The following is a 72,089-nucleotide window of genomic DNA, read 5'->3' on the forward strand; positions in this document are numbered from 1 at the left end:
ATTCATCAAATCTCATCAATATAACTCAAAATTTTACAAAACCCCCACGTAATTCCAGAAACATCCCACAAAATTTAAGGAAAAATCCCATAAAATGGCAGAAAAATCCCACAAAATTCCCAAAAACTACTCAAAACCCTACCAAATTCCTGAAACAGCCCACAAAATCTCCACAAATTTCCACACAACCGAAGAAAAATCCCACAAAATTCTTCAAGTCTCCTCAGAATCCCTCAAAATTCTAAAAAAATTCCAAAAAAATTCCACGAAATTATTAAAAATGTCAACGAATTCTAGAAACATCCCACAAAATCTCCTCAATATCTCACAAAATTAAACACAAAATGGCAGAAAACTCCCACCAAATTCCCTAAATTGTCTCTAAACCCGACCAAATTCCAGCAACATCCTACAAAATCTCCACAAATTTCCACACAATCTGGGAAAATTCCACAAAATTCTTTTAGTCTCCTCAGAAACCTTCAAAATTCTGCAAAAATTCCACAAAATTCTTAAAAATCCCACCAATCTCCAGAAACATCCCAAAAAATCTCCTCCAATTTCCACAAAATTCCAAAAATATCCTTCAGAGTTCTTCAAGTCTCATCAATATCCCACAACATTCCAGAAAAATTCCATCAAATGGCAGAAAACTCCCACAAAATTCCCTACAACTTCTCAAAACCCTATCAAATGATTGAAATAGCCCACAAAATCGTAACCAAGTTCCACAGTATCTAAGATAAATGACTCAAATTTCATCTTGTCTCCTCAATATCCCTCAAAATTCCACAAAACCCCCACGTAATTCCAGAAACATCCCAGAAAATTTAAGGAAAAATCCCATAAAATGGCAGAAAACTCCCACAAAATTCCCTAAATTCTCTCTAAACCCTACCAAATTCCAGAAATATCCCACAAAATTTCCACAAATTTCCACAAAATTCCAGAAATATCCTTCAAAATTCTTCAAGTCTTATCAATATCCCACGTAATTCCAGAAATATCCCATCAAATGGCAGAAAACTCCAACAAAATTCCCTACAACTTCTCAAAACCCTACCAAATTCCTGAAACATCCACGAAATCTACACAAATTTCCACACAATCTAAGAAAAATCCCACAAAATTCTTCAAGTCTCCACAGAATCCCTCAAAATTCCACAAAACCCCCACATAATTCCAGAAACTTTCCACAAAATTTATGGAAAAATCCCATAAAATGGCAGAAAATTCCCACAATATTCCTTAAATCTTCTCAAAACCTTACCAAATTCCTGATACATCCCACAAAATCTCCAGAACTTGCCACAAAATCTAAGAAAAATCCCACAAAATTCTTCAAGTCTCCTCATAATTCCTCAAAATTCTACAAAAATTCCATAACATTCTACAAAATTCTTAAAAATGTCACCAAATTCAAGAAACATCACAAAAAATCACCTCCAATTTCCACACAATTCCAGAAATGTCCTTCAAAATTCTTCAAATCTCATCAATATCCCACAACATTCCAGAAAAATTACATGAAATGGCAGAAAACTCCCACAAAATTCCCTACAGCTTCACAAAACCCTACCAAATTCCAGAAATATTACACAATATCTACACAAATTTCCATACAATGTAAGAAAAATCCCACAAAAATCTTCAAGTCTCCTCTGAATTTTTAAAATTCCAAAAAAATTTTAAAAATGTCAGCAAATTCCAGAAACATCCCAAAAAATCTCCACTAATTTCCACAACATTCCAGAAATATCCCATAAAATGGCAGAAAACTCCCACAAAATTCCCTATAACTTCTCAAAACCCTTCCAAATTCCAGAAACATCTCACAAAATCTCCACCAATTTCCACAAAATTCCAGAAATATCCTTCAAAATTCATCAAATCTCATCAATATAACTCAAAATTTTACAAAACCCCCACGTAATTCCAGAAACATCCCACAAAATTTAAGGAAAAATCCCATAAAATGGCAGAAAAATCCCACAAAATTCCCAAAAACTACTCAAAACCCTACCAAATTCCTGAAACAGCCCACAAAATCTCCACAAATTTCCACACAACCGAAGAAAAATCCCACAAAATTCTTCAAGTCTCCTCAGAATCCCTCAAAATTCTAAAAAAATTCCAAAAAAATTCCACGAAATTATTAAAAATGTCAACGAATTCTAGAAACATCCCACAAAATCTCCTCAATATCTCACAAAATTAAACACAAAATGGCAGAAAACTCCCACCAAATTCCCTAAATTGTCTCTAAACCCGACCAAATTCCAGCAACATCCTACAAAATCTCCACAAATTTCCACACAATCTGGGAAAATTCCACAAAATTCTTTTAGTCTCCTCAGAAACCTTCAAAATTCTGCAAAAATTCCACAAAATTCTTAAAAATCCCACCAATCTCCAGAAACATCCCAAAAAATCTCCTCCAATTTCCACAAAATTCCAAAAATATCCTTCAGAGTTCTTCAAGTCTCATCAATATCCCACAACATTCCAGAAAAATTCCATCAAATGGCAGAAAACTCCCACAAAATTCCCTACAACTTCTCAAAACCCTATCAAATGATTGAAATAGCCCACAAAATCGTAACCAAGTTCCACAGTATCTAAGATAAATGACTCAAATTTCATCTTGTCTCCTCAATATCCCTCAAAATTCCACAAAACCCCCACGTAATTCCAGAAACATCCCAGAAAATTTAAGGAAAAATCCCATAAAATGGCAGAAAACTCCCACAAAATTCCCTAAATTCTCTCTAAACCCTACCAAATTCCAGAAATATCCCACAAAATTTCCACAAATTTCCACAAAATTCCAGAAATATCCTTCAAAATTCTTCAAGTCTTATCAATATCCCACGTAATTCCAGAAATATCCCATCAAATGGCAGAAAACTCCAACAAAATTCCCTACAACTTCTCAAAACCCTACCAAATTCCTGAAACATCCACGAAATCTACACAAATTTCCACACAATCTAAGAAAAATCCCACAAAATTCTTCAAGTCTCCACAGAATCCCTCAAAATTCCACAAAACCCCCACATAATTCCAGAAACTTTCCACAAAATTTATGGAAAAATCCCATAAAATGGCAGAAAATTCCCACAATATTCCTTAAATCTTCTCAAAACCTTACCAAATTCCTGATACATCCCACAAAATCTCCAGAACTTGCCACAAAATCTAAGAAAAATCCCACAAAATTCTTCAAGTCTCCTCATAATTCCTCAAAATTCTACAAAAATTCCATAACATTCTACAAAATTCTTAAAAATGTCACCAAATTCAAGAAACATCACAAAAAATCACCTCCAATTTCCACACAATTCCAGAAATGTCCTTCAAAATTCTTCAAATCTCATCAATATCCCACAACATTCCAGAAAAATTACATGAAATGGCAGAAAACTCCCACAAAATTCCCTACAGCTTCACAAAACCCTACCAAATTCCAGAAATATTACACAATATCTACACAAATTTCCATACAATGTAAGAAAAATCCCACAAAAATCTTCAAGTCTCCTCTGAATTTTTAAAATTCCAAAAAAATTTTAAAAATGTCAGCAAATTCCAGAAACATCCCAAAAAATCTCCACTAATTTCCACAACATTCCAGAAATATCCCATAAAATGGCAGAAAACTCCCACAAAATTCCCTATAACTTCTCAAAACCCTTCCAAATTCCAGAAACATCTCACAAAATCTCCACCAATTTCCACAAAATTCCAGAAATATCCTTCAAAATTCATCAAATCTCATCAATATAACTCAAAATTTTACAAAACCCCCACGTAATTCCAGAAACATCCCACAAAATTTAAGGAAAAATCCCATAAAATGGCAGAAAAATCCCACAAAATTCCCAAAAACTACTCAAAACCCTACCAAATTCCTGAAACAGCCCACAAAATCTCCACAAATTTCCACACAACCGAAGAAAAATCCCACAAAATTCTTCAAGTCTCCTCAGAATCCCTCAAAATTCTAAAAAAATTCCAAAAAAATTCCACGAAATTATTAAAAATGTCAACGAATTCTAGAAACATCCCACAAAATCTCCTCAATATCTCACAAAATTAAACACAAAATGGCAGAAAACTCCCACCAAATTCCCTAAATTGTCTCTAAACCCGACCAAATTCCAGCAACATCCTACAAAATCTCCACAAATTTCCACACAATCTGGGAAAATTCCACAAAATTCTTTTAGTCTCCTCAGAAACCTTCAAAATTCTGCAAAAATTCCACAAAATTCTTAAAAATCCCACCAATCTCCAGAAACATCCCAAAAAATCTCCTCCAATTTCCACAAAATTCCAAAAATATCCTTCAGAGTTCTTCAAGTCTCATCAATATCCCACAACATTCCAGAAAAATTCCATCAAATGGCAGAAAACTCCCACAAAATTCCCTACAACTTCTCAAAACCCTATCAAATGATTGAAATAGCCCACAAAATCGTAACCAAGTTCCACAGTATCTAAGATAAATGACTCAAATTTCATCTTGTCTCCTCAATATCCCTCAAAATTCCACAAAACCCCCACGTAATTCCAGAAACATCCCAGAAAATTTAAGGAAAAATCCCATAAAATGGCAGAAAACTCCCACAAAATTCCCTAAATTCTCTCTAAACCCTACCAAATTCCAGAAATATCCCACAAAATTTCCACAAATTTCCACAAAATTCCAGAAATATCCTTCAAAATTCTTCAAGTCTTATCAATATCCCACGTAATTCCAGAAATATCCCATCAAATGGCAGAAAACTCCAACAAAATTCCCTACAACTTCTCAAAACCCTACCAAATTCCTGAAACATCCACGAAATCTACACAAATTTCCACACAATCTAAGAAAAATCCCACAAAATTCTTCAAGTCTCCACAGAATCCCTCAAAATTCCACAAAACCCCCACATAATTCCAGAAACTTTCCACAAAATTTATGGAAAAATCCCATAAAATGGCAGAAAATTCCCACAATATTCCTTAAATCTTCTCAAAACCTTACCAAATTCCTGATACATCCCACAAAATCTCCAGAACTTGCCACAAAATCTAAGAAAAATCCCACAAAATTCTTCAAGTCTCCTCATAATTCCTCAAAATTCTACAAAAATTCCATAACATTCTACAAAATTCTTAAAAATGTCACCAAATTCAAGAAACATCACAAAAAATCACCTCCAATTTCCACACAATTCCAGAAATGTCCTTCAAAATTCTTCAAATCTCATCAATATCCCACAACATTCCAGAAAAATTACATGAAATGGCAGAAAACTCCCACAAAATTCCCTACAGCTTCACAAAACCCTACCAAATTCCAGAAATATTACACAATATCTACACAAATTTCCATACAATGTAAGAAAAATCCCACAAAAATCTTCAAGTCTCCTCTGAATTTTTAAAATTCCAAAAAAATTTTAAAAATGTCAGCAAATTCCAGAAATATCCCAAAAAATCTCCACTAATTTCCACAACATTCCAGAAATATCCCATAAAATGGCAGAAAACTCCCACAAAATTCCCTATAACTTCTCAAAACCCTTCCAAATTCCAGAAACATCTCACAAAATCTCCACCAATTTCCACAAAATTCCAGAAATATCCTTCAAAATTCATCAAATCTCATCAATATAACTCAAAATTTTACAAAACCCCCACGTAATTCCAGAAACATCCCACAAAATTTAAGGAAAAATCCCATAAAATGGCAGAAAAATCCCACAAAATTCCCAAAAACTACTCAAAACCCTACCAAATTCCTGAAACAGCCCACAAAATCTCCACAAATTTCCACACAACCGAAGAAAAATCCCACAAAATTCTTCAAGTCTCCTCAGAATCCCTCAAAATTCTAAAAAAATTCCAAAAAAATTCCACGAAATTATTAAAAATGTCAACGAATTCTAGAAACATCCCACAAAATCTCCTCAATATCTCACAAAATTAAACACAAAATGGCAGAAAACTCCCACCAAATTCCCTAAATTGTCTCTAAACCCGACCAAATTCCAGCAACATCCTACAAAATCTCCACGAATTTCCACACAATCTGGGAAAATTCCACAAAATTCTTTTAGTCTCCTCAGAAACCTTCAAAATTCTGCAAAAATTCCACAAAATTCTTAAAAATCCCACCAATCTCCAGAAACATCCCAAAAAATCTCCTCCAATTTCCACAAAATTCCAAAAATATCCTTCAGAGTTCTTCAAGTCTCATCAATATCCCACAACATTCCAGAAAAATTCCATCAAATGGCAGAAAACTCCCACAAAATTCCCTACAACTTCTCAAAACCCTATCAAATGATTGAAATAGCCCACAAAATCGTAACCAAGTTCCACAGTATCTAAGATAAATGACTCAAATTTCATCTTGTCTCCTCAATATCCCTCAAAATTCCACAAAACCCCCACGTAATTCCAGAAACATCCCAGAAAATTTAAGGAAAAATCCCATAAAATGGCAGAAAACTCCCACAAAATTCCCTAAATTCTCTCTAAACCCTACCAAATTCCAGAAATATCCCACAAAATTTCCACAAATTTCCACAAAATTCCAGAAATATCCTTCAAAATTCTTCAAGTCTTATCAATATCCCACGTAATTCCAGAAATATCCCATCAAATGGCAGAAAACTCCAACAAAATTCCCTACAACTTCTCAAAACCCTACCAAATTCCTGAAACATCCACGAAATCTACACAAATTTCCACACAATCTAAGAAAAATCCCACAAAATTCTTCAAGTCTCCACAGAATCCCTCAAAATTCCACAAAACCCCCACATAATTCCAGAAACTTTCCACAAAATTTATGGAAAAATCCCATAAAATGGCAGAAAATTCCCACAATATTCCTTAAATCTTCTCAAAACCTTACCAAATTCCTGATACATCCCACAAAATCTCCAGAACTTGCCACAAAATCTAAGAAAAATCCCACAAAATTCTTCAAGTCTCCTCATAATTCCTCAAAATTCTACAAAAATTCCATAACATTCTACAAAATTCTTAAAAATGTCACCAAATTCAAGAAACATCACAAAAAATCACCTCCAATTTCCACACAATTCCAGAAATGTCCTTCAAAATTCTTCAAATCTCATCAATATCCCACAACATTCCAGAAAAATTACATGAAATGGCAGAAAACTCCCACAAAATTCCCTACAGCTTCACAAAACCCTACCAAATTCCAGAAATATTACACAATATCTACACAAATTTCCATACAATGTAAGAAAAATCCCACAAAAATCTTCAAGTCTCCTCTGAATTTTTAAAATTCCAAAAAAATTTTAAAAATGTCAGCAAATTCCAGAAACATCCCAAAAAATCTCCACTAATTTCCACAACATTCCAGAAATATCCCATAAAATGGCAGAAAACTCCCACAAAATTCCCTATAACTTCTCAAAACCCTTCCAAATTCCAGAAACATCTCACAAAATCTCCACCAATTTCCACAAAATTCCAGAAATATCCTTCAAAATTCATCAAATCTCATCAATATAACTCAAAATTTTACAAAACCCCCACGTAATTCCAGAAACATCCCACAAAATTTAAGGAAAAATCCCATAAAATGGCAGAAAAATCCCACAAAATTCCCAAAAACTACTCAAAACCCTACCAAATTCCTGAAACAGCCCACAAAATCTCCACAAATTTCCACACAACCGAAGAAAAATCCCACAAAATTCTTCAAGTCTCCTCAGAATCCCTCAAAATTCTAAAAAAATTCCAAAAAAATTCCACGAAATTATTAAAAATGTCAACGAATTCTAGAAACATCCCACAAAATCTCCTCAATATCTCACAAAATTAAACACAAAATGGCAGAAAACTCCCACCAAATTCCCTAAATTGTCTCTAAACCCGACCAAATTCCAGCAACATCCTACAAAATCTCCACAAATTTCCACACAATCTGGGAAAATTCCACAAAATTCTTTTAGTCTCCTCAGAAACCTTCAAAATTCTGCAAAAATTCCACAAAATTCTTAAAAATCCCACCAATCTCCAGAAACATCCCAAAAAATCTCCTCCAATTTCCACAAAATTCCAAAAATATCCTTCAGAGTTCTTCAAGTCTCATCAATATCCCACAACATTCCAGAAAAATTCCATCAAATGGCAGAAAACTCCCACAAAATTCCCTACAACTTCTCAAAACCCTATCAAATGATTGAAATAGCCCACAAAATCGTAACCAAGTTCCACAGTATCTAAGATAAATGACTCAAATTTCATCTTGTCTCCTCAATATCCCTCAAAATTCCACAAAACCCCCACGTAATTCCAGAAACATCCCAGAAAATTTAAGGAAAAATCCCATAAAATGGCAGAAAACTCCCACAAAATTCCCTAAATTCTCTCTAAACCCTACCAAATTCCAGAAATATCCCACAAAATTTCCACAAATTTCCACAAAATTCCAGAAATATCCTTCAAAATTCTTCAAGTCTTATCAATATCCCACGTAATTCCAGAAATATCCCATCAAATGGCAGAAAACTCCAACAAAATTCCCTACAACTTCTCAAAACCCTACCAAATTCCTGAAACATCCACGAAATCTACACAAATTTCCACACAATCTAAGAAAAATCCCACAAAATTCTTCAAGTCTCCACAGAATCCCTCAAAATTCCACAAAACCCCCACATAATTCCAGAAACTTTCCACAAAATTTATGGAAAAATCCCATAAAATGGCAGAAAATTCCCACAATATTCCTTAAATCTTCTCAAAACCTTACCAAATTCCTGATACATCCCACAAAATCTCCAGAACTTGCCACAAAATCTAAGAAAAATCCCACAAAATTCTTCAAGTCTCCTCATAATTCCTCAAAATTCTACAAAAATTCCATAACATTCTACAAAATTCTTAAAAATGTCACCAAATTCAAGAAACATCACAAAAAATCACCTCCAATTTCCACACAATTCCAGAAATGTCCTTCAAAATTCTTCAAATCTCATCAATATCCCACAACATTCCAGAAAAATTACATGAAATGGCAGAAAACTCCCACAAAATTCCCTACAGCTTCACAAAACCCTACCAAATTCCAGAAATATTACACAATATCTACACAAATTTCCATACAATGTAAGAAAAATCCCACAAAAATCTTCAAGTCTCCTCTGAATTTTTAAAATTCCAAAAAAATTTTAAAAATGTCAGCAAATTCCAGAAACATCCCAAAAAATCTCCACTAATTTCCACAACATTCCAGAAATATCCCATAAAATGGCAGAAAACTCCCACAAAATTCCCTATAACTTCTCAAAACCCTTCCAAATTCCAGAAACATCTCACAAAATCTCCACCAATTTCCACAAAATTCCAGAAATATCCTTCAAAATTCATCAAATCTCATCAATATAACTCAAAATTTTACAAAACCCCCACGTAATTCCAGAAACATCCCACAAAATTTAAGGAAAAATCCCATAAAATGGCAGAAAAATCCCACAAAATTCCCAAAAACTACTCAAAACCCTACCAAATTCCTGAAACAGCCCACAAAATCTCCACAAATTTCCACACAACCGAAGAAAAATCCCACAAAATTCTTCAAGTCTCCTCAGAATCCCTCAAAATTCTAAAAAAATTCCAAAAAAATTCCACGAAATTATTAAAAATGTCAACGAATTCTAGAAACATCCCACAAAATCTCCTCAATATCTCACAAAATTAAACACAAAATGGCAGAAAACTCCCACCAAATTCCCTAAATTGTCTCTAAACCCGACCAAATTCCAGCAACATCCTACAAAATCTCCACAAATTTCCACACAATCTGGGAAAATTCCACAAAATTCTTTTAGTCTCCTCAGAAACCTTCAAAATTCTGCAAAAATTCCACAAAATTCTTAAAAATCCCACCAATCTCCAGAAACATCCCAAAAAATCTCCTCCAATTTCCACAAAATTCCAAAAATATCCTTCAGAGTTCTTCAAGTCTCATCAATATCCCACAACATTCCAGAAAAATTCCATCAAATGGCAGAAAACTCCCACAAAATTCCCTACAACTTCTCAAAACCCTATCAAATGATTGAAATAGCCCACAAAATCGTAACCAAGTTCCACAGTATCTAAGATAAATGACTCAAATTTCATCTTGTCTCCTCAATATCCCTCAAAATTCCACAAAACCCCCACGTAATTCCAGAAACATCCCAGAAAATTTAAGGAAAAATCCCATAAAATGGCAGAAAACTCCCACAAAATTCCCTAAATTCTCTCTAAACCCTACCAAATTCCAGAAATATCCCACAAAATTTCCACAAATTTCCACAAAATTCCAGAAATATCCTTCAAAATTCTTCAAGTCTTATCAATATCCCACGTAATTCCAGAAATATCCCATCAAATGGCAGAAAACTCCAACAAAATTCCCTACAACTTCTCAAAACCCTACCAAATTCCTGAAACATCCACGAAATCTACACAAATTTCCACACAATCTAAGAAAAATCCCACAAAATTCTTCAAGTCTCCACAGAATCCCTCAAAATTCCACAAAACCCCCACATAATTCCAGAAACTTTCCACAAAATTTATGGAAAAATCCCATAAAATGGCAGAAAATTCCCACAATATTCCTTAAATCTTCTCAAAACCTTACCAAATTCCTGATACATCCCACAAAATCTCCAGAACTTGCCACAAAATCTAAGAAAAATCCCACAAAATTCTTCAAGTCTCCTCATAATTCCTCAAAATTCTACAAAAATTCCATAACATTCTACAAAATTCTTAAAAATGTCACCAAATTCAAGAAACATCACAAAAAATCACCTCCAATTTCCACACAATTCCAGAAATGTCCTTCAAAATTCTTCAAATCTCATCAATATCCCACAACATTCCAGAAAAATTACATGAAATGGCAGAAAACTCCCACAAAATTCCCTACAGCTTCACAAAACCCTACCAAATTCCAGAAATATTACACAATATCTACACAAATTTCCATACAATGTAAGAAAAATCCCACAAAAATCTTCAAGTCTCCTCTGAATTTTTAAAATTCCAAAAAAATTTTAAAAATGTCAGCAAATTCCAGAAATATCCCAAAAAATCTCCACTAATTTCCACAACATTCCAGAAATATCCCATAAAATGGCAGAAAACTCCCACAAAATTCCCTATAACTTCTCAAAACCCTTCCAAATTCCAGAAACATCTCACAAAATCTCCACCAATTTCCACAAAATTCCAGAAATATCCTTCAAAATTCATCAAATCTCATCAATATAACTCAAAATTTTACAAAACCCCCACGTAATTCCAGAAACATCCCACAAAATTTAAGGAAAAATCCCATAAAATGGCAGAAAAATCCCACAAAATTCCCAAAAACTACTCAAAACCCTACCAAATTCCTGAAACAGCCCACAAAATCTCCACAAATTTCCACACAACCGAAGAAAAATCCCACAAAATTCTTCAAGTCTCCTCAGAATCCCTCAAAATTCTAAAAAAATTCCAAAAAAATTCCACGAAATTATTAAAAATGTCAACGAATTCTAGAAACATCCCACAAAATCTCCTCAATATCTCACAAAATTAAACACAAAATGGCAGAAAACTCCCACCAAATTCCCTAAATTGTCTCTAAACCCGACCAAATTCCAGCAACATCCTACAAAATCTCCACGAATTTCCACACAATCTGGGAAAATTCCACAAAATTCTTTTAGTCTCCTCAGAAACCTTCAAAATTCTGCAAAAATTCCACAAAATTCTTAAAAATCCCACCAATCTCCAGAAACATCCCAAAAAATCTCCTCCAATTTCCACAAAATTCCAAAAATATCCTTCAGAGTTCTTCAAGTCTCATCAATATCCCACAACATTCCAGAAAAATTCCATCAAATGGCAGAAAACTCCCACAAAATTCCCTACAACTTCTCAAAACCCTATCAAATGATTGAAATAGCCCACAAAATCGTAACCAAGTTCCACAGTATCTAAGATAAATGACTCAAATTTCATCTTGTCTCCTCAATATCCCTCAAAATTCCACAAAACCCCCACGTAATTCCAGAAACATCCCAGAAAATTTAAGGAAAAATCCCATAAAATGGCAGAAAACTCCCACAAAATTCCCTAAATTCTCTCTAAACCCTACCAAATTCCAGAAATATCCCACAAAATTTCCACAAATTTCCACAAAATTCCAGAAATATCCTTCAAAATTCTTCAAGTCTTATCAATATCCCACGTAATTCCAGAAATATCCCATCAAATGGCAGAAAACTCCAACAAAATTCCCTACAACTTCTCAAAACCCTACCAAATTCCTGAAACATCCACGAAATCTACACAAATTTCCACACAATCTAAGAAAAATCCCACAAAATTCTTCAAGTCTCCACAGAATCCCTCAAAATTCCACAAAACCCCCACATAATTCCAGAAACTTTCCACAAAATTTATGGAAAAATCCCATAAAATGGCAGAAAATTCCCACAATATTCCTTAAATCTTCTCAAAACCTTACCAAATTCCTGATACATCCCACAAAATCTCCAGAACTTGCCACAAAATCTAAGAAAAATCCCACAAAATTCTTCAAGTCTCCTCATAATTCCTCAAAATTCTACAAAAATTCCATAACATTCTACAAAATTCTTAAAAATGTCACCAAATTCAAGAAACATCACAAAAAAACACCTCCAATTTCCACACAATTCCAGAAATGTCCTTCAAAATTCTTCAAATCTCATCAATATCCCACAACATTCCAGAAAAATTACATGAAATGGCAGAAAACTCCCACAAAATTCCCTACAGCTTCACAAAACCCTACCAAATTCCAGAAATATTACACAATATCTACACAAATTTCCATACAATGTAAGAAAAATCCCACAAAAATCTTCAAGTCTCCTCTGAATTTTTAAAATTCCAAAAAAATTTTAAAAATGTCAGCAAATTCCAGAAACATCCCAAAAAATCTCCACTAATTTCCACAACATTCCAGAAATATCCCATAAAATGGCAGAAAACTCCCACAAAATTCCCTATAACTTCTCAAAACCCTTCCAAATTCCTGAAACATCTCACAAAATCTCCACCAATTTCCACAAAATTCCAGAAATATCCTACAAAATTCATCAAATCTCATCAATATAACTCAAAATTTTACAAAACCCCCACGTAATTCCAGAAACATCCCACAAAATTTAAGGAAAAATCCCATAAAATGGCAGAAAAATCCCACAAAATTCCCAAAAACTACTCAAAACCCAACCAAATTCCTGAAACAGCCCACAAAATCTCCACAAATTTCCATACAACCGAAGAAAAATCCCACAAAATTTTTCAAGTCTCCTCAGAATCCCTCAAAATTCTAAAAAAATTCCAAAAAAATTCCACAAAATTCTTAAAAATGTCACCAAATTCCAGAAACATCGCATAAAATCTCCACCAATTTCCACAAAATTCCAGAAATAAACTTCAAAATTCTTCAAGTCTCATCCATATCCCACAACATTCCAGAAAAATTCCCACAAAATGGCAGAAAACTCCCACAAAATTCCCTAAAACTTCTCAAAACCCTTCCAAATTCCAGAAACATCACACAAAATCACCTCCAATTTCCACACAATTCCAGAAATATCCTTCAAAATTCTTTAGTCTCATCAATATAACTCAAAATTTTACAAAACCCCCACGTAATTCCAGAAACATCCAGCAAAATTTAAGGTAAAATCCCACAAAATGACAGAAAACTCCCACAAAATTCCCTACAACTTCTCAAAACCCCACCAAATACCTGAAACATCCACAAAATCTCCACAAATTTCCACACAATCTAAGAACAATCCCACAAAATTCTTCAAGTCCCCTCTGAATCCCTTAAAATTCCAGAAAATTTTTAAAAATGTCACCAAATTCCAGAAACATCCCAAATAAACTCCTCTAATTTCCGTAACATTCCAAATCAATCTCTCCATATTCCAGAAACATCCAAAAAAGCCTCCTCAGTATCCCACAAAATTGCAGAAAAATGCTACAACTTTCCGAAAAAATCCTACAAAATTCCCTACATCTTCTCAAAACCCTACCAAATTCCTGAAACATCCCACAAAATCACCTCCAATTTCCACAAAATTCCAGAAATATCCTTCAAAATTCTTCAAGTCTCATTCATATCCCACAAGATTCCGGAAATATCCCATAAAGTTGCAGAAAACTCCCACAAAATTCCCTAACACTTCTCAAAACCCTACCAAATTCCTGAAACAGCCCACAAAATCTCCACAAATTTCCACACAATCTAAGAAAAATCCAAAAAAATTCTTCAAGTCTCCTCAGAATCCCTCAAAATTCTAAAAAAATTCCAAAAAAATTCCACGAAATTATTAAAAATGTCAACGAATTCTAGAAACATCCCACAAAATCTCCTCAATATCTCACAAAATTAAAAAAAACCCACAAAATGGCAGAAAACTCCCACCAAATTCCCTAAATTGTCTCTAAACCCGACCAAATTCCAGCAACATCCTACAAAATCTCCACAAATTTCCACACAATCTGAGAAAATTCCACAAAATTCTTTTAGTCTCCTCAGAAACCTTCAAAATTCTGCAAAAATTCCACAAAATTCTTAAAAATCCCACCAATCTCCAGAAACATCACAAAAAATCTCCTCCAATTTCCACAAAATTCCAAAAATATCCTTCAGAATTCTTCAAGTCTCATCAATATCCCACAACATTCCAGAAAAATTCCATCAAATGGCAGAAAACTCCCACAAAATTCCCTACAACTTCTCAAAACCCTATCAAATGATTGAAATAGCCCACAAAATCGTAACCAAGTTCCACAGTATCTAAGATAAATGACTCAAATTTCTTCTTGTCTCCTCAATATCCCTCAAAATTCCACAAAACCCCCACGTAATTCCAGAAACATCCCAGAAAATTTAAGGAAAAATCCCATAAAATGGCAGAAAACTCCCACAAAATTCCCTAAATTCTCTCTAAACCCTACCAAATTCCAGAAATATCCCATAGATTTCCACAAATTTCCACACAATCCAAGAAATTGCCACAAAAATCGTCAAGTCTCCTCAGAATCCCTCAAAATTCAAAAAAAATTCTACAAAATTCTTAAAAATGTCACCATATTCCAGAAACATCCTGCAAAATCTCCACCAATTTCCACAAAATTCCAGAAATATCCTTCAAAATTCTTCAAGTCTTATCAATATCCCACGTAATTCCAGAAATATCCCATCAAATGGCAGAAAACTCCAACAAAATTCCCTACAACTTCTCAAAACCCTACCAAATTCCTGAAACATCCACGAAATCTACACAAATTTCCACACAATCTAAGAAAAATCCCACAAAATTCTTCAAGTCTCCACAGAATCCCTCAAAATTCCACAAAACCCCCACATAATTCCAGAAACTTTCCACAAAATTTATGGAAAAATCCCATAAAATGGCAGAAAATTCCCACAATATTCCTTAAATCTTCTCAAAACCTTACCAAATTCCTGATACATCCCACAAAATCTCCAGAACTTGCCACAAAATCTAAGAAAAATCCCACAAAATTCTTCAAGTCTCCTCATAATTCCTCAAAATTCTACAAAAATTCCATAACATTCTACAAAATTCTTAAAAATGTCACCAAATTCAAGAAACATCACAAAAAAACACCTCCAATTTCCACACAATTCCAGAAATGTCCTTCAAAATTCTTCAAATCTCATCAATATCCCACAACATTCCAGAAAAATTACATGAAATGGCAGAAAACTCCCACAAAATTCCCTACAGCTTCACAAAACCCTACCAAATTCCAGAAATATTACACAATATCTACACAAATTTCCATACAATGTAAGAAAAATCCCACAAAAATCTTCAAGTCTCCTCTGAATTTTTAAAATTCCAAAAAAATTTTAAAAATGTCAGCAAATTCCAGAAACATCCCAAAAAATCTCCACTAATTTCCATAACATTCCAAATCAATCCCTCCATATTCCAGAAACATCCAAAAAAGCCTCCTCAATATCCCACAAAATTGCAGAAAAATGCTACAACATTCCGAAAAAATCCTACAAAATTCCCTACATCTTCTCAAAACCCTACCAAATTCCAGAAAGATCCCATAAAATCTCCACTAATTTCCACAACATTCCAGAAATATCCCATAAAATGGCAGAAAACTCCGACAAAATTCCCTAAAACTTCTCAAAACCCTTCCAAATTCCAGAAACATCTCACAAAATCTCCACCAATTTCCACAAAATTCCAGAAATATCCTTCAAAATTCATCAAATCTCATCAATATAACTCAAAATTTTACAAAACCCCCACGTAATTCCAGAAACATCCCACAAAATTTAAGGAAAAATCCCATAAAATGGCAGAAAAATCCCACAAAATTCCCAAAAACTACTCAAAACCCTACCAAATTCCTGAAACAGCCCACAAAATCTCCACAAATTTCCACACAACCGAAGAAAAATCCCACAAAATTCTTCAAGTCTCCTGAGAATCCCTTAAAATTTGGCAAAAATTCCATAACATTCTACAAAATTCTTAAAAATGTCACCAAATCCCAGAAACATCACAAAAAAAGCACCTCCAATTTCCACACAATTCCAGAAATATCCTTCAAAATTCTTCAAATCTCATCAATATCCCACAACATTCCAGAAAAATGCCATCAAATGGCAGAAAACTCCCACAAAATTCCCTACAACTTCTCAAAACCCTACCAAATTACAGAAACATCTCACAAAATATCCTCCAACTTCCACAAAATTTCAGAAATATCCTTCAAAATTCTTCAAATCTCATCAATATAATTCAAAATTTTACAAAACCCCCACGTAATTCCAGAAACATCCCACAAAATTTAGGGAAAAATCCCATAAAATGGCAGAAAACTCCCACAAAGTTCCCTTAATTGTCTCTAAACCCTACCAAATTCCATAAACAGCACACAAAATCTCTACAAATTTCCACACAATCTAAGAAAAATCCCACAAAATTCTTCCAGTCTCCACAGAATTCCACAAAATTTTTAATAATGTCACCAAATTCCAGAAACATCCCACAAAATCTGCACCAATTTCTGCAAAATTCCAGAAATATCCTTCAAAATTCTTCTTGTCTCCTCAGTATCTCACAAGATTCCAGAAATATCCCATAAAATGGCAGAAAACTCCCACAAAATTCCTTAAATCTTCTCAAAACCCAACCAAATTCCAGAAACATCCCACAAAATCTCCACAAATTTCCACATAATCTGAGAAAATTCCACAAAATTCTTCAAGTCTCAACAGAATCCCTCAAAATTCCACAAAAATTCCACAAATTTCTTAAAATGTCACCAAATTCCAGAAACATCCCACAAAATCTCCTCCAATTTCCATAACATTCCTAAACAATCCCTCAAAATTCTAGAAACATCAAAAAAAACCTCCTCAGTATCCAAAAAAATTTAAGGAAAAATTCTACAACATTCCGAAAAATTCCAACAAAATTCCCTACATCTTCTCAAAACCCTACCAAATTCCTAAAAATTTTACAAAAAATCCTACAAAATTCCAGTAAAATCTGATGAAATTGTTAGCGTTCAGGAACACACATAATCACAGAATGATTATATGAAGGTGCTTTATTGAAGAGCTCTGGGTTTTAGGGGTACACATACCCAAATCTGACCCATTTTGGTTTTGAGTTGAACATTTTGTTATCCTCTATCCTTATTTAACTTACATATTAATTATTAGACTTACATTGTTCTATTGTATACTTTGATGTTACCCAAGCATGGATTTCTCGTGATCCCCCTCAGCCCCTTAACATTGTTCCTCATGTTCTTTAAACAATAATTATATCTAATCACATCTAACAATTGTATCATTTATCATCTACTGACTACACAGGTGCAGTTTCACCTGATCTTTAGCAAGCACAAGGCCTAACATTTTCCATGGCCTACTTTTCCCAGGTTTGCCAAACCTAACTTTCTTTCTAAGTCCCTGAATTTTCTATGATTTCAAAGCCTTTTACTATCATTCCCCCCTTTGAAAGCATTTTCACTTCACTAGAAGTGCAAATGTTTTCACTTGATACAGTCCTTTGTTTCTGAGATTATACTTGATGTTCTTCGAATCCTTGATTGATGTAAGCGTTGTCCTGGATGTTGTCATGAACTGGAGAACCAGAAGATGGTGGGTGAGGATCTCACATCAGTGCCTTTATTATTTTCTGGTTCCAGGACGTTTTCTTCTGTATTTCTGCCTTGAAGATGCTGTCAACTAACCAAATTGCTAAGAATACAGTTTGTAAGATCACACTCTCAATGATAGATTTAATCCATGAACTCACATTCCACCCTAACCCTTTGAAGATTTTGCCTAACCAACTTGTAGACAAATCCTTTTGCTCTTCCTGTGCTCCGTGCTCTATTTCTTGCAATTGATTGATGTCATATTCTACATGTGCAGTTACATTTGGGGTGTGGATGCAGCAATGATCAATCCGTCCCTTTAAAAAACTAACACACTCCATGCTCTTTCAGGAGTAGTAAATTGTAATTGTACGTTTAGTTCTTTAAATCTTTCTCAGGTCACTCTTGCTAATTTATCTACCTGACCTGTAAGTTTGTACAACATTTCTCTCTTCTGATAGTTTGCTATAGGACCAATCAAAGACTCTAGGGTCCACCCAAATTTCACTCTACTAGAGGCTTCTTGCCAAGTGTCATCCTGATTCTGTTCCTATCCTAATCTTCCCTAGCTATGCCTGCATCTAGTCACTGAGTTGTTTTTTAAGCAGATTTCACATTTTGACATTACTGATTTTGCCATTGTTAGCATCCGTACTGAGATTAATTTTTGTTTCATCAATTTCACCAATGCCTCTGCACCCCAATGACATTTGTTATGTTTCATTTGTAGAACTTTATTGGAGGACCGCCAGCAACCCACCGCTCTTCACAGAAGTAAACGTGAACCCCGTTTATTTCTATCTTTAGCACACCTTTTATAGGGTTCTACAGGGCCTGCGGGCAGAGCAAGTTACTATTTGCTAACACACACAGGTTTACATTTTTTCTCCTGTACACAAGGATATTGTTTTGCTTTACTTTCTCTTCTGCAGGAGGGTTTCAAGGACTTTAGCCTTTAATATCACGACTTATTTCAAAGACTGGTTTGTGCAGACAGGCCTTTACTAATATATAAAATATAGCAACAATTCCCCCTTTCACTTTTTGCACAAACCAGGCTTTGGATGTGACTCATTCTATAGTTTCATGAAGCCAAGATAACACACAACTTAGACGTGCATCCCAATTAACATTATAAGTAAAGTCTGTCCCCCTTCTAGCACAAGAGACCTCAACCATCCAGTGATGCCCCAGCTGGAGAACCGACTTCCAATGGGGTCACTATCTTCCTCCAGGGCATGTAACCCATCCTGTAGCTGTTGCAGTTGCCCATGGATGGAAACTGAATGATCAGTAAGATTCAAGCAGCACATGCCTTCAAACTCCCCACAACCATGTCCTTGTGCTAAGAGCAAAAAGTCAATTGCAGCTCGATTTTGTAATACTGCATGACGTACACTACTCACATCGGCTGAAAGCTCACTTAACATTGTGGATGTTAAATTCAATTCCTTCTTAGTCTAACAAGCGAGCCTTTTTAGAGTTGCTAAGCTTTAATTCATTCAGGCTTCACTTTGACTGATGTTTTTTATTTTATCAGCTACATTCTACAACTGATGTAAGCTTGGATGGAAACAAAGTAAGTTTCCCAAAATAACAGGGTTTTCTATGTGGATTAGCAGGAATCTCATTCCATGCTCTATCTCCACAGATTAGGAATATGGAACTAGGTAATCACTTTGGTAATTGTTCTGTGAGATTTCACCACTAATAAAGGCTTTACTCTGTGTAGTAACAATATCAGCTATAGGGTTGTCTGCAGCCCAGTGCTGCATTACTTTGTTGGAATGACTTTTTGTTGGGGGTTCAAACATTATCCATCCACCTGAGGTATTGGTGGAACCTAACAAATCTAATTCTTCTGAGGGCTGCATGGTAACATTGAGAACTTTGGTAATTTTTGCTTGCCAGCAGGCTTCAAGTTGTCTTAATGTGAAGCCAACAGTGCAATTGCACTCTTGCAACATTGCCAATTGATTCAGTCGAGTCTCATTACTAATTAAACCTTTAAATGCTGCTTGAGGATCCCATTCAGGGACTCCTATGAGACAGGTGTGAAAAGGATCTCCAGGTGTGGCTAGGCTCAAACACATTGACCTTTGGCCAGTTCAGTGTGCCAGAGTGACCCATATGTTCTGTCACTTTTGGATGTTAGTTAGCAGACAGTTGGTCAGGACTATACACAACACAATTACCATAAGCAGTTTGTTCCATGTAAATGACACCATACTTGCAAACTCACAGCTAAACTTTAACGTTAAATGGACTTTCAAAGATGCTTACACTACCTCTTGAAGGGGGAAATGCTTATACTTTATACTAACATAACAATTACTACACAGGCTAAACTCTTAAACTATTATCTAACTACTTTTAACACACGTGCTCTGGTATATATGTAGTCTAAGTGTGGAAGCAATTTGCTGAAAGGGTAAACACACAACTACAATTTGCTTTATATACAGTTAGATGGAGTCTCTACACTTTTCTTAGATCTTCTACAGAATTTCCTTCACAAACAGACTATGATTTAACACGATTCAGTCTTGGAACGTTCACTGCTCCCGTGATGTCAGCTGGCAGCTGATCGGTGACTGAGGGCTTTGATGTTCAGGTTGTTCTTCACATCCTTCTAAATCTTAAAACAAAGGATAACTGAAAAATTGGTAGAGACACAACATCATAATAACAACATAAAATTTCTGTTGGCAACTGTCTGTGTAGTGCTCAGACACAACTGTGTCCTGACAGCTCCACTTCTGATCCATGTCTGGAGTACCAAGGCTGTGTGGTGACTTCTCTGTTCACTGGATCTCGTGTGTTCAGAGGCAGACAGTCTGGTCAGATGGACAGGTGACCTTTTTGAACCTGCCAACAAAACACAGACACTTCTCTCCTTGAAGTTAATGAATTACACTAATCAAAATGCTTTTAGGATATCAATTTTCCCCGTTTTCTTAAAAAAAAATAAAAATGAGATGTACTTCTGTTATAAACATCAACATCAACACAAACCCATATACACAAGGATTAAGAACCTATAGCAGTTAAAAAATCAATTAAATCATAAACATTATTAATAAGATATGTAATATAAAACTACTATTAATTACTAAAACACTGCACCAGCATCCCATAGTTAGCAAACCAACAGAAACAAAAAATCATCAGTGAAGGATTGGATCACCACCTCCGGAAATGATTCTCCAAGCCCACTTCAAAATTGATCCAGCTGCCATATTAATAGGGTCAAATTGCTGAGTCAAAAAGTGACTCAAATACTGATTTGGTACAGAAAACATCTGGATCTGCTGGCAAACTTTCCGTCCAGGTAAAGTCAAGGCTTGGCCAGGGCCTGGCTTTAAACTGGAAAGATGCCTCTTAACTCATTTCTAAAACAAGGTTCTCAATAGCAGCAGCTAGGAGATGCTTACAGCACAGCAAACTGTTAAAATGCATTTGTACAAAGCAAATGATCAGAAGCCTCAGGTACCAGACCAATTAAACCATGCAGCAGTTGGTTTAATCTGAAGCCTCTCCCATGGCAGCTGATCCTCAGCAATGGTACATCTTAAAATTCTAGAAACACTGAAAAATAAGAAAGCTATAACAAACAAAACTGCAGAAATTGTAACAACCAATAGAACTCCTGATGAAGTCAAGGGTGTCACAGACTGCATTCCCTTCTATCCACAAGCAGGTGTTCATCAGCGTTCTGTCACAGCTGTTTCAGTTGTGGCTGTCTTCATCTCTCTAGGAAAATAACTATACTTTGCAGTTTAGACAAGTGTCTCCAATAAAACATAAACAATTTAAATTAAACAGTATTTAAAATTAATAAAATTAATTATAACAAAAGGAAATAACAAAACTTAACCTTAAAAGAATATCTAAGTTATAAAACTTAACTTAAAAACATTCAAGCCTAAACATAATAAAACTTGACTTTTCTTAATTCTATTAACACTTAATCTATATTAAATAAAAACATAACTTAATCTTATTCTGTTACTACAAAGAGGCAACTAAAAGTTTGATATATACCTTTTAAACACAATATAATAGTAACATGGATTCACTATGAAGATTATAAAAATGTAACAAATCCATCACAATTCTATGTCATCTAGCTTTGAGAATAACCCACAATAACTGCAAATGGTACTAAAAATACTCATTCAAAACAGGAATTTGCCTAGTATATGTTCAAATTGGTTAGGATTTTAAAGTGCAGTTTTTCTAGAGAAAAACCACAACAACACAGGATTTGGCAAGTTGCCATTCAGCTTTTGTAGCACTTTTCAGAAACATTAAGTCTAATTCTTAAACTAAAATCCAAAATCCAAATTGGTATATATGCAGTTATATGTGTTTTATATAACAAAAGGACTCACATTGAAATTACCTTATTAGAATTGTGGAAAAAACAAGCAAATGGGTAATATATACTTTAACTTAACTTTGTCTTGTACAGTAAAGTTCTCTTAACTAATTAATTTTTTCAAACCATAAATATCTTTTGTAGATAACATCAATTGGAAGGTTTTCTTAGTAGCTGTAAATTATACCATATTTTAACCTTAGGTTTTAAGGCTAATTATTGCAAGGTAACTTCTGTTAATATTCACCTTAAACACCATTTTTTTTGAAAAGGGGCCTTTTTAAACTTTCAAAGAATCACAATAATTTCTCCAGTAAAACTCTAAAAAACTGCAACTGCATAAATTCATAATTACTTAAAACACAAAATTAACTCTAAAAGGGTATATAAAAACATTTTAAAAAACCCATGAACCATGACTTTTTAACAAACTGGGTACTATCCTGGTGCTTTTTCTTAGAGAGGGAGGGGGGGGTGGACTGCCCGCCCTGCTGCTGCTCTCTGCTGCTGTTATCTTTCTTCACATTCTCCACATGCTCTTGCAGAAAAAAAACCACAAAAAAACACCTCACAAAGTTAACTTTAACACATACAGTTGTTTCTCTCAATCTCTCTTGTTCGCTGATAGAGGAAAAAAGGGGCACAATTTTTACAAAAGCAGGCGATGTTACACGAAAAGTCTCTCACGGTCAGGTGCTAACAATGGTGACCATTGCAGCTTATCAACTTCTAATTACAGTGATGAATTTCGAACTAGGTACCATATAGTTTGTGAATTTTGGCTATTTTGTCACTTTTTGAAGCTGTCTGAGCCACCTGTTTCTGCTCAGCTGTTTCTGTAATTGTTCAGTGTGGCCGTGGAACTTTTTCTGCACTGCTTCTGCCCCGGGGGTGCCCCCGCTCTCTGCGCACACCTCAGTGCTCCCCCATGTCCCCCTGGTTCGGGTGGAAACCAATCTAAATTTGGATTCTTTTCCTCCAGGGTAGCAAAGTTGGAACTTAAATAAGATTGTAGTGTTAAGAGTGACTCCAAAAGTGAAGCAAATAGTTCAGGATATATCACATCCTGCCATAACTGAACAGATTCTGTTGTTTCAGTGTTTGCTCTGGAATTTCTTTCTCATTATTTCCTTCTCTCTGACTCTCCCTCCCTCTTTCCATGGGCAGCATAGATAGGAGTGTTTGCCCAGCAGTGGGAGGCAAAGGCGAGAGCATACCCATAAGCAAGAAATCCAGGGAGCTCCTTGCGCAAATCAAAACCCTTAAGCTGTGGCTTTTCTAAAAAGCAGGTGAATAAATCATGTGCTGCTTGCCTTTCCATCTTACCGTCAGCGCTGTTGCAGCCCTACAAGGTTCGGCAGCACGTTACGGCCAGGACTCTCCTCTGAGGTCGCCTGGGGCGCGGCACCGTTGCTTTTCGCCGTCCTTGCTGCGGAGGACCCGTCCCCTGTCGCCGACTCCCGTGGCCTTCGCTTTTTAATGTCCCAAAGGTCCCAAAGGTCCCAAGGGTCCCATTTGTTCGGGCGCCATTTGATGAGTTTGGCGGGAGACAAGCAGCACTCAATATGAATGATCAGCAAGTCTCATTTATTGGCAACTCCAAACTCCCTATATAACATCAATAATTAGGCTCACACATAGTGCAAAAGCAAGCTCATTATTGGATATTTCATTTAAGGACAACTCCACCTAGTTCCACCTTCTTGTGGTCATTCATCTGTGCTGAATCCACATTCTTCTGATCACAGTGTCCTGTTCTCAGTTCACAGTTATCACTAAGGTCTTTCTGACATTGCAACATCTCATACCAACTACACTCTACTGTTGTTTAATTCTTTCTCAGCTAATTGCTGCATGGGAACACGACCTTTGTTAGCTAGTCACTCTTCCACACTGTTGAGCTTTGGGAGGCTCCCGGGAAGCACCAGCCATGAAGATTCCAGTGGGCTCAGCTGCTACCTGCAGGGGTACTGGGTGTGGCCCGTTGTGACTCAGCGGTGCTAAGAGACCCCTGTGACATCAGAGAGCCCCACCACGACTCAGGGTGTGTAAGCGGCGCAGAACCCTGAGGTGCCCAGTCCCGTGAGAGCCACTCTTGCCGAAGGAAGCAGCTCCCGAGATCCATTCGCGCTTCAGGATCTCAGAGATGGAGGAGAACAAGGCAAAACCCAAATGCTCCCAGCCACCCAGCCCCCTGCCCAGCTGGGGGCAAGACCAGGCCCTCAGCGGGCACTTGGTGGGGGCAGTGGGTGGCTCAGCCTGGCCACAGTCAGGCACTGAGGAGAAGGAGGGGCCCTTGGTCATCACGGAAGAGAAGAACCCTGACGTGGATGACGAGCCTTCCCAGTGGGGAGACCTTCGGGCCCAAGAGCCTCGCCTCTACGGAGCAGGGAGTCACCAAGAGTTGCAGCAGGGGAAGGTGGCTGTGAGAGTGCCCTGGGGAGATGTGGCACAGCAACACCTCTACCAGTGGCAACAAAGGGTGACAGTCAAGGAGCTGCCCCAAGGGGAGAAGGAGGTGAGTGCCCTAAAGCTGTCCCAGCAAGGGGAAGGAAGTGCGAACAGCCAGGAGAACCAGACACGTTCTCCTGCCCCCAGTGAGGAGATGCCATCAGCAGGGGTACAGAGCTCAGGCCCTGCCCCTCACAGCACCTGCTGCTCCCCCAGCCTGCCGGGAGCCCAGAGCCCCAGTGAGCAGCAGGCTGTCGCTGAGGGGAGGTCACTCCTAGCAGAGGAAGGGAGTGAGGAGGGGACCCCAGCTGAGTATGATGAAGACTGGGAACAATACACCCAGAGTGAGTCTTCCCAGGAGTGCCAAGCAGAGCCAGAGCTGTCCCAGGAAGAGGTCAGCAGCTGCCAGGACTGGTACGACTCGGAAGAGTGCAGCGAACTGGGCCATGGAGACTTCCTGGACGGGGACTCCAGCAGCCTAGACGATTCCACCGAGGAAGACGACAGCAGCACACAGGACAGCTATGAATATGTGAGCATCCTCAGCTTTGGGATCACCCCCCTGCCACAGGAGGAGGACAGCTTGGACAAAGTCAGCCTCCTCGAGCTGTGTGAAGCAGAAAGCAGGGCCCAAAGCCTGGCAGCTCTTGCGGCAGACGGGCTGCCAGTGCCTGTCCCTCGGGAGGCCTGGCTTGAGGTCCAGGCACCGGAGTCACTCCGTGCCTCACTTTCCTCCCTGCACGGCCAAGCCTCCATGGCCCAGCAGGGGCCTGAGGCAGGGCCTCAGAGCCTGGGGCCTGCCCTGCACAGCCTCGAGGTCCCCGAGGCCCTCAGGCAGCAGCCGTCTCCCTCCAGCAAACGGCCCGGCTTCCTCAGGCGGGCACGGCGGGCGCTGCGGGCGCTGTTCCGCTGGCCCTGCTGGGCACCACAGCCACAGGAGTAGCGCCGGTGCCAGGCTTACAGATGGCCGCTGGCCCAGGGCCCCAGGGAGCCACACCTTGCCCTGGACATGGCCCTGCAGCCTCAGCTGCCATGGCTACTGTGGACTGTGCCAGGGGCATCTCCCCAACACCCAGAGTCACCGCTGTGGCCAACCCCAAACAGCAGCCATGGGGCACATTGGTGCCAGGGCGCTCAGCAGTGAATCCCAGAGTCATCAAGGTGGGAAGAGACCCCGACAGTCACCCAGTGCCACTGGCCTCCTGGCAGCACCGCCATCACCGCAAAACCACATCCCCAAGGGCCACAACTCTTCGACACTCCAGAGACAGCCACTCCACCACCTCCCCGGGCAACTTCTTCTAATGCCTCACGCCTCTGTCAGGGAAAAACTGCTTCTGATATTGAGTCTGAACTTCCCCTGGTGGCATCACGGGACATTTCCTCTCATGAAAGGATCCCACGCCAGTCCTTTGGGATTATATCCATGAAGAATGGGCACAGACCAGAGGTGCTGCTCCACTGACGTGACTGCAGAACTCTGACTCGTACCATTCTTCCAAAAAAATCAACGTTGAGTTTAGGAAATAGTAGTAGTTAGGAATAAGAATAGGAATAGGAATAAGAAGATGAATAGGAATAAGAAGATGAAGATAGTCATTCATATAAGAAGAATAGGAATTACAGTAAGCATAACAAGTGAATAAGATTAATTAGAATAAGAAGAATAGGATGAAGAAGAAATAGTAGTAGTAAATAGGAATAAAAATTAGGAATAAGAAGAATAAGAGTAAGACGAAGAAGAAAAAATAGTAGTAGCAATTAAGAAGGGAAAGAAGAAGAAGAAGAAGAAGGGAAAGAAGAAGACGATTTAGATGAAGAAATAGTAAATAGGAAGAAGAAGAAGAAGAAGATCATCAAATTAAAATACACATCTGGGATCCCAGAATGCAGGGAAGGACTTTAAAAAGCACCTACTTCCACCTGATTGTCTTCTGAGCACTCTCTGCCTCTGAGACCTCCTCCCTATTTCTATGTCCCTGGCACCCATTTCTTTCTCAATAAAACCCACGTTCAATAAAATCTGCTTGTTGTCCTCCTATGGTCTCATTTGCACCTTCACTGGGGCAGAGGCACCTCTCCTGCATGGCATCCTAACCCTGGGTGGAACCATGGGCAGGGTCCCTTCCAGTCATGAACACTCCAGGATTCTGTCAGGACTCCCTTCCCTTCTCCCCTCCGCTTCCAGCTGGAGAATGTGCAGCAAAGCAACCTTTGCTGTCTGCTCTGGGAGCCCACCCAGCTGCTGGACCCTGCCCAGCTCCCTTGGGAGGCACAGCAGGAGCAGCACCCTGGCAGCCTCGGGAATTGCCCTCTGGGGTCCATGGCACACACTGCAATGGGCTGGCATTCCAGCTTCCAGCAAGGAGAAGATGTTCCTGCCCTTCAAGGCAAAGTTCTCAAAGGGCAGAGACCCAAGTGGAGCAAGATCTTACAATGACATTCCACTGCCAGCCTCCATAACTTCATCCAGGGCTGCTTTACCTCCTGGATTGGGGAAAAACAAAAATCAGGAGAGGGTCTTTGGCTGGGAACTGCCACAGGAAAAGAGGGACACTGGGAGGGAAAAAGAGCAGACAAAGGAAGGCAGGAGAGAAAGGAGGACACAAATGGCAACCAGCTGAGAAGGTGGCACTCTGAAAACCAAACCGGAACTTACGGAAAAAGAATGGGGCAGAAATGAAGGATTCTGAAACTTTATTTACTATGCTTCTCTGGGCAACCTGTGCCAGGACCTCACCACCCTCACAGGGAAGATTTTCTACATTAAACATGAATTTCCTCTCTTTCACTCTGAGCCCGATGAAACACCACAAACTCGTTTGTGGTAATTCTCATAAACTGCTCAGCTCTTTGTTCCAGTGCACCCAGCAAGCAACAGGCAGGACAGTTCCACCAGCATGGAAACCCAACTCACAGCTGAGGGACTCAGAAAATCTAAACACCAGCAGAACACCAAAAGGGCACATTTATCATTTTTGCTACAATACACAGCACTGAAAGTGATAGCTAATGACAGCCTCCTAGTCACCCCAATCCTTTCTCCATTTTAAACTTTCTCTGAAATAACCAAATTCCTTCATCTTTATCAATCACAGAGCTTTTCAGAGCAGACTCAGGAAGAGAGCACATTAGCATGTTGTTATTCAGACATGGCTTGTTGTCCGTCTTCCCCTGCTAAATGACAGCAGTAGATACTGGGAATAAGCAGGTATCCTGAGGAATTTTTCCTGCAGCAAGTTATTTTCCTATCATGGTCCATCTGTAATTTTATGACTTATTAAAAGACCAATATAAATACAGTACAGTGCCTTGCAATTACTCCCCCATATATTTATAAACCTCAAAGTCTTCCAGGTCCTAAAAACAGGAAAAACCCTGTGTCACTCTTTCAGGAGATTAACGTAGTTAGGGACTGGACACATCCTCTGTAGGACTAACTAGAAAAACAGCTGAAGCTCCAGCAGATCCTTAATAAACTTTTCAGGAATAAAATTGTGTTATTTCAGTGTGCTGATTTTTTATTAATCTAATTATTTCTGGGTGGGATGAGGAAACACTCTTCAGACCACTCCAGCACGGGAAGTATTTCAATGCACTGAAGAAGCAGTAACTGCAGGAGACTCTCTTTGGCCCTGGGTTCCCTTCTGCACTTTCTGCTGCAAGGACATTCCCCGCCGGAGCGTGCCCATGGCAGCCCGACACTGGCCACAGGGGCTGTGGGGCAGAGGCACAGGCTGGGGGTCCTCCCCTCTGGCCAGCCCTGTTGGAAGTGGGCATGGGCACAGGAAAAGTCCAAGACCCAGCCAAGTGCTGGCTCTGGAGGTGCTGGGAGCGGCCAGGGAAAAGGCACCAAACTGACAGATCTGAAGGTCTCTTCTGAGCTGGATGAATCCGGGACTCAGGAATTGTCCCAGATCAGGTGCAGCACCTGGCACTTGGCCTTGTGGGACCTGGTAAGGTTCATGGTCCCCCTTCTCAAGCTTGCCCAGGTCTGTGTGCATGGTGAAATCCTGCCACGGTGCCCCTGGCCCGCTCTGCTCCCCCATCCCCTGCAAACACACTGCGGGAAAGCTTGATCCACTGTCTGTGCTATTGGGGAAGCCACGAAAGAGCCCCAGGGCCAAGGGGCTGAGGGACACTCCTCATCCCAGGGCTGCAGCTGCACATGGAGCCACTCCCCACAAGTCCGTGGCTGCATCCCTCTGGCCAATGGCTTGTGCCCAGAGTAGCCCACTCCCCGAAGCCAGGGCTCTGCAGGGTGGTAGGACCGTGGTACCAGTGAGCAAGCACATTGTGGGATTGTGGGAAAGGCCTGGGCACACCAAGGGCTAAAAGTGCCCAAATCCTCCATGAAGATTCCAGTGGGCTCAGCTGCACCCTGCAGGGGTACTGGGTGTGGCCCGTTGTGACTCAGCGGTGCTAAGAGACCCCTGTGACATCAGAGAGCCCCACCACGACTCAGGGTGTGTAAGCGGCGCAGAACCCTGAGGTGCCCAGTCCCGTGAGAGCCACTCTTGCCGAAGGAAGCAGCTCCCGAGATCCATTCGCGCTTCAGGATCTCAGAGATGGAGGAGAACAAGGCAAAACCCAAATGCTCCCAGCCACCCAGCCCCCTGCCCAGCTGGGGGCAAGACCAGGCCCTCAGCGGGCACTTGGTGGGGGCAGTGGGTGGCTCAGCCTGGCCACAGTCAGGCACTGAGGAGAAGGAGGGGCCCTTGGTCATCACGGAAGAGAAGAACCCTGACGTGGATGACGAGCCTTCCCAGTGGGGAGACCTTCGGGCCCAAGAGCCTCGCCTCTACGGAGCAGGGAGTCACCAAGAGTTGCAGCAGGGGAAGGTGGCTGTGAGAGTGCCCTGGGGAGATGTGGCACAGCAACACCTCTACCAGTGGCAACAAAGGGTGACAGTCAAGGAGCTGCCCCAAGGGGAGAAGGAGGTGAGTGCCCTAAAGCTGTCCCAGCAAGGGGAAGGAAGTGCGAACAGCCAGGAGAACCAGACACGTTCTCCTGCCCCCAGTGAGGAGATGCCATCAGCAGGGGTACAGAGCTCAGGCCCTGCCCCTCACAGCACCTGCTGCTCCCCCAGCCTGCCGGGAGCCCAGAGCCCCAGTGAGCAGCAGGCTGTCGCTGAGGGGAGGTCACTCCTAGCAGAGGAAGGGAGTGAGGAGGGGACCCCAGCTGAGTATGATGAAGACTGGGAACAATACACCCAGAGTGAGTCTTCCCAGGAGTGCCAAGCAGAGCCAGAGCTGTCCCAGGAAGAGGTCAGCAGCTGCCAGGACTGGTACGACTCGGAAGAGTGCAGCGAACTGGGCCATGGAGACTTCCTGGACGGGGACTCCAGCAGCCTAGACGATTCCACCGAGGAAGACGACAGCAGCACACAGGACAGCTATGAATATGTGAGCATCCTCAGCTTTGGGATCACCCCCCTGCCACAGGAGGAGGACAGCTTGGACAAAGTCAGCCTCCTCGAGCTGTGTGAAGCAGAAAGCAGGGCCCAAAGCCTGGCAGCTCTTGCGGCAGACGGGCTGCCAGTGCCTGTCCCTCGGGAGGCCTGGCTTGAGGTCCAGGCACCGGAGTCACTCCGTGCCTCACTTTCCTCCCTGCACGGCCAAGCCTCCATGGCCCAGCAGGGGCCTGAGGCAGGGCCTCAGAGCCTGGGGCCTGCCCTGCACAGCCTCGAGGTCCCCGAGGCCCTCAGGCAGCAGCCGTCTCCCTCCAGCAAACGGCCCGGCTTCCTCAGGCGGGCACGGCGGGCGCTGCGGGCGCTGTTCCGCTGGCCCTGCTGGGCACCACAGCCACAGGAGTAGCGCCGGTGCCAGGCTTACAGATGGCCGCTGGCCCAGGGCCCCAGGGAGCCACACCTTGCCCTGGACATGGCCCTGCAGCCTCAGCTGCCATGGCTACTGTGGACTGTGCCAGGGGCATCTCCCCAACACCCAGAGTCACCGCTGTGGCCAACCCCAAACAGCAGCCATGGGGCACATTGGTGCCAGGGCGCTCAGCAGTGAATCCCAGAGTCATCAAGGTGGGAAGAGACCCCGACAGTCACCCAGTGCCACTGGCCTCCTGGCAGCACCGCCATCACCGCAAAACCACATCCCCAAGGGCCACAACTCTTCGACACTCCAGAGACAGCCACTCCACCACCTCCCCGGGCAACTTCTTCTAATGCCTCACGCCTCTGTCAGGGAAAAACTGCTTCTGATATTGAGTCTGAACTTCCCCTGGTGGCATCACGGGACATTTCCTCTCATGAAAGGATCCCACGCCAGTCCTTTGGGATTATATCCATGAAGAATGGGCACAGACCAGAGGTGCTGCTCCACTGACGTGACTGCAGAACTCTGACTCGTACCATTCTTCCAAAAAAATCAACGTTGAGTTTAGGAAATAGTAGTAGTTAGGAATAAGAATAGGAATAGGAATAAGAAGATGAATAGGAATAAGAAGATGAAGATAGTCATTCATATAAGAAGAATAGGAATTACAGTAAGCATAACAAGTGAATAAGATTAATTAGAATAAGAAGAATAGGATGAAGAAGAAATAGTAGTAGTAAATAGGAATAAAAATTAGGAATAAGAAGAATAAGAGTAAGACGAAGAAGAAAAAATAGTAGTAGCAATTAAGAAGGGAAAGAAGAAGAAGAAGAAGAAGGGAAAGAAGAAGACGATTTAGATGAAGAAATAGTAAATAGGAAGAAGAAGAAGAAGAAGATCATCAAATTAAAATACACATCTGGGATCCCAGAATGCAGGGAAGGACTTTAAAAAGCACCTACTTCCACCTGATTGTCTTCTGAGCACTCTCTGCCTCTGAGACCTCCTCCCTATTTCTATGTCCCTGGCACCCATTTCTTTCTCAATAAAACCCACGTTCAATAAAATCTGCTTGTTGTCCTCCTATGGTCTCATTTGCACCTTCACTGGGGCAGAGGCACCTCTCCTGCATGGCATCCTAACCCTGGGTGGAACCATGGGCAGGGTCCCTTCCAGTCATGAACACTCCAGGATTCTGTCAGGACTCCCTTCCCTTCTCCCCTCCGCTTCCAGCTGGAGAATGTGCAGCAAAGCAACCTTTGCTGTCTGCTCTGGGAGCCCACCCAGCTGCTGGACCCTGCCCAGCTCCCTTGGGAGGCACAGCAGGAGCAGCACCCTGGCAGCCTCGGGAATTGCCCTCTGGGGTCCATGGCACACACTGCAATGGGCTGGCATTCCAGCTTCCAGCAAGGAGAAGATGTTCCTGCCCTTCAAGGCAAAGTTCTCAAAGGGCAGAGACCCAAGTGGAGCAAGATCTTACAATGACATTCCACTGCCAGCCTCCATAACTTCATCCAGGGCTGCTTTACCTCCTGGATTGGGGAAAAACAAAAATCAGGAGAGGGTCTTTGGCTGGGAACTGCCACAGGAAAAGAGGGACACTGGGAGGGAAAAAGAGCAGACAAAGGAAGGCAGGAGAGAAAGGAGGACACAAATGGCAACCAGCTGAGAAGGTGGCACTCTGAAAACCAAACCGGAACTTACGGAAAAAGAATGGGGCAGAAATGAAGGATTCTGAAACTTTATTTACTATGCTTCTCTGGGCAACCTGTGCCAGGACCTCACCACCCTCACAGGGAAGATTTTCTACATTAAACATGAATTTCCTCTCTTTCACTCTGAGCCCGATGAAACACCACAAACTCGTTTGTGGTAATTCTCATAAACTGCTCAGCTCTTTGTTCCAGTGCACCCAGCAAGCAACAGGCAGGACAGTTCCACCAGCATGGAAACCCAACTCACAGCTGAGGGACTCAGAAAATCTAAACACCAGCAGAACACCAAAAGGGCACATTTATCATTTTTGCTACAATACACAGCACTGAAAGTGATAGCTAATGACAGCCTCCTAGTCACCCCAATCCTTTCTCCATTTTAAACTTTCTCTGAAATAACCAAATTCCTTCATCTTTATCAATCACAGAGCTTTTCAGAGCAGACTCAGGAAGAGAGCACATTAGCATGTTGTTATTCAGACATGGCTTGTTGTCCGTCTTCCCCTGCTAAATGACAGCAGTAGATACTGGGAATAAGCAGGTATCCTGAGGAATTTTTCCTGCAGCAAGTTATTTTCCTATCATGGTCCATCTGTAATTTTATGACTTATTAAAAGACCAATATAAATACAGTACAGTGCCTTGCAATTACTCCCCCATATATTTATAAACCTCAAAGTCTTCCAGGTCCTAAAAACAGGAAAAACCCTGTGTCACTCTTTCAGGAGATTAACGTAGTTAGGGACTGGACACATCCTCTGTAGGACTAACTAGAAAAACAGCTGAAGCTCCAGCAGATCCTTAATAAACTTTTCAGGAATAAAATTGTGTTATTTCAGTGTGCTGATTTTTTATTAATCTAATTATTTCTGGGTGGGATGAGGAAACACTCTTCAGACCACTCCAGCACGGGAAGTATTTCAATGCACTGAAGAAGCAGTAACTGCAGGAGACTCTCTTTGGCCCTGGGTTCCCTTCTGCACTTTCTGCTGCAAGGACATTCCCCGCCGGAGCGTGCCCATGGCAGCCCGACACTGGCCACAGGGGCTGTGGGGCAGAGGCACAGGCTGGGGGTCCTCCCCTCTGGCCAGCCCTGTTGGAAGTGGGCATGGGCACAGGAAAAGTCCAAGACCCAGCCAAGTGCTGGCTCTGGAGGTGCTGGGAGCGGCCAGGGAAAAGGCACCAAACTGACAGATCTGAAGGTCTCTTCTGAGCTGGATGAATCCGGGACTCAGGAATTGTCCCAGATCAGGTGCAGCACCTGGCACTTGGCCTTGTGGGACCTGGTAAGGTTCATGGTCCCCCTTCTCAAGCTTGCCCAGGTCTGTGTGCATGGTGAAATCCTGCCACGGTGCCCCTGGCCCGCTCTGCTCCCCCATCCCCTGCAAACACACTGCGGGAAAGCTTGATCCACTGTCTGTGCTATTGGGGAAGCCACGAAAGAGCCCCAGGGCCAAGGGGCTGAGGGACACTCCTCATCCCAGGGCTGCAGCTGCACATGGAGCCACTCCCCACAAGTCCGTGGCTGCATCCCTCTGGCCAATGGCTTGTGCCCAGAGTAGCCCACTCCCCGAAGCCAGGGCTCTGCAGGGTGGTAGGACCGTGGTACCAGTGAGCAAGCACATTGTGGGATTGTGGGAAAGGCCTGGGCACACCAAGGGCTAAAAGTGCCCAAATCCTCCATGAAGATTCCAGTGGGCTCAGCTGCACCCTGCAGGGGTACTGGGTGTGGCCCGTTGTGACTCAGCGGTGCTAAGAGACCCCTGTGACATCAGAGAGCCCCACCACGACTCAGGGTGTGTAAGCGGCGCAGAACCCTGAGGTGCCCAGTCCCGTGAGAGCCACTCTTGCCGAAGGAAGCAGCTCCCGAGATCCATTCGCGCTTCAGGATCTCAGAGATGGAGGAGAACAAGGCAAAACCCAAATGCTCCCAGCCACCCAGCCCCCTGCCCAGCTGGGGGCAAGACCAGGCCCTCAGCGGGCACTTGGTGGGGGCAGTGGGTGGCTCAGCCTGGCCACAGTCAGGCACTGAGGAGAAGGAGGGGCCCTTGGTCATCACGGAAGAGAAGAACCCTGACGTGGATGACGAGCCTTCCCAGTGGGGAGACCTTCGGGCCCAAGAGCCTCGCCTCTACGGAGCAGGGAGTCACCAAGAGTTGCAGCAGGGGAAGGTGGCTGTGAGAGTGCCCTGGGGAGATGTGGCACAGCAACACCTCTACCAGTGGCAACAAAGGGTGACAGTCAAGGAGCTGCCCCAAGGGGAGAAGGAGGTGAGTGCCCTAAAGCTGTCCCAGCAAGGGGAAGGAAGTGCGAACAGCCAGGAGAACCAGACACGTTCTCCTGCCCCCAGTGAGGAGATGCCATCAGCAGGGGTACAGAGCTCAGGCCCTGCCCCTCACAGCACCTGCTGCTCCCCCAGCCTGCCGGGAGCCCAGAGCCCCAGTGAGCAGCAGGCTGTCGCTGAGGGGAGGTCACTCCTAGCAGAGGAAGGGAGTGAGGAGGGGACCCCAGCTGAGTATGATGAAGACTGGGAACAATACACCCAGAGTGAGTCTTCCCAGGAGTGCCAAGCAGAGCCAGAGCTGTCCCAGGAAGAGGTCAGCAGCTGCCAGGACTGGTACGACTCGGAAGAGTGCAGCGAACTGGGCCATGGAGACTTCCTGGACGGGGACTCCAGCAGCCTAGACGATTCCACCGAGGAAGACGACAGCAGCACACAGGACAGCTATGAATATGTGAGCATCCTCAGCTTTGGGATCACCCCCCTGCCACAGGAGGAGGACAGCTTGGACAAAGTCAGCCTCCTCGAGCTGTGTGAAGCAGAAAGCAGGGCCCAAAGCCTGGCAGCTCTTGCGGCAGACGGGCTGCCAGTGCCTGTCCCTCGGGAGGCCTGGCTTGAGGTCCAGGCACCGGAGTCACTCCGTGCCTCACTTTCCTCCCTGCACGGCCAAGCCTCCATGGCCCAGCAGGGGCCTGAGGCAGGGCCTCAGAGCCTGGGGCCTGCCCTGCACAGCCTCGAGGTCCCCGAGGCCCTCAGGCAGCAGCCGTCTCCCTCCAGCAAACGGCCCGGCTTCCTCAGGCGGGCACGGCGGGCGCTGCGGGCGCTGTTCCGCTGGCCCTGCTGGGCACCACAGCCACAGGAGTAGCGCCGGTGCCAGGCTTACAGATGGCCGCTGGCCCAGGGCCCCAGGGAGCCACACCTTGCCCTGGACATGGCCCTGCAGCCTCAGCTGCCATGGCTACTGTGGACTGTGCCAGGGGCATCTCCCCAACACCCAGAGTCACCGCTGTGGCCAACCCCAAACAGCAGCCATGGGGCACATTGGTGCCAGGGCGCTCAGCAGTGAATCCCAGAGTCATCAAGGTGGGAAGAGACCCCGACAGTCACCCAGTGCCACTGGCCTCCTGGCAGCACCGCCATCACCGCAAAACCACATCCCCAAGGGCCACAACTCTTCGACACTCCAGAGACAGCCACTCCACCACCTCCCCGGGCAACTTCTTCTAATGCCTCACGCCTCTGTCAGGGAAAAACTGCTTCTGATATTGAGTCTGAACTTCCCCTGGTGGCATCACGGGACATTTCCTCTCATGAAAGGATCCCACGCCAGTCCTTTGGGATTATATCCATGAAGAATGGGCACAGACCAGAGGTGCTGCTCCACTGACGTGACTGCAGAACTCTGACTCGTACCATTCTTCCAAAAAAATCAACGTTGAGTTTAGGAAATAGTAGTAGTTAGGAATAAGAATAGGAATAGGAATAAGAAGATGAATAGGAATAAGAAGATGAAGATAGTCATTCATATAAGAAGAATAGGAATTACAGTAAGCATAACAAGTGAATAAGATTAATTAGAATAAGAAGAATAGGATGAAGAAGAAATAGTAGTAGTAAATAGGAATAAAAATTAGGAATAAGAAGAATAAGAGTAAGACGAAGAAGAAAAAATAGTAGTAGCAATTAAGAAGGGAAAGAAGAAGAAGAAGAAGAAGGGAAAGAAGAAGACGATTTAGATGAAGAAATAGTAAATAGGAAGAAGAAGAAGAAGAAGATCATCAAATTAAAATACACATCTGGGATCCCAGAATGCAGGGAAGGACTTTAAAAAGCACCTACTTCCACCTGATTGTCTTCTGAGCACTCTCTGCCTCTGAGACCTCCTCCCTATTTCTATGTCCCTGGCACCCATTTCTTTCTCAATAAAACCCACGTTCAATAAAATCTGCTTGTTGTCCTCCTATGGTCTCATTTGCACCTTCACTGGGGCAGAGGCACCTCTCCTGCATGGCATCCTAACCCTGGGTGGAACCATGGGCAGGGTCCCTTCCAGTCATGAACACTCCAGGATTCTGTCAGGACTCCCTTCCCTTCTCCCCTCCGCTTCCAGCTGGAGAATGTGCAGCAAAGCAACCTTTGCTGTCTGCTCTGGGAGCCCACCCAGCTGCTGGACCCTGCCCAGCTCCCTTGGGAGGCACAGCAGGAGCAGCACCCTGGCAGCCTCGGGAATTGCCCTCTGGGGTCCATGGCACACACTGCAATGGGCTGGCATTCCAGCTTCCAGCAAGGAGAAGATGTTCCTGCCCTTCAAGGCAAAGTTCTCAAAGGGCAGAGACCCAAGTGGAGCAAGATCTTACAATGACATTCCACTGCCAGCCTCCATAACTTCATCCAGGGCTGCTTTACCTCCTGGATTGGGGAAAAACAAAAATCAGGAGAGGGTCTTTGGCTGGGAACTGCCACAGGAAAAGAGGGACACTGGGAGGGAAAAAGAGCAGACAAAGGAAGGCAGGAGAGAAAGGAGGACACAAATGGCAACCAGCTGAGAAGGTGGCACTCTGAAAACCAAACCGGAACTTACGGAAAAAGAATGGGGCAGAAATGAAGGATTCTGAAACTTTATTTACTATGCTTCTCTGGGCAACCTGTGCCAGGACCTCACCACCCTCACAGGGAAGATTTTCTACATTAAACATGAATTTCCTCTCTTTCACTCTGAGCCCGATGAAACACCACAAACTCGTTTGTGGTAATTCTCATAAACTGCTCAGCTCTTTGTTCCAGTGCACCCAGCAAGCAACAGGCAGGACAGTTCCACCAGCATGGAAACCCAACTCACAGCTGAGGGACTCAGAAAATCTAAACACCAGCAGAACACCAAAAGGGCACATTTATCATTTTTGCTACAATACACAGCACTGAAAGTGATAGCTAATGACAGCCTCCTAGTCACCCCAATCCTTTCTCCATTTTAAACTTTCTCTGAAATAACCAAATTCCTTCATCTTTATCAATCACAGAGCTTTTCAGAGCAGACTCAGGAAGAGAGCACATTAGCATGTTGTTATTCAGACATGGCTTGTTGTCCGTCTTCCCCTGCTAAATGACAGCAGTAGATACTGGGAATAAGCAGGTATCCTGAGGAATTTTTCCTGCAGCAAGTTATTTTCCTATCATGGTCCATCTGTAATTTTATGACTTATTAAAAGACCAATATAAATACAGTACAGTGCCTTGCAATTACTCCCCCATATATTTATAAACCTCAAAGTCTTCCAGGTCCTAAAAACAGGAAAAACCCTGTGTCACTCTTTCAGGAGATTAACGTAGTTAGGGACTGGACACATCCTCTGTAGGACTAACTAGAAAAACAGCTGAAGCTCCAGCAGATCCTTAATAAACTTTTCAGGAATAAAATTGTGTTATTTCAGTGTGCTGATTTTTTATTAATCTAATTATTTCTGGGTGGGATGAGGAAACACTCTTCAGACCACTCCAGCACGGGAAGTATTTCAATGCACTGAAGAAGCAGTAACTGCAGGAGACTCTCTTTGGCCCTGGGTTCCCTTCTGCACTTTCTGCTGCAAGGACATTCCCCGCCGGAGCGTGCCCATGGCAGCCCGACACTGGCCACAGGGGCTGTGGGGCAGAGGCACAGGCTGGGGGTCCTCCCCTCTGGCCAGCCCTGTTGGAAGTGGGCATGGGCACAGGAAAAGTCCAAGACCCAGCCAAGTGCTGGCTCTGGAGGTGCTGGGAGCGGCCAGGGAAAAGGCACCAAACTGACAGATCTGAAGGTCTCTTCTGAGCTGGATGAATCCGGGACTCAGGAATTGTCCCAGATCAGGTGCAGCACCTGGCACTTGGCCTTGTGGGACCTGGTAAGGTTCATGGTCCCCCTTCTCAAGCTTGCCCAGGTCTGTGTGCATGGTGAAATCCTGCCACGGTGCCCCTGGCCCGCTCTGCTCCCCCATCCCCTGCAAACACACTGCGGGAAAGCTTGATCCACTGTCTGTGCTATTGGGGAAGCCACGAAAGAGCCCCAGGGCCAAGGGGCTGAGGGACACTCCTCATCCCAGGGCTGCAGCTGCACATGGAGCCACTCCCCACAAGTCCGTGGCTGCATCCCTCTGGCCAATGGCTTGTGCCCAGAGTAGCCCACTCCCCGAAGCCAGGGCTCTGCAGGGTGGTAGGACCGTGGTACCAGTGAGCAAGCACATTGTGGGATTGTGGGAAAGGCCTGGGCACACCAAGGGCTAAAAGTGCCCAAATCCTCCATGAAGATTCCAGTGGGCTCAGCTGCACCCTGCAGGGGTACTGGGTGTGGCCCGTTGTGACTCAGCGGTGCTAAGAGACCCCTGTGACATCAGAGAGCCCCACCACGACTCAGGGTGTGTAAGCGGCGCAGAACCCTGAGGTGCCCAGTCCCGTGAGAGCCACTCTTGCCGAAGGAAGCAGCTCCCGAGATCCATTCGCGCTTCAGGATCTCAGAGATGGAGGAGAACAAGGCAAAACCCAAATGCTCCCAGCCACCCAGCCCCCTGCCCAGCTGGGGGCAAGACCAGGCCCTCAGCGGGCACTTGGTGGGGGCAGTGGGTGGCTCAGCCTGGCCACAGTCAGGCACTGAGGAGAAGGAGGGGCCCTTGGTCATCACGGAAGAGAAGAACCCTGACGTGGATGACGAGCCTTCCCAGTGGGGAGACCTTCGGGCCCAAGAGCCTCGCCTCTACGGAGCAGGGAGTCACCAAGAGTTGCAGCAGGGGAAGGTGGCTGTGAGAGTGCCCTGGGGAGATGTGGCACAGCAACACCTCTACCAGTGGCAACAAAGGGTGACAGTCAAGGAGCTGCCCCAAGGGGAGAAGGAGGTGAGTGCCCTAAAGCTGTCCCAGCAAGGGGAAGGAAGTGCGAACAGCCAGGAGAACCAGACACGTTCTCCTGCCCCCAGTGAGGAGATGCCATCAGCAGGGGTACAGAGCTCAGGCCCTGCCCCTCACAGCACCTGCTGCTCCCCCAGCCTGCCGGGAGCCCAGAGCCCCAGTGAGCAGCAGGCTGTCGCTGAGGGGAGGTCACTCCTAGCAGAGGAAGGGAGTGAGGAGGGGACCCCAGCTGAGTATGATGAAGACTGGGAACAATACACCCAGAGTGAGTCTTCCCAGGAGTGCCAAGCAGAGCCAGAGCTGTCCCAGGAAGAGGTCAGCAGCTGCCAGGACTGGTACGACTCGGAAGAGTGCAGCGAACTGGGCCATGGAGACTTCCTGGACGGGGACTCCAGCAGCCTAGACGATTCCACCGAGGAAGACGACAGCAGCACACAGGACAGCTATGAATATGTGAGCATCCTCAGCTTTGGGATCACCCCCCTGCCACAGGAGGAGGACAGCTTGGACAAAGTCAGCGTCCTCGAGCTGTGTGAAGCAGAAAGCAGGGCCCAAAGCCTGGCAGCTCTTGCGGCAGACGGGCTGCCAGTGCCTGTCCCTCGGGAGGCCTGGCTTGAGGTCCAGGCACCGGAGTCACTCCGTGCCTCACTTTCCTCCCTGCACGGCCAAGCCTCCATGGCCCAGCAGGGGCCTGAGGCAGGGCCTCAGAGCCTGGGGCCTGCCCTGCACAGCCTCGAGGTCCCCGAGGCCCTCAGGCAGCAGCCATCTCCCTCCAGCAAACGGCCCGGCTTCCTCAGGCGGGCACGGCGGGCGCTGCGGGCGCTGTTCCGCTGGCCCTGCTGGGCACCACAGCCACAGGAGTAGCGCCGGTGCCAGGCTTACAGATGGCCGCTGGCCCAGGGCCCCAGGGAGCCACACCTTGCCCTGGACATGGCCCTGCAGCCTCAGCTGCCATGGCTACTGTGGACTGTGCCAGGGGCATCTCCCCAACACCCAGAGTCACCGCTGTGGCCAACCCCAAACAGCAGCCATGGGGCACATTGGTGCCAGGGCGCTCAGCAGTGAATCCCAGAGTCATCAAGGTGGGAAGAGACCCCGACAGTCACCCAGTGCCACTGGCCTCCTGGCAGCACCGCCATCACCGCAAAACCACATCCCCAAGGGCCACAACTCTTCGACACTCCAGAGACAGCCACTCCACCACCTCCCCGGGCAACTTCTTCTAATGCCTCACGCCTCTGTCAGGGAAAAACTGCTTCTGATATTGAGTCTGAACTTCCCCTGGTGGCATCACGGGACATTTCCTCTCATGAAAGGATCCCACGCCAGTCCTTTGGGATTATATCCATGAAGAATGGGCACAGACCAGAGGTGCTGCTCCACTGACGTGACTGCAGAACTCTGACTCGTACCATTCTTCCAAAAAAATCAACGTTGAGTTTAGGAAATAGTAGTAGTTAGGAATAAGAATAGGAATAGGAATAAGAAGATGAATAGGAATAAGAAGATGAAGATAGTCATTCATATAAGAAGAATAGGAATTACAGTAAGCATAACAAGTGAATAAGATTAATTAGAATAAGAAGAATAGGATGAAGAAGAAATAGTAGTAGTAAATAGGAATAAAAATTAGGAATAAGAAGAATAAGAGTAAGACGAAGAAGAAAAAATAGTAGTAGCAATTAAGAAGGGAAAGAAGAAGAAGAAGAAGAAGGGAAAGAAGAAGACGATTTAGATGAAGAAATAGTAAATAGGAAGAAGAAGAAGAAGAAGATCATCAAATTAAAATACACATCTGGGATCCCAGAATGCAGGGAAGGACTTTAAAAAGCACCTACTTCCACCTGATTGTCTTCTGAGCACTCTCTGCCTCTGAGACCTCCTCCCTATTTCTATGTCCCTGGCACCCATTTCTTTCTCAATAAAACCCACGTTCAATAAAATCTGCTTGTTGTCCTCCTATGGTCTCATTTGCACCTTCACTGGGGCAGAGGCACCTCTCCTGCATGGCATCCTAACCCTGGGTGGAACCATGGGCAGGGTCCCTTCCAGTCATGAACACTCCAGGATTCTGTCAGGACTCCCTTCCCTTCTCCCCTCCGCTTCCAGCTGGAGAATGTGCAGCAAAGCAACCTTTGCTGTCTGCTCTGGGAGCCCACCCAGCTGCTGGACCCTGCCCAGCTCCCTTGGGAGGCACAGCAGGAGCAGCACCCTGGCAGCCTCGGGAATTGCCCTCTGGGGTCCATGGCACACACTGCAATGGGCTGGCATTCCAGCTTCCAGCAAGGAGAAGATGTTCCTGCCCTTCAAGGCAAAGTTCTCAAAGGGCAGAGACCCAAGTGGAGCAAGATCTTACAATGACATTCCACTGCCAGCCTCCATAACTTCATCCAGGGCTGCTTTACCTCCTGGATTGGGGAAAAACAAAAATCAGGAGAGGGTCTTTGGCTGGGAACTGCCACAGGAAAAGAGGGACACTGGGAGGGAAAAAGAGCAGACAAAGGAAGGCAGGAGAGAAAGGAGGACACAAATGGCAACCAGCTGAGAAGGTGGCACTCTGAAAACCAAACCGGAACTTACGGAAAAAGAATGGGGCAGAAATGAAGGATTCTGAAACTTTATTTACTATGCTTCTCTGGGCAACCTGTGCCAGGACCTCACCACCCTCACAGGGAAGATTTTCTACATTAAACATGAATTTCCTCTCTTTCACTCTGAGCCCGATGAAACACCACAAACTCGTTTGTGGTAATTCTCATAAACTGCTCAGCTCTTTGTTCCAGTGCACCCAGCAAGCAACAGGCAGGACAGTTCCACCAGCATGGAAACCCAACTCACAGCTGAGGGACTCAGAAAATCTAAACACCAGCAGAACACCAAAAGGGCACATTTATCATTTTTGCTACAATACACAGCACTGAAAGTGATAGCTAATGACAGCCTCCTAGTCACCCCAATCCTTTCTCCATTTTAAACTTTCTCTGAAATAACCAAATTCCTTCATCTTTATCAATCACAGAGCTTTTCAGAGCAGACTCAGGAAGAGAGCACATTAGCATGTTGTTATTCAGACATGGCTTGTTGTCCGTCTTCCCCTGCTAAATGACAGCAGTAGATACTGGGAATAAGCAGGTATCCTGAGGAATTTTTCCTGCAGCAAGTTATTTTCCTATCATGGTCCATCTGTAATTTTATGACTTATTAAAAGACCAATATAAATACAGTACAGTGCCTTGCAATTACTCCCCCATATATTTATAAACCTCAAAGTCTTCCAGGTCCTAAAAACAGGAAAAACCCTGTGTCACTCTTTCAGGAGATTAACGTAGTTAGGGACTGGACACATCCTCTGTAGGACTAACTAGAAAAACAGCTGAAGCTCCAGCAGATCCTTAATAAACTTTTCAGGAATAAAATTGTGTTATTTCAGTGTGCTGATTTTTTATTAATCTAATTATTTCTGGGTGGGATGAGGAAACACTCTTCAGACCACTCCAGCACGGGAAGTATTTCAATGCACTGAAGAAGCAGTAACTGCAGGAGACTCTCTTTGGCCCTGGGTTCCCTTCTGCACTTTCTGCTGCAAGGACATTCCCCGCCGGAGCGTGCCCATGGCAGCCCGACACTGGCCACAGGGGCTGTGGGGCAGAGGCACAGGCTGGGGGTCCTCCCCTCTGGCCAGCCCTGTTGGAAGTGGGCATGGGCACAGGAAAAGTCCAAGACCCAGCCAAGTGCTGGCTCTGGAGGTGCTGGGAGCGGCCAGGGAAAAGGCACCAAACTGACAGATCTGAAGGTCTCTTCTGAGCTGGATGAATCCGGGACTCAGGAATTGTCCCAGATCAGGTGCAGCACCTGGCACTTGGCCTTGTGGGACCTGGTAAGGTTCATGGTCCCCCTTCTCAAGCTTGCCCAGGTCTGTGTGCATGGTGAAATCCTGCCACGGTGCCCCTGGCCCGCTCTGCTCCCCCATCCCCTGCAAACACACTGCGGGAAAGCTTGATCCACTGTCTGTGCTATTGGGGAAGCCACGAAAGAGCCCCAGGGCCAAGGGGCTGAGGGACACTCCTCATCCCAGGGCTGCAGCTGCACATGGAGCCACTCCCCACAAGTCCGTGGCTGCATCCCTCTGGCCAATGGCTTGTGCCCAGAGTAGCCCACTCCCCGAAGCCAGGGCTCTGCAGGGTGGTAGGACCGTGGTACCAGTGAGCAAGCACATTGTGGGATTGTGGGAAAGGCCTGGGCACACCAAGGGCTAAAAGTGCCCAAATCCTCCATGAAGATTCCAGTGGGCTCAGCTGCACCCTGCAGGGGTACTGGGTGTGGCCCGTTGTGACTCAGCGGTGCTAAGAGACCCCTGTGACATCAGAGAGCCCCACCACGACTCAGGGTGTGTAAGCGGCGCAGAACCCTGAGGTGCCCAGTCCCGTGAGAGCCACTCTTGCCGAAGGAAGCAGCTCCCGAGATCCATTCGCGCTTCAGGATCTCAGAGATGGAGGAGAACAAGGCAAAACCCAAATGCTCCCAGCCACCCAGCCCCCTGCCCAGCTGGGGGCAAGACCAGGCCCTCAGCGGGCACTTGGTGGGGGCAGTGGGTGGCTCAGCCTGGCCACAGTCAGGCACTGAGGAGAAGGAGGGGCCCTTGGTCATCACGGAAGAGAAGAACCCTGACGTGGATGACGAGCCTTCCCAGTGGGGAGACCTTCGGGCCCAAGAGCCTCGCCTCTACGGAGCAGGGAGTCACCAAGAGTTGCAGCAGGGGAAGGTGGCTGTGAGAGTGCCCTGGGGAGATGTGGCACAGCAACACCTCTACCAGTGGCAACAAAGGGTGACAGTCAAGGAGCTGCCCCAAGGGGAGAAGGAGGTGAGTGCCCTAAAGCTGTCCCAGCAAGGGGAAGGAAGTGCGAACAGCCAGGAGAACCAGACACGTTCTCCTGCCCCCAGTGAGGAGATGCCATCAGCAGGGGTACAGAGCTCAGGCCCTGCCCCTCACAGCACCTGCTGCTCCCCCAGCCTGCCGGGAGCCCAGAGCCCCAGTGAGCAGCAGGCTGTCGCTGAGGGGAGGTCACTCCTAGCAGAGGAAGGGAGTGAGGAGGGGACCCCAGCTGAGTATGATGAAGACTGGGAACAATACACCCAGAGTGAGTCTTCCCAGGAGTGCCAAGCAGAGCCAGAGCTGTCCCAGGAAGAGGTCAGCAGCTGCCAGGACTGGTACGACTCGGAAGAGTGCAGCGAACTGGGCCATGGAGACTTCCTGGACGGGGACTCCAGCAGCCTAGACGATTCCACCGAGGAAGACGACAGCAGCACACAGGACAGCTATGAATATGTGAGCATCCTCAGCTTTGGGATCACCCCCCTGCCACAGGAGGAGGACAGCTTGGACAAAGTCAGCGTCCTCGAGCTGTGTGAAGCAGAAAGCAGGGCCCAAAGCCTGGCAGCTCTTGCGGCAGACGGGCTGCCAGTGCCTGTCCCTCGGGAGGCCTGGCTTGAGGTCCAGGCACCGGAGTCACTCCGTGCCTCACTTTCCTCCCTGCACGGCCAAGCCTCCATGGCCCAGCAGGGGCCTGAGGCAGGGCCTCAGAGCCTGGGGCCTGCCCTGCACAGCCTCGAGGTCCCCGAGGCCCTCAGGCAGCAGCCGTCTCCCTCCAGCAAACGGCCCGGCTTCCTCAGGCGGGCACGGCGGGCGCTGCGGGCGCTGTTCCGCTGGCCCTGCTGGGCACCACAGCCACAGGAGTAGCGCCGGTGCCAGGCTTACAGATGGCCGCTGGCCCAGGGCCCCAGGGAGCCACACCTTGCCCTGGACATGGCCCTGCAGCCTCAGCTGCCATGGCTACTGTGGACTGTGCCAGGGGCATCTCCCCAACACCCAGAGTCACCGCTGTGGCCAACCCCAAACAGCAGCCATGGGGCACATTGGTGCCAGGGCGCTCAGCAGTGAATCCCAGAGTCATCAAGGTGGGAAGAGACCCCGACAGTCACCCAGTGCCACTGGCCTCCTGGCAGCACCGCCATCACCGCAAAACCACATCCCCAAGGGCCACAACTCTTCGACACTCCAGAGACAGCCACTCCACCACCTCCCCGGGCAACTTCTTCTAATGCCTCACGCCTCTGTCAGGGAAAAACTGCTTCTGATATTGAGTCTGAACTTCCCCTGGTGGCATCACGGGACATTTCCTCTCATGAAAGGATCCCACGCCAGTCCTTTGGGATTATATCCATGAAGAATGGGCACAGACCAGAGGTGCTGCTCCACTGACGTGACTGCAGAACTCTGACTCGTACCATTCTTCCAAAAAAATCAACGTTGAGTTTAGGAAATAGTAGTAGTTAGGAATAAGAATAGGAATAGGAATAAGAAGATGAATAGGAATAAGAAGATGAAGATAGTCATTCATATAAGAAGAATAGGAATTACAGTAAGCATAACAAGTGAATAAGATTAATTAGAATAAGAAGAATAGGATGAAGAAGAAATAGTAGTAGTAAATAGGAATAAAAATTAGGAATAAGAAGAATAAGAGTAAGACGAAGAAGAAAAAATAGTAGTAGCAATTAAGAAGGGAAAGAAGAAGAAGAAGAAGAAGGGAAAGAAGAAGACGATTTAGATGAAGAAATAGTAAATAGGAAGAAGAAGAAGAAGAAGATCATCAAATTAAAATACACATCTGGGATCCCAGAATGCAGGGAAGGACTTTAAAAAGCACCTACTTCCACCTGATCGTCTTCTGAGCACTCTCTGCCTCTGAGACCTCCTCCCTATTTCTATGTCCCTGGCACCCATTTCTTTCTCAATAAAACCCACGTTCAATAAAATCTGCTTGTTGTCCTCCTATGGTCTCATTTGCACCTTCACTGGGGCAGAGGCACCTCTCCTGCATGGCATCCTAACCCTGGGTGGAACCATGGGCAGGGTCCCTTCCAGTCATGAACACTCCAGGATTCTGTCAGGACTCCCTTCCCTTCTCCCCTCCGCTTCCAGCTGGAGAATGTGCAGCAAAGCAACCTTTGCTGTCTGCTCTGGGAGCCCACCCAGCTGCTGGACCCTGCCCAGCTCCCTTGGGAGGCACAGCAGGAGCAGCACCCTGGCAGCCTCGGGAATTGCCCTCTGGGGTCCATGGCACACACTGCAATGGGCTGGCATTCCAGCTTCCAGCAAGGAGAAGATGTTCCTGCCCTTCAAGGCAAAGTTCTCAAAGGGCAGAGACCCAAGTGGAGCAAGATCTTACAATGACATTCCACTGCCAGCCTCCATAACTTCATCCAGGGCTGCTTTACCTCCTGGATTGGGGAAAAACAAAAATCAGGAGAGGGTCTTTGGCTGGGAACTGCCACAGGAAAAGAGGGACACTGGGAGGGAAAAAGAGCAGACAAAGGAAGGCAGGAGAGAAAGGAGGACACAAATGGCAACCAGCTGAGAAGGTGGCACTCTGAAAACCAAACCGGAACTTACGGAAAAAGAATGGGGCAGAAATGAAGGATTCTGAAACTTTATTTACTATGCTTCTCTGGGCAACCTGTGCCAGGACCTCACCACCCTCACAGGGAAGATTTTCTACATTAAACATGAATTTCCTCTCTTTCACTCTGAGCCCGATGAAACACCACAAACTCGTTTGTGGTAATTCTCATAAACTGCTCAGCTCTTTGTTCCAGTGCACCCAGCAAGCAACAGGCAGGACAGTTCCACCAGCATGGAAACCCAACTCACAGCTGAGGGACTCAGAAAATCTAAACACCAGCAGAACACCAAAAGGGCACATTTATCATTTTTGCTACAATACACAGCACTGAAAGTGATAGCTAATGACAGCCTCCTAGTCACCCCAATCCTTTCTCCATTTTAAACTTTCTCTGAAATAACCAAATTCCTTCATCTTTATCAATCACAGAGCTTTTCAGAGCAGACTCAGGAAGAGAGCACATTAGCATGTTGTTATTCAGACATGGCTTGTTGTCCGTCTTCCCCTGCTAAATGACAGCAGTAGATACTGGGAATAAGCAGGTATCCTGAGGAATTTTTCCTGCAGCAAGTTATTTTCCTATCATGGTCCATCTGTAATTTTATGACTTATTAAAAGACCAATATAAATACAGTACAGTGCCTTGCAATTACTCCCCCATATATTTATAAACCTCAAAGTCTTCCAGGTCCTAAAAACAGGAAAAACCCTGTGTCACTCTTTCAGGAGATTAACGTAGTTAGGGACTGGACACATCCTCTGTAGGACTAACTAGAGAAACAGCTGAAGCTCCAGCAGATCCTTAATAAACTTTTCAGGAATAAAATTGTGTTATTTCAGTGTGCTGATTTTTTATTAATCTAGTTATTATCTTTTTATTTCTTTTCTCTTTCTGACTTTTCAAAAGCTGATGTTGCACAAAAAAGTGAGCTGTGGAAACCTGAAGCAAGCTGGGCAATTAGGGCTGAACTGCTCCATCTGCTTCACAGAGAATTTTTATTTGACCCCAGGAATGCTGGTTACTCAAGCAGACTAAACAATTTTGATTCATTTCAGCATGTGAGGACTGGGGTGTGCAGCTTCAGGCCAGGCTGGCAGGGTTGAACAGGAATTCCCAAACAGCACTGGAGTCATGGTCCCCTCAGCATACCCTGCTCCACCCAGCCCCAGCCTGCTGGGAATCAGGCTCAGACGTAAAAGCATGAATTCTGAATATCTCAGGATTGCTGTGTCGCTGCCTGCTCGGCCCTTCACGCCCCGGCTAGCTTGTGCCAAGCGTCAGCGGCAGGAGTGGGGAACCAGGTGAGCACTGTGTGGCTCAACCTGGAACCTCTAGAGCTCCTTTGGGCTCGGGCTCTATAGTATGCAGGGCGACACGAGGTGCAGTAAAGGGAGAGAGAGTGCTCGGAGTCCTCCAATTTCCCAGGAACAAGTTTATTCCAGCAGGCGCAGGGAGAAGGCGATGAGGGACAGGGCTGGGATCTCAAGGAGAAATTCCGAGCCGAGACCCTAGGCACCTCTGTGTGCCAGGTTTTAAAGCCCGTGGGCAGCTCATACAACAACCAATAATATTGCAGCAGGGGAGGTGTTGTGGGAAGGGGTTACAATACTCAAATCCAATGGTAGGGACTTGGGGGAGGGAGGATAGCTATACAACCAATAGGGCATCGAGTAAGGGGTGATGAGCAGGGAAGGAACCAGAACAAAAGGTGTGGTGTACATAGACTGATAGGGCTTGGGGGTAGGACCAAAGTGATGGATGGGGAACAATCTGGAAAGAGGGGAGAAGTTTACAATGACAGGCAACTGGGAACAACTATATCGGGATAGTGGGGAATAACTGGGGCAAAACAACTCTAAACTCAATGAAGGTGAACAAACATACTTAATGAAAGTAAACTAACAGGCGGCAACAAGTCTCCTCCAATATCCACACAATTTCAGAAATATCCTTCCAAATTCTTCATGTCTCATCAATATCTCACAACATTCCGAAAAAATCCCACAAAATTGCAGAAAAATGCCACAAAATGGCAGAAAACTCCCACAAAATTCCCTAAAACTTGTCAAAACTCTACCAAATTCCAGAAACATCCCACAAAAATCTCCTCAATATCCCACAAAATTAAAAGAAAACCCCATAAAATGGCAGAAAACTCCCACCAAATTCCCTACATCTTCTCAAAACCCTACCAGATTCCAGAAACATCCCACAAAATCTCCACAAATTTCCACACAATCTAAAAAAATTCCCCAAAATTCTTCGTCTCCTCAGAATCCCACAAAATTCCAAAAAAATTCCAAAAAATTCTTTAAAATGTCACCAAATTCCAGAAACATCCAAAAAAATCACCTCCAATTCCCACAAAATTCCACAAATATCCTTCAAAATTCTTCAAGTCTCATCAATATCCCTCAAAATTCCACAAAACCCCCATGTAATTCCAGAAATATCCCACAAAATTTAAGGAACAATCCAACAAAATGGCAATAAACTTCCACAAAATTCCCTAAATCGCCGCTATACACGAACAAATTCAAGAAACATCCCACAAAATCTCCACAAATTTCCACACAATCTAAGAAAATTCCACAAAATTCTTCGTCTCCTCAGAATCCCACAAAATTCCACAAAAATTCGACAAAATTCTTTAAAATGTCACCAAATTCCAGAAACATCCCACAAAATCTCCTCAATATCCCACAACATTAAAAGAAAACCCCATAAAATGGCAGAAAACTCCCACCAAATTCCCTACACCTTCTCAAAACCCTACCAGATTCCAGAAACATCCCACAAAATCTCCACAAATTTCCACACAATCTAAGAAAATTCCACAAAATTCTTCAAGTCTCCTCAGAATCCCAAAAAATTCCACAAAAATTCCACAAAATTCTTAAAAATGTCACCAAATTCCAGAAACATCCCAAAAAATCACCTCCAATTCCCACAAAATTCCACAAATATCCTTCAAAATTCTTCAAGTCTCATCATTATCCCTCAAAATTCCACAAAACCGCCTTGTAATTCCAGAAATATCCCACAAAATTTAAGGAACAATCCAACAAAATGGCAATAAACTTCCACAAAATTCCCTAAATCGTCTCTATACACGAACAAATTCAAGAAACATCCCACAAAATCTCCACAAATTTCCACACAATCTAAGAAAATTCCACAAAATTCTTCATGTCTCCTCAGAATCCCAATAAATTCTACAAAAATTCCACAAAATTCTTAAACTTGTCACCAAATTCCAGAAACATCCCACAAAACCCCCTCCAATTTCCACACAATTCCAGAAATATCCTTCAAAATTCTTCAAGTCTCATCAATATCCCACAACATTCCAGAAAAATCCCACAACATTCAGAAAAAATCCCACAAAATTGCAGCCAAATCCCACAAAATTGGAGAAAAATCACAAAAAAATCCTTCAATCTTCTCAAAACCATATCAAATATTTGAAATATCCCACAAAATCTTTACCAAGTTCCAAACAATCTAAAATAATTGACTCAAAATTCTTCTTGTCTCCTCAATATCCCTATAAATTCCACAAAACCCCCACGTAATTCCAGAAACAGCTCACAAAATTTAAGGAACAATCCCACAAAATGGCAGAAAACTCCCACGAAATTCCCTACATCTTCTCAAAACCCTACCAGATTCCAGAAACATCCCACAAAATCTCCACAAATTTCCACACAATCTAAGAAAAATCCCACAAAATTCTTCAACTCTCCTCAATACCCCACAAAATTCCACAAAAATTCCAGAAAATTCTTAAACTTGTCACCAAATTCCAGAAACATCCCACAAAATCTCCTGCAATTTCCACACAATTCCAGAAATATCCTTCAACATTTTTCAATTCTTATCAATATCCCACAACATTCCAGAAAAATCCCATAAAATGACAGAAAACTCCCACAAAATTCCATACACCTTCTCAAAACCCTACCAGATTCCAGAAACATCCCACAAAATCTCCACAAATTTCCACACAATCTAAGGAAATTCCACAAAATTCTTCGTCTCCTCAGAATCCCACAAAATTCCACAAAAATTCCACAAAATTCTTAAAAATGTCAACAAATTCCAGAAACGTCCCAAAAAATCACCTCCAATTCCCACAAAATTCCACAAATATCCTTCAAAATTCTTCTTGTCTCCTCAATATCTCTCAAAATTCCACAAAACCCCCACGTAATTCCAGAAACAGCCCACAAAATTTAAGGAACAATCCCACAAAATGGCAATAAACTTCCACACAATTCCCTAAATCGCCTCTATACACGAACAAATTCAAGAAACATCCTACAAAATCTCCACAAATTCCCACACAATCTAAGAAAATTCCACAAAATTCTTCGTCTCCTCAGAATCCCACAAAATTCCACAAAAATTCCAGAAAATTCTTAAAAATGCCACCAAATTCCAGAAACATCCCACAAAATCTCCTCAATATCCCACAACATTAAAAGAAAACCCCATAAAATGGCAGAAAACTCCCACCAAATTCCCTACACCTTCTCAAAACCCTACCAGATTCCAGAAACATCCCACAAAATCTCCACAAATTTCCACACAATCTAAGAAAATTCCACAAAATTCTTCAAGTCTCCTCAGAATCCCAAAAAATTCCACAAAAATTCCACAAAATTCTTAAACTTGTCACCAAATTCCAGAAACATCCCACAAAACCTCCTCCAATTTCCACACAATTCCAGAAATATCCTTCAAAATTCTTCAAGTCTCATCAATATCCCACAACATTCCAGAAAAATCCCACAACATTCAGAAAAAATCCCACAAAATTGCAGCCAAATCCCACAAAATTGCAGAAAAGTCACAAAAAAATCCTTAAATCTTCTCAAAACCATATCAAATATTTGAAATATCCCACAAAATCTTTACCAAGTTCCACAGAATCTAAGATAATTGACTCAAAATTCTTCTTGTCTCCTCAATATCCCTATAAATTCCACAAAACCCCCACGTAATTCCAGAAACAGCCCACAAAATTTAAGGAACAATCCCACAAAATGGCAGAAAACTCCCACCAAATTCCCTACACCTTCTCAAAACCCTACCAGATTCCAGAAACATCCCACAAAATCTCCACAAATTTCCACACAATCTAAGAAAAATCCCACAAAATTCTTCAACTCTCCTCAATACCCCACAAAATTCCACAAAAATTCCAGAAAATTCTTAAACTTGTCACCAAATTCCAGAAACATCCCAAAAAATCACCTCCAATTCCCACAAAATTCCACAAATATCCTTCAAAATTCTTCAAGTCTCATCAATATCCCTCAAAATTTCACAAAACCCCCATGTAATTCCAGAAATATCCCACAAAATTTAAGGAACAATCCAACAAAATGGCAATAAACTTCCACAAAATTCCCTAAATCGTCTCTATACACGAACAAATTCAAGGAACAATCCCACAAAATCTCCACAAATTTCCACACAATCTAAGAAAAATCCAAAAAAATTCTTCAAGTCTCCTCATAATCCCACAAAATTCCACAAAAATTCCACAAAATTCTTAAAAATGTCACCAAATTCCAGAAACATCCCACAAAATCTCCTCCAATTTCCACACAATTCCAGAAATATCCTTCAAAATTCTTCAAGTCTCATCAATATCCCACAACATTTCAGAAAAATCCCACAACATTCAGAAAAAATCCCACAAAATTGCAGCCAAATCCCACAAAATTGCAGAAAAGTCACAAAAAATTCCTTAAATCTTCTCAAAACCATATCAAATATTTGAAATATCCCTCAAAATCTTTACCAAGTTCGACACAATCTAAGATAATTGACTCAAAATTCTTCTCGACTCCTCAATATCTCTCAAAATTCCACAAAACCCCCACGTAATTCCAGAAACAGCCCACAAAATTTAAGGAACAATCCCACAAAATGGCAGAAAACTCCCACCAAATTCCCTAAAACTTCTCAAAACTCGACCAAATTCCAGAAACATCCCACAAAATCTCCACAAATTTCCACACAATCTAAGAAAATTCCACAAAATTCTTCAAGTCTCCTCAGAATCCCACAAAATTCCACAAAAATTCCACAAAATTCTTAAACTTGTCACCAAATTCCAGAAACATCCCAAAAAATCACCTCCAATTCCCACAAAATTCCACAAATATCCTTCAGTATTCTTCAAGTCTCATCAATATCCCTCAAAATTCCACAAAACCCCCATGTAATTCCAGAAATATCCCACAAATTTTAAGGAACAATCCAACAAAATGGCAATAAACTTCCACAAAATTCCCTAAATCGACCCTCTCTACACGAACAAATTCAAGAGACATCCCACAAAATCTCCACAAATTTCCACACAATCTAAGAAAAATCCCACAAAATTCTTCAACTCTCCTCAATACCCCACAAAATACCACAAAAATTCCACAAAATTCTTAAACTTGTCACCAAATTCCAGAAACATCCCACAAAACCTCCTCCAATTTCCACACAATTCCAGAAATATCCTTCAAAATTCTTCAAGTCTCATCAATATCCCACAAAATTCCAGAAAAATCCCACAACATTCAGAAAAAATCCCACAAAATTGCAGCCAAATCCCACAAAATTGCAGAAAAGTCAAAAAAAATCCTTACATCTTCTCAAAACCATATCAAATATTTGAAATATCCCACAAAATCTCTACCAAGTTCCACAGAATCTAATATAATTCACTCAAAATTCTTCTTGTCTCCTCAATATCCCTCAAAATTCCACAAAACCCCCACGTAATTCCAGAAATATCCCACAAAATTTAAGGAACAATCCCACAAAATGGCAGAAAACTCCCACCAAATACCCTACACCTTCTCAAAACCCTACCAGATTCCAGAAACATCCCACAAAATCTCCACAAATTTCCACACAATCTAAGAAAAATCCCACAAAATTCTTCAACTCTCCTCAATACCCCACAAAATTCCACAAAAATTCCAGAAAATTCTTAAACTTGTCACCAAATTCCAGAAACATCCCACAAAATCTCCTGCAATTTCCACACAATTCCAGAAATATCCTTCAACATTTTTCAATTCTTATCAATATCCCACAACATTCCAGAAAAATCCCATAAAATGACAGAAAACTCCCACAAAATTCCCTACACCTTCTCAAAACCCTACCAGATTCCAGAAACATCCCACAAAATCTCCACAAATTTCCACACAATCTAAGAAAATTCCACAAAATTCTTCAAGTCTCCTCAGAATCCCACAAAATTCCAAAAAAATTCCACAAAATTCTTAAAATTGTCACCAAATTCCAGAAACATCCCAAAAAATCACCTCCAATTCCCACAAAATTCCACAAATATCCTTCAGTATTCTTCAAGTCTCATCAATATCCCTCAAAATTCCACAAAACCCCCATGTAATTCCAGAAATATCCCACAAATTTTAAGGAACAATCCAACAAAATGGCAATAAACTTCCACAAAATTCCCTAAATCGACCCTCTCTACACGAACAAATTCAAGAAACATCCCACAAAATCTCCACAAATTTCCACACAATCTAAGAAAAATCCCACAAAATTCTTCAACTCTCCTCAATACCCCACAAAATACCACAAAAATTCCACAAAATTCTTAAACTTGTCACCAAATTCCAGAAACATCCCACAAAACCTCCTCCAATTTCCACACAATTCCAGAAATATCCTTCAAAATTCTTCAAGTCTCATCAATATCCCACAAAATTCCAGAAAAATCCCACAACATTCAGAAAAAATCCCACAAAATTGCAGCCAAATCCCACAAAATTGCAGAAAAGTCAAAAAAAATCCTTACATCTTCTCAAAACCATATCAAATATTTGAAATATCCCACAAAATCTCTACCAAGTTCCACAGAATCTAATATAATTCACTCAAAATTCTTCTTGTCTCCTCAATATCCCTCAAAATTCCACAAAACCAACACGTAATTCCAGAAACAGCCCACAAAATTTAAGGAACAATCCCACAAAATGGCAGAAAACTCCCACCAAATTCCCTACACCTTCTCAAAACCCTACCAGATTCCAGAAACATACCACAAAGTCTCCACAAAATTCCACACAATCTAAGAAAATTCCACAAAATTCTTCAAGTCTCCTCAGAATCCCACAAAATTCCAAAAAAATTCCACAAAATTCTCAAAAATGTCACCAAATTCCAGAAACATCCCAAAAAATCACCTCCAATTCCCACAAAATTCCACAAATATCCTTCAAAATTCTTCAAGTCTCATCAATATCCCTCAAATTTCCACAAAACCCCCATGCAATTCCAGAAATATCCCACAAAATTTAAGGAACAATACAACAAAAGGGCAATAAACTTCCACAAAATTCCCAAAATCGTCTCTATACACGAACAAATTCAAGGAACAATCCCACAAAATCTCCTCAAATTTCCACACAATCTAAGAAAAATCCAAAAAAATTCTTCAAGTCTCCTCATAATTCCACAAAATTCCACAAAAATTCCACAAAATTCTTAAAAATGTCACCAAATTCCAGAAACATCCCACAAAATCTCCACCAATTTCCACACAATTCCAGAAATATCCTTCAAAATTCTTCAAGTCTCATCAATATCCCACAACATTCCATAAAAATCCCACAACATTCAGAAAAAATCCCACAAAATTGCAGCCAAATCCCACAAAATTGGAGAAAAGTCACAAAAAAATCCTTAAATCTTCTCAAAACCATATCAAATATTTGAAATATCCCACAAAATCTTTACCAAGTTCCACAGAATCTAAGATAATTGACTCAAAATTCTTCTTGTCTCCTCAATATCCCTATAAATTCCACAAAACCCCCACGTAATTCCAGAAACAGCCCACAAAATTTAAGGAACAATCCCACAAAATGGCAGAAAACTCCCACCAAATTCCCTACACCTTCTCAAAACCCTACCAGATTCCAGAAACATCCCACAAAATCTCCACAAATTTCCACACAATCTAAGAAAAATCCCACAAAATTCTTCAACTCTCCTCAATAACCCACAAAATTCCACAAAAATTCCAGAAAATTCTTAAACTTGTCACCAAATTCCAGAAACATCCCACAAAATCTCCTGCAATTTCCACACAATTCCAGAAATATCCTTCAACATTTTTCAATTCTTATCAATATCCCACAACATTCCAGAAAAATCCCATAAAATGACAGAAAACTCCCACAAAATTCCCTACACCTTCTCAAAACCCTACCAGATTCCAGAAACATCCCACAAAATCTCCACAAATTTCCACACAATCTAAGAAAATTCCACAAAATTCTTCAAGTCTCCTCAGAATCCCACAAAATTCCAAAAAAATTCCACAAAATTCTTAAAAATGTCACCAAATTCCAGAAACATCCCAAAAAATCACCTCCAATTCCCACAAAATTCCACAAATATCCTTCAAAATTCTTCAAGTCTCATCAATATCCCTCAAAATTTCACAAAACCCCCATGTAATTCCAGAAATATCCCACAAAATTTAAGGAACAATCCAACAAAATGGCAATAAACTTCCACAAAATTCCCTAAATCGTCTCTATACACGAACAAATTCAAGGAACAATCCCACAAAATCTCCACAAATTTCCACACAATCTAAGAAAAATCCAAAAAAATTCTTCAAGTCTCCTCATAATTCCACAAAATTCCACAAAAATTCCACAAAATTCTTAAAAATGTCACCAAATTCCAGAAACATCCCACAAAATCTCCTCCAATTTCCACACAATTCCAGAAATATCCTTCAAAATTCTTCAAGTCTCATCAATATCCCACAACATTTCAGAAAAATCCCACAACATTCAGAAAAAATCCCACAAAATTGCAGCCAAATCCCACAAAATTGCAGAAAAGTCACAAAAAATTCCTTAAATCTTCTCAAAACCATATCAAATATTTGAAATATCCCTCAAAATCTTTACCAAGTTCCACACAATCTAAGATAATTGACTCAAAATTCTTCTTGACTCCTCAATATCTCTCCAAATTCCACAAAACCCACACGTAATTCCAGAAACAGCCCACAAAATTTAAGGAACAATCCCACAAAATGGCAGAAAACTCCCACCAAATTCCCTAAAACTTCTCAAAACTCTACCAAATTCCTGAAACATCCCACAAAATCTCCACAAATTTCCACACAATCTGAGAAGATCCCACAAAATTCTTCAAGTCTCCTCAGAATCTTACAAAATTCCACAAAAATTCCACTAAATTCTTAAAAATGTCACCAAATTCCTGAAACATCCCACAAAATCTCCTCAATATCCCACAAAATTAAAGGAAAACCCCATAAAATGGCAGAAAACTCCCACCAAATTCCCTAAATAGTCTCTAAACTCGACCAAATTCCAGAAACATCCCACAAAATCTCCACAAATTTCCACACAATCTGAGAAGATCCCACAAAATTCTTCAAGTCTCCTCAGAATCTTACAAAATTCCACAAAAATTCCACTAAATTCTTAAAAATGTCACCAAATTCCTGAAACATCCCACAAAATCTCCTCAATATCCCACAAAATTAAAGGAAAACCCCATAAAATGGCAGAAAACTCCCACCAAATTCCCTAAATAGTCTCTAAACTCGACCAAATTCCAGAAACATCCCACAAAATCTCCACAAATTTCCACACAATCTAAGAAAATTCCACAAAATTCTTCAAGTCTCCTCAGAATCCCACAAAATTCCACAAAAATTCCACTAAATTCTTAAACTTGTCACCAAATTCCAGAAACATCCCAAAAAATCACCTCCAATTCCCACAAAATTCCACAAATATCCTTCAGTATTCTTCAAGTCTCATCAATATCCCTCAAAATTCCACAAAACCCCCATGTAATTCCAGAAATATCCCACAAATTTTAAGGAACAATCCAACAAAATGGCAATAAACTTCCACAAAATTCCCTAAATCGACCCTCTCTACACGAACAAATTCAAGAAACATCCCACAAAATCTCCACAAATTTCCACACAATCTAAGAAAAATCCCACAAAATTCTTCAACTCTCCTCAATACCCCACAAAATACCACAAAAATTCCACAAAATTCTTAAACTTGTCACCAAATTCCAGAAACATCCCACAAAACCTCCTCCAATTTCCACACAATTCCAGAAATATCCTTCAAAATTCTTCAAGTCTCATCAATATCCCACAACATTCCAGAAAAATCCCACAACATTCAGAAAAAATCCCACAAAATTGCAGACAAATCCCACAAAATTGCAGAAAAGTCAAAAAAAATCCTTACATCTTCTCAAAACCATATCAAATATTTGAAATATCCCACAAAATCTCTACCAAGTTCCACAGAATCTAATATAATTCACTCAAAATTCTTCTTGTCTCCTCAATATCCCTCAAAATTCCACAAAACCCCCACGTAATTCCAGAAATATCCCACAAAATTTAAGGAACAATCCCACAAAATGGCAGAAAACTCCCACCAAATACCCTACACCTTCTCAAAACCCTACCAGATTCCAGAAACATCCCACAAAATCTCCACAAATTTCCACACAATCTAAGAAAATTCCACAAAATTCTTCAAGTCTCCTCAGAATCCCACAAAATTCCACAAAAATTCCACAAAGTTCTTAAAAATGTCACCAAATTCCAGAAACATCCCACAAAATCACCTCCAATTCCCACAAAATTCCACAAATATCCTTCAAAATTCTTCAAGTCTCATCAATATCCCTCAAAATTCCACAAAACCCCCATGTAATTCCAGAAATATCCCACGAAATTTAAGGAACAATCCAACAAAATGGCAATAAACTTCCACAAAATTCCCTAAATCGTCTCTATACACGAACAAATTCAAGGAACAATCCCACAAAATCTCCACAAATTTCCACACAATCTAAGAAAAATCAAAAAAAATTCTTCAAGTCTTCTCATAATTCCACAAAATTCCACAAAAATTCCACAAAATTCTTAAAAATGTCACCAAATTCCAGAAACATCCCACAAAATCTCCTCCAATTTCCACAAAATTCTAGAAATATCCTTCAAAATTCTTCAAGTCTCATCAATATCCCACAACATTCCATAAAAATCCCACAACATTCAGAAAAAATCCCACAAAATTGCAGCCAAATCCCACAAAATTGCAGAAAAGTCACAAAAAATTCCTTAAATCTTCTCAAAACCATATCAAATATTTGAAATATCCCACAAAATCTTTACCAAGTTCCACAGAATCTAAGATAATTGACTCAAAATTCTTCTTGTCTCCTCAATATCCCTCAAAATTCCACAAAACCAACACGTAATTCCAGAAACAGCCCACAAAATTTAAGGAACAATCCCACAAAATGGCAGAAAACTCCCACCAAATTCCCTACACCTTCTCAAAACCCTACCAGATTCCAGAAACATACCACAAAGTCTCCACAAAATTCCACACAATCTAAGAAAATTCCACAAAATTCTTCAAGTCTCCTCAGAATCCCACAAAATTCCAAAAAAATTCCACAAAATTCTCAAAAATGTCACCAAATTCCAGAAACATCCCAAAAAATCACCTCCAATTCCCACAAAATTCCACAAATATCCTTCAAAATTCTTCAAGTCTCATCAATATCCCTCAAATTTCCACAAAACCCCCATGTAATTCCAGAAATATCCCACAAAATTTAAGGAACAATACAACAAAAGGGCAATAAACTTCCACAAAATTCCCAAAATCGTCTCTATACACGAACAAATTCAAGGAACAATCCCACAAAATCTCCTCAAATTTCCACACAATCTAAGAAAAATCCAAAAAAATTCTTCAAGTCTCCTCATAATTCCACAAAATTCCACAAAAATTCCACAAAATTCTTAAAAATGTCACCAAATTCCAGAAACATCCCACAAAATCTCCACCAATTTCCACACAATTCCAGAAATATCCTTCAAAATTCTTCAAGTCTCATCAATATCCCACAACATTCCAGAAAAATTCCACAACATTCAGAAAAAATCCCACAAAATTGCAGCCAAATCCCACAAAATTGCAGAAAAGTCACAAAAAAATCCTTTAATCTTCTCAAAACCATATCAAATATTTGAAATATCCCACAAAATCTTTACCAAGTTCCACACAATCTAAGATAATTGACTCAAAATTCTTCTTGTCTCCTCAATATCCCTCAAAATTCCACAAAACCCACACGTAATTCCAGAAACAGCCCACAAAATTTAAGGAACAATCCCACAAAATGGCAGAAAACTCCCACCAAATTCCCTAAAACTTCTCAAAACCCTACCAGATTCCAGAAACATCCCACAAAGTCTCCACAAAATTCCACACAATCTAAGAAAATTCCACAAAATTCTTCAAGTCTCCTCAGAATCCCACAAAATTCCACAAAAATTCCACAAAATTCTTAAAAATGTCACCAAATTCCAGAAACATCCCACAAAATCACCTCCAATTCCCACAAAATTCCACAAATATCCTTCAAAATTCTTCAAGTCTCATCAATATCCCTCAAAATTCCACAAAACCCCCATGTATATCCAGAAATATCCCACGAAATTTAAGGAACAATACAACAAAAGGGCAATAAACTTCCACAAAATTCCCAAAATCGTCTCTATACACGAACAAATTCAAGGAACAATCCCACAAAATCTCCTCAAATTTCCACACAATCTAAGAAAAATCCAAAAAAATTCTTCAAGTCTTCTCATAATTCCACAAAATTCCACAAAAATTCCACAAAATTCTTAAAAATGTCACCAAATTCCAGAAACATCCCACAAAATCTCCTCCAATTTCCACAAAATTCCAGAAATATCCTTCAAAATTCTTCAAGTCTCCGCAACATCCCACAACATTTCAGAAAAATCCCACAACATTCAGAAAAAATCCCACAAAATTGCAGCCAAATCCCACAAAATTGCAGAAAAGTCACAAAAAATTCCTTAAATCTTTTCAAAACCATATCAAATATTTGAAATATCCCACAAAATCTTTACCAAGTTCCACAGAATCTAAGATAATTGACTCAAAATTCTTCTTGTCTCCTCAATATCCCTCAAAATTCCACAAAACCAACACGTAATTCCAGAAACAGCCCACAAAATTTAAGGAACAATCCCACAAAATGGCAGAAAACTCCCACCAAATTCCCTAAAACTTTTCAAAACCCTACCAGATTCCAGAAACATCCCACAAAATCTCCACAAATTTCCACACAATCTAAGAAAATTCCACAAAATTCTTCAAGTCTCCTCAGAATCCCACAAAATTCCAAAAAAATTCCACAAAATTCTTAAAAATGTCACCAAATTCCAGAAACATCCCACAAAATCTCCTGCAATTTCCACACAATTCCAGAAATATCCTTCAACATTTTTCAATTCTTATCAATATCCCACAACATTCCAGAAAAATCCCATAAAATGACGAAAACTCCCACAAAATTCCCTACACCTTCTCAAAACCCTACCAGATTCCAGAAACATCCCACAAAATCTCCACAAATTTCCACACAATCTAAGAAAATTCCACAAAATTCTTCAAGTCTCCTCAGAATCCCACAAAATTCCAAAAAAATTCCACAAAATTCTTAAAAATGTCACCAAATTCCAGAAACATCCCAAAAAATCACCTCCAATTCCCACAAAATTCCACAAATATCCTTCAAAATTCTTCAAGTCTCATCAATATCCCTCAAAATTTCACAAAACCCCCATGTAATTCCAGAAATATCCCACAAAATTTAAGGAACAATCCAACAAAATGGCAATAAACTTCCACAAAATTCCCTAAATCGTCTCTGTACACGAACAAATTCAAGGAACAATCCCACAAAATCTCCACAAATTTCCACACAATCTAAGAAAAATCCAAAAAAATTCTTCAAGTCTCCTCATAATTCCACAAAATTCCACAAAAATTCCACAAAATTCTTAAAAATGTCACCAAATTCCAGAAACATCCCACAAAATCTCCTCCAATTTCCACACAATTCCAGAAATATCCTTCAAAATTCTTCAAGTCTCATCAATATCCCACAACATTTCAGAAAAATCCCACAACATTCAGAAAAAATCCCACAAAATTGCAGCCAAATCCCACAAAATTGCAGAAAAGTCACAAAAAATTCCTTAAATCTTCTCAAAACCATATCAAATATTTGAAATATCCCTCAAAATCTTTACCAAGTTCCACACAATCTAAGATAATTGACTCAAAATTCTTCTTGACTCCTCAATATCTCTCAAAATTCCACAAAACCCACACGTAATTCCAGAAACAGCCCACAAAATTTAAGGAACAATCCCACAAAATGGCAGAAAACTCCCACCAAATTCCCTAAAACTTCTCAAAACTCTACCAAATTCCTGAAACATCCCACAAAATCTCCACAAATTTCCACACAATCTGAGAAGATCCCACAAAATTCTTCAAGTCTCCTCAGAATCTTACAAAATTCCACAAAAATTCCACTAAATTCTTAAAAATGTCACCAAATTCCTGAAACATCCCACAAAATCTCCTCAATATCCCACAAAATTAAAGGAAAACCCCATAAAATGGCAGAAAACTCCCACCAAATTCCCTAAATAGTCTCCAAACTCGACCAAATTCCAGAAACATCCCACAAAATCTCCACAAATTTCCACACAATCTGAGAAGATCCCACAAAATTCTTCAAGTCTCCTCAGAATCTTACAAAATTCCACAAAAATTCCACTAAATTCTTAAAAATGTCACCAAATTCCTGAAACATCCCACAAAATCTCCTCAATATCCCACAAAATTAAAGGAAAACCCCATAAAATGGCAGAAAACTCCCACCAAATTCCCTAAATAGTCTCTAAACTCGACCAAATTCCAGAAACATCCCACAAAATCTCCACAAATTTCCACACAATCTAAGAAAATTCCACAAAATTCTTCAAGTCTCCTCAGAATCCCACAAAATTCCACAAAAATTCCACTAAATTCTTAAACTTGTCACCAAATTCCAGAAACATCCCAAAAAATCACCTCCAATTCCCACAAAATTCCACAAATATCCTTCAGTATTCTTCAAGTCTCATCAATATCCCTCAAAATTCCACAAAACCCCCATGTAATTCCAGAAATATCCCACAAATTTTAAGGAACAATCCAACAAAATGGCAATAAACTTCCACAAAATTCCCTAAATCGACCCTCTCTACACGAACAAATTCAAGAAACATGCCACAAAATCTCCACAAATTTCCACACAATCTAAGAAAAATCCCACAAAATTCTTCAACTCTCCTCAATACCCCACAAAATACCACAAAAATTCCACAAAATTCTTAAACTTGTCACCAAATTCCAGAAACATCCCACAAAACCTCCTCCAATTTCCACACAATTCCAGAAATATCCTTCAAAATTCTTCAAGTCTCATCAATATCCCACAACATTCCATAAAAATCCCACAACATTCAGAAAAAATCCCACAAAATTGCAGCCAAATCCCACAAAATTGCAGAAAAGTCACAAAAAAATCCTTAAATCTTCTCAAAACCATATCAAATATTTGAAATATCCCACAAAATCTTTACCAAGTTCCACACAATCTAAGATAATTGACTCAAAATTCTTCTTGTCTCCTCAATATCCCTCAAAATTCCACAAAACCCACACGTAATTCCAGAAACAGCCCACAAAATTTAAGGAACAATCCCACAAAATGGCAGAAAACTCCCACCAAATTCCCTAAAACTTCTCAAAACCCTACCAGATTCCAGAAACATCCCACAAAGTCTCCACAAAATTCCACACAATCTAAGAAAATTCCACAAAATTCTTCAAGTCTCATCAATAACCCACAAAATTCCACAAAAATTCCAGAAAATTCTTAAACTTGTCACCAAATTCCAGAAACATCCCACAAAATCTCCTGCAATTTCCACACAATTCCAGAAATATCCTTCAACATTTTTCAATTCTTATCAATATCCCACAACATTCCAGAAAAATCCCATAAAATGACAGAAAACTACCACAAAATTCACTGCACCTTCTCAAAACCCTACCAGATTCCAGAAACATCCCACAAAATCTCCACAAATTTCCACACAATCTAAGAAAATTCCACAAAATTCTTCAAGTCTCCTCAGAATCCCACAAAATTCCACAAAAATTCCACAAAATTCTTAAAAATGTCACCAAATTCCAGAAACATCCCAAAAAATCACCTCCAATTCCCACAAAATTCCACAAATATCCTTCAAAATTCTTCAAGTCTCATCAATATCCCTCAAAATTCCACAAAACCCCCATGTAATTCCAGAAATATCCCACAAAATTTAAGGAACAATCCAACAAAATGGCAATAAACTTCCACAAAATTCCCTAAATCGTCTCTATACACGAACAAATTCAAGGAACAATCCCACAAAATCTGCACAAATTTCCACACAATCTAAGAAAAATCAAAAAAAATTCTTCAAGTCTCCTCATAATTCCACAAAATTCCACAAAAATTCCACAAAATTCTTAAAAATGTCACCAAATTCCAGAAACATCCCACAAAATCTCCTCCAATTTCCACAAAATTCCAGAAATATCCTTCAAAATTCTTCAAGTCTCATCAATATCCCACAACATTCCATAAAAATCCCACAACATTCAGAAAAAATCCCACAAAATTGCAGCCAAATCCCACAAAATTGCAGAAAAGTCACAAAAAATTCCTTAAATCTTCTCAAAACCATATCAAATATTTGAAATATCCCACAAAATCTTTACCAAGTTCCACAGAATCTAAGATAATTGACTCAAAATTCTTCTTGTCTCCTCAATATCCCTCAAAATTCTACAAAACCAACACGTAATTCCAGAAACAGCCCACAAAATTTAAGGAACAATCCCACAAAATGGCAGAAAACTCCCACCAAATTCCCTACACCTTCTCAAAACCCTACCAGATTCCAGAAACATCCCACAAAGTCTCCACAAAATTCCACACAATCTAAGAAAATTCCACAAAATTCTTCAAGTCTCCTCAGAATCCCACAAAATTCCAAAAAAATTCCACAAAATTCTTAAAAATGTCACCAAATTCCAGAAACATCCCAAAAAATCACCTCCAATTCCCACAAAATTCCACAAATATCCTTCAAAATTCTTCAAGTTTCATCAATATCCCTCAAAATTCCACAAAACCCCCATGTAATTCCAGAAATATCCCACAAAATTTAAGGAACAATCCAACAAAAGGGCAATAAACTTCCACAAAATTCCCTAAATCGTCTCTATACACGAAGAAATTCAAGGAACAATCCCACAAAATCTCCTCAAATTTCCACACAATCTAAGAAAAATCCAAAAAAATTCTTCAAGTCTCCTCAGAATCCCACAAAATTCCAAAAAAATTCCACAAAATTCTTAAAAATGTCACCAAATTCCAGAAACATCCCAAAAAATCACCTCCAATTCCCACAAAATTCCACAAATATCCTTCAAAATTCTTCAAGTCTCATCAATATCCCTCAAATTTCCACAAAACCCCCATGTAATTCCAGAAATATCCCACAAAATTTAAGGAACAATCCAACAAAATGGCAATAAACTTCCACAAAATTCCCAAAATCGTCTCTATACACGAACAAATTCAAGGAACAATCCCACAAAATCTCCTCAAATTTCCACACAATCTAAGAAAAATCCAAAAAAATTCTTCAAGTCTCCTCATAATTCCACAAAATTCCACAAAAATTCCACAAAATTCTTAAAAATGTCACCAAATTCCAGAAACATCCCACAAAATCTCCACCAATTTCCACACAATTCCAGAAATATCCTTCAAAATTCTTCAAGTCTCATCAATATCCCACAACATTCCAGAAAAATCCCACAACATTCAGAAAAAATCCCACAAAATTTCAGCCAAATCCCACAAAATTGGAGAAAAGTCACAAAAAAATCCTTAAATCTTCTCAAAACCATATCAAATATTTGAAATATCCCACAAAATCTTTACCAAGTTCCACACAATCTAAGATAATTGACTCAAAATTCTTCTTGTCTCCTCAATATCCCTCAAAATTCCACAAAACCCACACGTAATTCCAGAAACAGCCCACAAAATTTAAGGAACAATCCCACAAAATGGCAGAAAACTCCCACCAAATTCCCTAAAACTTCTCAAAACCCTACCAGATTCCAGAAACATCCCACAAAATCTCCACAAATTTCCACACAATCTAAGAAAAATCCCACAAAATTCTTCAACTCTCCTCAATAACCCACAAAATTCCACAAAAATTCCAGAAAATTCTTAAACTTGTCACCAAATTCCAGAAACATCCCACAAAATCTCCTGCAATTTCCACACAATTCCAGAAATATCCTTCAACATTTTTCAATTCTTATCAATATCCCACAACATTCCAGAAAAATCCCATAAAATGGCAGAAAACTCCCACCAAATTCCCTAAATAGTCTCTAAACTCGACCAAATTCCAGAAACATCCCACAAAATCTCCACAAATTTCCACACAATCTAAGAAAAATCCAAAAAAATTCTTCAAGTCTCCTCAGAATCCCACAAAATTCCAAAAAAATTCCACAAAATTCTTAAAAATGTCACCAAATTCCAGAAACATCCCACAAAATCTCCACAAATTTCCACACAATCTAAGAAAAATCCCACAAAATTCTTCAACTCTCCTCAATACCCCACAAAATACCACAAAAATTCCACAAAATTCTTAAACTTGTCACCAAATTCCAGAAACATCCCACAAAACCTCCTCCAATTTCCACACAATTCCAGAAATATCCTTCAAAATTCTTCAAGTCTCATCAATATCCCACAACATTCCAGAAAAATCCCACAACATTCAGAAAAAATCCCACAAAATTGCAGCCAAATCCCACAAAATTGCAGAAAAGTCACAAAAAAATCCTTAAATCTTCTCAAAACCATATCAAATATTTGAAATATCCCACAAAATCTTTACCAAGTTCCACAGAATCTAAGATAATTGACTCAAAATTCTTCTTGTCTCCTCAATATCCCTCAAAATTCCACAAAACCCCCACGTAATTCCAGAAACAGCCCACAAAATTTAAGGAACAATCCCACAAAATGGCAGAAAACTCCCACCAAATTCCCTAAAACTTCTCAAAACTCTACCAAATTCCTGAAACATCCCACAAAATCTCCACAAATTTCCACACAATCTGAGAAGATCCCACAAAATTCTTCAAGTCTCCTCAGAATCTTACAAAATTCCACAAAAATTCCACTAAATTCTTAAAAATGTCAACAAATTCCTGAAACATCCCACAAAATCTCCTCAATATCCCACAAAATTAAAGGAAAACCCCATAAAATGGCAGAAAACTCCCACCAAATTCCCTACACCTTCTCAAAACCCTACCAGATTCCAGAAACATCCCACAAAATCTCCACAAATTTCCACACAATCTAAGAAAAATCCACAAAATTCTTCAAGTCTCCTCAGAATCCCACAAAATTCCACAAAAATTCCACAAAATTCTTAAAAATGTCACCAAATTCCAGAAACATCCCAAAAAATCACCTCCAATTCCCACAAAATTCCACAAATATCCTTCAAAATTCTTCAAGTCTCATTAATATCCCTCAAAATTCCACAAAACCCCCATGTAATTCCAGAAATATCCCACAAAATTTAAGGAACAATCCCACAAAATGGCAGAAAACTCCCACCAAATTCCCTACACCTTCTCAAAACCCTACCAGATTCCAGAAACATCCCACAAAATCTCCACAAATTTCCACACAATCTAAGAAAGTTCCACAAAATTCTTCAAGTCTCCTCAGAATCTTACAAAATTCCACAAAAATTCCACTAAATTCTTAAAAATGTCACCAAATTCCTGAAACATCCCACAAAATCTCCTCAATATCCCACAAAATTAAAGGAAAACCCCATAAAATGGCAGAAAACTCCCACCAAATTCCCTACACCTTCTCAAAACCCTACCAGATTCCAGAAACATCCCACAAAATCTCCACAAATTTCCACACAATCTAAGAAAATTCCACAAAATTCTTCAAGTCTCCTCAGAATCCCACAAAATTCCACAAAAATTCCACAAAGTTCTTAAAAATGTCACCAAATTCCAGAAACATCCCAAAAAATCACCTCCAATTCCCACAAAATTCCACAAATATCCTTCAAAATTCTTCAAGTCTCATCAATATCCCTCAAATTTCCACAAAACCCCCATGTAATTCCAGAAATATCCCACAAAATTTAAGGAACAATCCAACAAAAGGGCAATAAACTTCCACAAAATTCCCTAAATCGTCTCTATACACGAACAAATTCAAGGAACAATCCCACAAAATCTCCTCAAATTTCCACACAATCTAAGAAAAATCCAAAAAAATTCTTCAAGTCTCCTCATAATTCCACAAAATTCCACAAAAATTCCACAAAATTCTTAAAAATGTCACCAAATTCCAGAAACATCCCACAAAATCTCCACCAATTTCCACACAATTCCAGAAATATCCTTCAAAATTCTTCTTGTCTCCTCAATATCCCTCAAAATTCCACAAAACCCCCATGTAATTCCAGAAACAGCCCACAAAATAGATGCAAAAATCCCATAAAATAGCAGAAAACTCCCACAAAATTCCCTAAAACTTCTCAAAACTCTACCAAATTCCTGAAATATCCCACAAAATCTCCACAAATTTCCACACAATCTGAGAAGATCCCACAAAATTCTTCAAGTCTCCTCAGAATCTTACAAAATTCCACAAAAATTCCACTAAATTCTTAAAAATGCCACCAAATTCCTGAAACATCCCACAAAATCTCCTCAATATCCCACAAAATTAAAGGAAAACCCCATAAAATGGCAGAAAACTCCCACCAAATTCCCTAAATAGTCTCTAAACTCGACCAAATTCCAGAAACCTCCCACAAAATCTCCACAAATTTCCACACAATCTAAGAAAATTCCACAAAATTCTTCAAGTCTCCTCAGAATCCCACAAAATTCCACAAAAATTCCACAAAATTCTTAAACTTGTCACCAAATTCCAGAAACATCCCAAAAAATCACCTCCAATTCCCACAAAATTCCACAAATATCCTTCAGTATTCTTCAAGTCTCATCAATATCCCTCAAATTTCCACAAAACCCCCATGTAATTCCAGAAATATCCCACAAATTTTAAGGAACAATCCAACAAAATGGCAATAAACATCCACAAAATTCCCTAAATCGTCTCTCTACACGAACAAATTCAAGAAACATCCCACAAAATCTCCACAAATTTCCACACAATCTAAGAAAAATCCCACAAAATTCTTCAACTCTCCTCAATACCCCACAAAATACCACAAAAATTCCACAAAATTCTTAAACTTGTCACCAAATTCCAGAAACATCCCACAAAACCTCCTCCAATTTCCACACAATTCCAGAAATATCCTTCAAAATTCTTCAAGTCTCATCAATATCCCACAACATTCCAGAAAAATCCCACAACATTCAGAAAAAATCCCACAAAATTGCAGCCAAATCCCACAAAATTGCAGAAAAGTCACAAAAAAATCCTTACATCTTCTCAAAACCATATCAAATATTTGAAATATCCCACAAAATCTCTACCAAGTTCCACAGAATCTAATATAATTGACTCAAAATTCTTCTTGTCTCCTCAATATCCCTCAAAATTCCACAAAACCCCCACGTAATTCCAGAAATATCCCACAAAATTTAAGGAACAATCCCACAAAATGGCAGAAAACTCCCACCAAATTCCCTACACCTTCTCAAACCCTACCAGATTCCAGAAACATCCCACAAAATCTCCACAAATTTCCACACAATCTAAGAAAATTCCACAAAATTCTTCAAGTCTCCTCAGAATCCCACAAAATTCCAAAAAAATTCCACAAAATTCTTAAAAATGTCACCAAATTCCAGAAACATCCCAAAAAATCACCTCCAATTCCCACAAAATTCCACAAATATCCTTCAAAATTCTTCAAGTCTCATCAATATCCTTCAAAATTCCACAAAACCCCCATGTAATTCCAGAAATATCCCACAAAATTTAAGGAACAATCCAACAAAATGGCAATAAACTTCCACAAAATTCCCTAAATCGTCTCTATACACGAACAAATTCAAGGAACAATCCCACAAAATCTCCACAAATTTCCACACAATCTAAGAAAAATCCCACAAAATTCTTCAACTCTCCTCATAATACCCCACAAAATACCACAAAAATTCCACAAAATTCTTAAACTTGTCACCAAATTCCAGAAACATCCCACAAAACCTCCTCCAATTTCCACACAATTCCAGAAATATCCTTCAAAATTCTTCAAGTCTCATCAATATCCCACAACATTCCATAAAAATCCCACAACATTCAGAAAAAATCCCACAAAATTGCAGCCAAATCCCACAAAATTGCAGAAAAGTCACAAAAAAATCCTTAAATCTTCTCAAAACCATATCAAATATTTGAAATATCCCACAAAATCTTTACCAAGTTCCACAGAATCTAAGATAATTGACTCAAAATTCTTCTTGTCTCCTCAATATCCCTCAAAATTCCACAAAACCCCCACGTAATTCCAGAAACAGCCCACAAAATTTAAGGAACAATCCCACAAAATGGCAGAAAACTCCCACCAAATTCCCTAAAACTTCTCAAAACTCTACCAAATTCCTGAAACATCCCACAAAATCTCCACAAATTTCCACACAATCTGAGAAGATCCCACAAAATTCTTCAAGTCTCCTCAGAATCTTACAAAATTCCACAAAAATTCCACTAAATTCTTAAAAATGTCAACAAATTCCTGAAACATCCCACAAAATCTCCTCAATATCCCACAAAATTAAAGGAAAACCCCATAAAATGGCAGAAAACTCCCACCAAATTCCCTACACCTTCTCAAAACCCTACCAGATTCCAGAAACATCCCACAAAATCTCCACAAATTTCCACACAATCTAAGAAAAATCCACAAAATTCTTCAAGTCTCCTCAGAATCCCACAAAATTCCACAAAAATTCCACAAAATTGTTAAAAATGTCACCAAATTCCAGAAACATCCCAAAAAATCACCTCCAATTCCCACAAAATTCCACAAATATCCTTCAAAATTCTTCAAGTCTCATTAATATCCCTCAAAATTCCACAAAACCCCCATGTAATTCCAGAAATATCCCACAAAATTTAAGGAACAATCCCACAAAATGGCAGAAAACTCCCACCAAATTCCCTACACCTTCTCAAAACCCTACCAGATTCCAGAAACATCCCACAAAATCTCCACAAATTTCCACACAATCTAAGAAAGTTCCACAAAATTCTTCAAGTCTCCTCAGAATCTTACAAAATTCCACAAAAATTCCACTAAATTCTCAAAAATGTCACCAAATTCCTGAAACATCCCACAAAATCTCCTCAATATCCCACAAAATTAAAGGAAAACCCCATAAAATGGCAGAAAACTCCCACCAAATTCCCTAAATAGTCTCTAAACTCGACCAAATTCCAGAAACCTCCCACAAAATCTCCACAAATTTCCACACAATCTAAGAAAAATCCACAAAATTCTTCAAGTCTCCTCAGAATCCCACAAAATTCCACAAAAATTCCACAAAATTCTTAAAAATGTCACCAAATTCCAGAAACATCCCAAAAAATCACCTCCAATTCCCACAAAATTCCACAAATATCCTTCAAAATTCTTCAAGTCTCATCAATATCCCTCAAAATTCCACAAAACCCCCATGTAATTCCAGAAATATC

This window comes from Cyanistes caeruleus, unplaced genomic scaffold (assembly GCF_971803275.1).
Source record: "Cyanistes caeruleus unplaced genomic scaffold, bCyaCae1.hap1.1 HAP1_SCAFFOLD_102, whole genome shotgun sequence".
Lineage (NCBI taxonomy): Eukaryota > Metazoa > Chordata > Aves > Passeriformes > Paridae > Cyanistes > Cyanistes caeruleus.